General features: G+C 43.0%; 1 protein-coding gene across 2 annotated transcripts; it reads right to left on the bottom strand.

Moving 5' to 3' along the window:
• Positions 1-26676: 26676 nt before the first annotated feature.
• Positions 26677-43573, bottom strand: SLC32A1 (solute carrier family 32 member 1). Of its 2 annotated transcripts, none has more exons than XM_083147724.1 (3): positions 43429-43573; positions 38765-39446; positions 26677-28738 (listed from the first exon to the last, which is right to left on the bottom strand). In XM_083147724.1, exons 2-3 carry the CDS (start codon positions 39131-39133, stop codon positions 27551-27553), a joined length of 1557 nt encoding a protein of 518 aa, XP_083003850.1. In that variant the 5' UTR covers positions 39134-39446; positions 43429-43573; the 3' UTR covers positions 26677-27550. The 2 variants fall into 2 exon arrangements, with proteins under 2 accessions (XP_083003850.1, XP_083003851.1); XM_083147725.1 differs by having other exon boundaries at positions 43328-43473.
• Between the last annotated feature and the right edge of the window lie 28516 nt (positions 43574-72089).

Here is a 72089-nt window from a genome sequence, read left to right as displayed (position 1 = left end):
GGAGCCAGGGCACACAGTTTTGGAATCACTGGTTAGTGATGTTTATCTCTCCACTTGATCTCTCCCCATGCTTTGATAACTGCCCCCCTTAGGCTAATCATACTCACTGAAATTGTTTGTAGATGACAAAGAAATACCTCCCAACACCTTGACAAAGACAGACACTGTTGAAACGCGTTGGTGTGTTACCTGTAATTATACATACCTCCTCTATTATTACATGTTTTATACTTTTTGTTGAATAAATACTACCATTTTTTATCATCTGCCTGGATTTTATTGCCATTTGAAAGAAACCGTGATACGAGGATCCACAGCGAGGCTAATGTAAGCATACATGTGAGCACCTAAAGATACCTTGATGTGTTTTATCCTTTTGTTATTAATGTAAGCTTATTGTAAGCATCATCTACCTGTTACCACACGAAGGGTGAACCCATAAGAAGTAGAACCACCACCCTATATAAGAAGATTATATACTCTCCGCAGGAAGATAGTCGACATATGGACTTTATGTCTATTATCTATTTACTTTTCATGTTTGAATTGTCTACGAGAATCCTGACGGGATATACCCCACAAACAAGAAAAAGGGGGGGATGACTAGCACTAACACTCATTCAATTTATCACAATTAGGTTGACCAACATATTCCTAATAGCTGGACCATTTGGTCCTATCCATGCCTCTCGTTGGTGGTGCTCCCATGAGTCATAGGTAGTTACACTAGTACACAAAAAGAAGAAGGATGACTCTTTTTTTGGGGCACAACTTACAATGATCTATTATGATCTTTCTATTCTACATGAAAAAAACCTTTACTCTTATCACAACAGAGTCACTACTACATGAAAGGAGTATTACAAGATTACATTCTTTTTATACGATTTTTAAATGCATATAGGTGAGGGGGTGGGAACACCAAATAAGGAATGAAAATAATACAGAGAAATCCGTGCAAAAATGAATGCAAAAGTTGAAGCAAAAATTGAAAAAATTGATTAAGTGTTACAGCCTTGGTTTAAGATGATCTCAATATTGGGATAATATCCCATGAGACATTTAATATGACCAGGCTGTGGTTTTATATGAAGTGTCTTATTATATATTATTTGTCATAATAACTTTTTCTTGTTATTATATATTCTCTTTTTTATTTTAGCACCATTTGTCACTTCATATAAAACCACAGCCTGGTCATATTAAATGTCTCATGGGATATTATCCCAATATTGAGATCATCTTAAACCAAGGCTGTAACACTTAATCAATTTTTTCAATTTTTGCTTCAACTTTTGCATTCATTTTTGCACGGATTTCTCTGTATTATTTTCATTCCTTATTTGGTGTTCCCACCCCCTCACCTATATGCATTTAAAAATCGTATAAAAAGAATGTAATCTTGTAATACTCCTTTCATGTAGTAGTGACTCTGTTGTGATAAGAGTAAAGGTTTTTTTCATGTAGAATAGAAAGATCATAATAGATCATTGTAAGTTGTGCCCCAAAAAAAGAGTCATCCTTCTTCTTTTTGTGTACTAGGGATATACCCCACGACAGACCATTTACAACAGAGGATACGTAATTATTATTGTCAGTATTTGCTTTGAGTGCTTTTAGGATGGCTTTTAGGATTGCATCAGAAGTTTTTGTTTTCGATTGTCTATGCGGAGGGGCCGAACTATCCCTTCATTTTTGTTGTCATCTCTATTGCTGCTCAGGGCGCAGCGAGTACAGTGAAAAAAAAAACCCTTTTTCGTGATACCTCCCAACATGACCCTCTCTAGGAGGGACAGGATGCTCTATTCCTGGATTTCCCTCTTAATTAAGCATTACCATCACCACAACTCCAATCATGCTTCACAGGACTACAGCATTATATACAGGTTGGAGCACTAGCTTTTCAAATGGAATATATTAAAACAGAACATAAGTTCTAATTACAAATCAATTAACTGAAGTGTAGCTAATCAGTGCAACTGGGGAAGTCCTTTCAATGTGCTGCCAATAATATGCTGGCATTTTCTTCTCAAACAGCAGTGCTCTGATTTTGATCATAGCTATTTTGTGTGTGTTTATACTTACGAGCAACTGATGAATGCTAGTTATTGTCAGTTAAAGTGCCGTTTTCCTGACTTCTGATACCAAAAACATTACTGTAGAATATGAATATAGAATATTTTCTATGTCCTAGTTCGAAGGGGGGGGGCTTGTGTGAACAGTTTTCTAGAAAAAGGTGTATGTCCTAATAAAATATGGTTGTCCTCAAAAGGGAATGCTGTACCTTGTGGTGCAAATATAAATTATTTGTTAGTAAGCGCCAAAAGTGGGCATGACCACGTGTCATGAAGGGGCGTGGTCAAACCTCGTGTTGTCCAGGGCCCCCACAAACCTTAACCTTCCCTGCTTGACAACCTAGTTGTTGTAGACCTAATGACCGTATCCCACATAACACCCCTCTCCTCCACCCATCACACTCCTCCAAGGCACTTACCTAGTTCCCAAAAGGTAGGAGAAAACAGAGAGCAGCATGTATGCTGGCCAGGAGAAGTGAGAGTGAGGTCGCCAGGATAAGATATAGGAGGAGAAGCCTGCATGTTAAAGAGCCCAGCTCATTGGTGGCTCATCCAAGGAGAAGGGCCCCAATAATCCCGGACTGCTGCAGCAGTGTAGATCAGGGAACTGTGGCCCTGACTGCTCCCGGCCACACTCAGCGGATGTCAGGGGACCAGAGTGTCTGGGAGCATAATTTGCATACAGTGCCTGATTCACAGCCACAGGCTATGCATGAATACTGTGGCCCCGAACAGCCCAACAACTGCAAGTCTAGCTGCCGCCCTTCCAGCAGCATCCACCCCCCCCCCTCATCTCCCAAATGCCCCCATACTCCCCCCCCCCCCCCCTGGATCCACCTATTACACTGTATATTGATCAGTGATAATGCGCTTGTTAAGGGTTTTATAGTTCATACGCATCCTAGACATACTGTAGTAGCTCTCAGATTTTCTATAATCTACTTTTCAAGCATCCCTTACAAATGTTTCTCAATAGCAAAGAGATCAACCTTTTTATGAGTCCACTGTGACTTTTTCATTGCCTGCTATAGTTTCCTAAAGTTCTTGTTTTTTTACATTTTAATGCGCTTACCAAGAATATAAAAGCGTGGTAACAATATTTTTACTATTTAATGTATGCATCATTTTCCATGCTCAAGAGAACCCTGGTTAATAAAAAAAAATGATCCAGAATCCTTTTGGCCTTGTACATTCTTATTTATTTTAATGTTTTATTTTGCATTTTTCTTTTTACATTTATTGTCCTGCAGGCTGTCATGATGCCTTCAAAGTGCTGGGAAAAGATATCCATATGTATGTTAAGTTACTGGGTTCTGTTTATTCGCAGATAAGCATATATTATGCAAGTCATTTATTGTAACCTTGCAACAAATCAAATGGGATGACTAAATTACACAAAATGATTTCAACTAACAACCACAACAACATGTCAGCCCACAAATATTCTCTACCTGCCAATACATTTTATGTATGTTCTGGTTTTACAGATTTGTTTGTTTTAGATAATTGTCTCACACAAAACATTATGCTTTACTCAAACTTATATCTGACAACCAACTGAATGCACATGTGGTCAGCGATAGCTATGATATGGCATTATTAATTAGCTGTCTACAATCTTCAATTAAACAACAAATAATATTTTCAACATTAATTACCTTGAATTTGTAGAGCCCTTGGCTTTTACAGATTACATAATTAGATTAGCTTTCACATGTGCCAGTGTGTAATTAAACAATGAATTTAACAAGGCTGTTTGTCTAAAATCAATATATCCTTCTGTTATCTAACTCTGGCCTTTTGACAATTTGATTCCTGTAAATGAATTATTATTTCACTGAAAGTTATTGAAACAATGTTTGATAAACAAATGTAAAGTGAGTTATATACTTATTTGGTATATTTGTAATTATATTTGAATGATAACAATGTTTGTCATTATATTTTTCCTAGCGCCATTTTTTTTTACTTTCTTTTATTTATTTATTATGTTTTTGTTTGTACCAGTAAAAGCTATTTCACACGCTCCGGCTCCTGCCGGACTGCGAAACTCCACACGGCCAGGAAGCCGTGCCACACACCGTAGTTAATAATGGACACAAATGTGTCCATTCACACAGGATGGCTACGGCCCGGCCTCCTGTTTGCAGCCGGATCCCACCACTGGAAGGGACGGCTGCCGGGCTGTGGCCATCCCCACCATTCTAAACTCCTTAATGTGCGGCATGGCTTCTTGGCCGTGCGGGGTTTCGCCGCCCGGCAGGATCGGAGCGTGTGAAATAGCCCTTAAGCTCAGTGCTAAACATGAGATGGCCTTTATCCATGATAAGCATGGTCTAATGGGTATAAGACATTAGGGGCGAGTAGCAATAGGACACAATTTTAAATCACATATATCACACATGTCAAATGTCTGATTATTTTTCCTGAAATTCTCACATGTAATAGGATGTGAATTTTTAGACAATAATTTTTAGTAACGGGAATGTGTGATTTTTTTTTTTTGTAATGGGAGTGTGTGGGAGTAGGGGAGTGAGCACAACCAACCCTGGGCTCATTGAGCTAGTCCTGGTTCCCCAAACAGGAAAGGGAGGGATAGTGGGGATCACCCGTATTTAAGAAACCAGCACTGGGTTCTTGGACCGGTCCTGGTTCCAGAAATATATGAAACAAAAGGACTGGGGGTCCCCTGTATTTTGAAACCAGCACAGGACCCCCAATAACGGAATCCCCCTCAGTATTCACCTGTCAAGAGTTGAAGCCCGGCTCTGCCCCCATTACCCCGGGCATTGGGTTGGCACGCTGATATTTTGGTGTAAAAAAAAAAGAATTAAAAAATACATTGCTTTTCACAGTAGAACTGTTGGAGACTAGAGTAGTAGTAGTAGTAGTATGTTTATTTATAAGGCGCTACAAAGTGTCCACAGCGCCGTACATAGCAAACAAAAAACAAATTACAAGGTAACGTACAGGGTGTGTTGATAAAATACAGCATAAAAAGGGGTATAGCTGGTAGAACTAAATTCAGCATCAGTTCAGAAGTAGGTGTCGAAATTGTCGAGGAGAGTGAAGATGAAGTAGAGGAAGGGAAGAACAGGACAGGAGCACAGGTGAGGTAAAGAGGTAAGGTGAGTACGTGAGGAAGGAGGGCCCTACTCATAAGAGTTAACATACTAAAAAGAGGTGGGTGGATGAACGAAAAACAATAGGATGAGTAGGAACGGATGGGAACGGAGGCAGGATAGGAGGATCAAAAGAGGTTAGGAGGAGGGATAGGCTAGTCAAAAAAAGTGGGTTTTGAGGGATTCGCGGCACCCCCTCCATGAATTACCGGAAATAACCCACTGATTTGACCTAAACAGAGATCCCCTCATTAACCGACTAATATCAAGTGCATTTTCATTTTATATAGGCATGTCTGATTATTTTAACACATTTTTATTGTCTGTATATCAATTGTACATTGCATCATCTATATGGTGATATTTTTCATATGCTCTTTCTTTTTATAAAATGTAAGTATAACTACAGTGTGTCCAGTGTTATTTACTCAGTGGGGTTCATGAACTGATAGATTAACTCAGCAGCGCACAGTGTTAAAAACCTTTCTAGGATTTCCTCCTACCTTATTTGATGTTTGCGATCAGAAAGGCACCCCAATCCTCTGCAGGGTTTAGTCCCTTTGAGATCTTCTATGGTAGACAGCCCACAGGGATTCTGAATCTATTAAAAGAACGATGGGAATAACAACCTTATCAAGACTCAAACATCCTTCAGTTTGTGTCCCAATTATACGGCCGCCTAAGGCAGATTGCGCCACTCCTGAACGAACACATGGAAAGTGCTCAACAACATCAGAAACAAATTTATGATGTCGCCGCTGTCAACCTGTCCTTAAACTGGCAGACTAGGTTATAGTACTTGTGCCCACTACAGAAAGTAAGATGTATGCTTAATGGCGAGGCCCTTCTGAGATCAAAGAGGTGGTGGGACTGGTTCATTTCAAGGTTCAACGGGAGGGTAGAAGGTGGCAGTTACAAATCTACCATATAAACCTGTTAAAAACTTGGAAATGAAGTGCAAGTCAACACTCTTTAGTAGCCAAAAAGGTTCCAGAATGCCAGGTACTGATTAAATTCACACTTAGTCTTGGACAGGAACAGTAAGTGGTGAATTTGGTGGCACAGTACCAAGATGTGTTTTCTGCCAATCCAGGAAAGACAAAGATCATGTCAACAAGATCTTGTGACTCCACCCGGGGTGGTCATTAAACAAAGACCATATTGCATACCCGAGGCAAAGCAGGCAGAGATAAAGCAAGAGGTGGAAGTAGGGTTGCCACCTCATCCCTTTAATCCTGGAGACTAATTACACAGGTTCTGTGGCTGGCTCACTTCAAGACTCAATTTCAACTTTTTTTTTTAAACAGCCATCAGACTTCATTCCAACTGTATTTATTTTATCAGCCACAAAACCTGTATAATTAATATGTCTCCAGGATTAAAGGGATGAGGTGGCAACCTTAGGTGGAAGAGATGCTATGCCTAGGGGAGGAATCAACCAGCGAGTGGAATAATCCCATTGTTTTAGTACCTAAGCCTTCAGGTGCTTTAAGATTCTTCCAGGACTTCCGTAAATGAAATCAAGTTTTTTGCTTTGATTCATACCCTATGCCCTTGGTTAATGAGTCGGTAGAAAATTTCGTTAAGAGTCAGTATCTTACCACTCTATATTTGACAAAAGGATATGGGCAGATTCCTTTAACATAAGCTGCTAAGGCTAAAACAGCCTTCTCTACCCCAGAGGGCTTATTCCCATACAAAGTGTTGCCATTTGATTCACATGGTGTCCCAGCAACCATCCAGAGAGCTATGAACACGTTGGTATGGCCCCACAGGGAATATGCAGCTGCACATTTAGACAACATTGTCATCTTTAGCTTTACTGGGAGAAGGTAGAGACTGTATTAAAGTCTCTAGGGGGACACGGGTTTACAGACAACCTAGAGAAATGTGCCATTGGTATGGTGGAAACAAAATATTTGGGGTACATTGTATGTAGAAGACAGGTTAAACCTCAGCCTGGAAAAGTAGAAGCAATCCTCACTTGGTCTAAACCCAAATGTAAGTCACAACTTAAGACATTTCTTTATCTGGTGGAATACCACCACAGGTTCATATGAGATTTTGCCACTAGACTAGCTCCACTAACCGAATATCTTAAAAAACAGTCCCCAGACTGCATTAGAACAAAAAGGTAAATGCCACTGGTTTTGGCCTTACAGCCATTTAAGTTTGAGGTGCAGCATTGTCTGGGAAAATAGCACCTCAATACACATGCCCTTTCCACGAGGTTTGAAGGTCCTGATCCTCCAAGCAACCCTATGGTGAAGCTATGGGAGGAGTAAGAAGGTGAGTTGGGCGACCTCTGGAAAGTGGTGAAGGGTTGTGTACCCAGCCAAATGGCACAACTAGAGATGGGTGAGGTAGAGAGCGCACCTGGAAATTTAGTCATGCTAAGGGGGAATAAGTATGGCAGATACAGCATATTTCCACATGACGATAATGTGGAAAATCCAGACCAGGTTTTAGAGCAGCAGCAGCAGGAAAATTAGATCCAGTCCAGGTTTCCTAACTGATGTGATCAGGGTTAAGTTGATAGGTAGCATGTGTGGCTTTCTCCGGGGCAGGAGGTCATTGTTTCTAATGGTAGATTAGATGCCCAGGTGATAGGCCAGGGGTGTGGGCTATAGTAGGGACCACTGGATCTGATTGCAGCACAAATTTGTTCTTAAAATGGGCAAAACCATTTGCACTGCAGGTGGGGCATATGTAACATGTATAGAGAGAGTTAAATTTGGGGGAGTTATTTGGTTTCTGTGCAGGGTAAATACTGGCTGCATTATTTTTACACTGCAATTTAGATTTCAGTTTCAACACACCCCACCCAAGTTTAACGCTCTCTGCACATGTTACATCTGCCCCACCTGCAGTGCACATGGCTTTGTCCATTTTGAGAACAAATTTGTACTGTAATCAGATCTGAACAAGGGCCATTGTGAGGAGTTTGAACTATTCTGTAACACCTGTATGCTGCAATGCTGTAAACATGCTTCCATATGCTGTTTACGTGGTATGCTGTTAATCTGCTACAAAATAAAGACCAAGACTTCATCTTATTCAGTGTATGTAATTCCTTGTCTATATACTCTGTGTACATGCATATACCCCGTGTGGTGTGTGTGGGGGGGGGTTGTATCACTCACCTGCTCCCCGCTCCTGCACCCTGCTGGGATGTACTGCTGCTGTCCTTGGCAGCTTTCTACAGCACATGTTCTCATTGGTGGCTCAGTACCGCCCTCCAGTGACAAGCGCCCTAGGCAAATGCCTAAAGCTGCCTAGTGGTGGCACCGGCCCTGCATACATGCATACATGCGTACATAGTTAGATAGCATTCCACAAATGTAAAGAGATCAAATCATAGATGTTCATAAGTTTAGTTACGTGTAATAATGTGAAATAATACAGGGAAACAGTACTGAACAGTATTTAATATTTTGTACAAAAGCCTCTGTTGGTAATGACAGCTTCAAGATGCCTCCTTTATGAAGAAACTAGTGGCATGTATTGCTCAGGTGTAATTCTGGCCCATTCCATAGGCAAACATGGGGGGGGATTTCTGGTTACCCGGAAATACCCCTCCTCTTGGCAAGTGCCTTAAATTATGAAAACAATAGCACTGGTAACTAATATGATCAATAGAGCTACCACCACCTCATGCAGTTTAAGGGACAGAGCAGAGCTGTTGAACTAGCCTAGTGTACCAGGTTCTTCTACCACATTTACTGTATGTGTGCATCTGAGCCCTCAAACATCGCAATGGAAAAGAAAATAGAGGAAGAGACAGGAGACTTACCATGAAGTGGGAGATTTTGAGCTTAGAAAGTGCAGTACTGGTTATATTATGTTTGTGTATTTATGTATTATATGTTTTACCTTTTCTCCTGACCACTTATCCACAACAGCCATACCGTAGACCAGCTGGACTGGTAAATACTAATACAGTATTCCATACTGTCTCCAGTGTATAAAGAGACCAATTTTCAGGGCTGTTGCCGCTCCCCCAGACTCTTGTACTTAATCCAATGCGCTGCAGAGTGGGAGATTTTAGATTACATTTGGAAACTCCCCTCTAAAAATCCTACATTTCACACTGCATCCTTACATCTAAACAGTCATTACATCTTGAAAGTTCATGGGCCTCTTCTATGAGCTCTGAGCTTAAGTTCTTTCCACAGATTTTCTATTGGCTTCAGGTCAGGAGATTGGCTGGGCCATTCTACTTCTCTGAAACTGTCTTGCTAAATTGTCCACCCTTGTTTCATCTTCAGCATCCTAGTAGATGACAGCAGATTTTTATCAAGAATGTTTCAATACATTTTTTTCATCCATCCTTCCTTCAATTAATCAATCATATAAAGTATGCCAATAGCATATGCTAAAAACAGCCCCACACTATGTTACCACCTCCAAACTTCAATGTTGGTATGGTGTTTTTGGGGTGATGTGTAGTGTATTTCTCTTCCAAACATGATGTGTATTATGGCATCCAAAGAATTACATTTTGGCTCAACGGACCAGACTATACTCTCTTAGTATTTCACAGGCTTGTCCAAATGTTGTGAAGCAAACTTTAAACAAGCTTCAACATGCTTTTTCTTCAGCATTGGAGTCTTGCGTGGTGAGTGCTTGGCAAGATGTCCAGTTCATCTGGTAATTCGCCAGTGCAGTTCTTCAGTCTTCAGTTCTCCGGTCCAGACCATCTGGTATTTCTCTGGTGCAGTTCTTCAGTCTGCAGTTCTCCAGTCCAGTCCATCTGGTAACCCTTTGGTCCAGTTCTTTAGTCTTTAGTGCTTCGGGTCAGTTTCTCAGTAATTTTCAATCCTGGAAGTTTCTTCAGTTATCAATCATCCACAGTCATCCAGCAGGGGGTTGTGACCTGTGTGTCAGACAAAGCAAAGTGCATACCTCATTGCAGAGGTATCTGATAAATATACCCAAATTAACAGATTCCATTCCTCTGCTTTTGATCATGACAACCTCCTTTACAGGTCTTCAGCATTCCTGTAGATTATGCACAAGCACTACATTAAACCCGCAAAACTAGTAATCCCTAGCACAAAGCTTGTTAGTAACCAAGATCCTCATCCGGACCCACAAAAACTCACCCTCGTGACATACTCTACATGCTGAAGTTCTTCACAAGTGGTCTTGGAAAACAGGTTCTTTTCACTCCTCTATTAGAAATCTTGCCAGGAGCACCTGGTCGTGGCTGGTTTATGGTGATGTACTTTCCACTTCCACATAATGGCCCCAACAGTGCTCACTATAGCATGCAGAAGTTAAGAATTCCTTCTGTAACCCATGCCATCAGTATGTTTTGCGACAGTAAGGAAGTGGAGGTCTTGAGAGAGCTCTTTGCTTTTACACAAATGAGATGTTTCATGTATGACACCTTGGTAATCAGCCTTTTATAGGCCATCAGTTGTTAGTGAACAGGCTTCTAATAATTTGCACTGACAAGGGGCAAGATTGTTTTCTAATTACTGATAGATTTTAACTGGTGTCTTGGCTGTCCATGCCTTTTTGCACTTTCCTTTCTTCATGTGTTCAAAACTTTTTCCATGTGTTATTTCACATTATTACACATAACCTTAATTATGGATATCAATGGTTACATTTCTTTTTATATGGAAATTGCATGTGTTCATGTTGACAGTTGGTAAAAAATACACATAAAGTTTTTTAATACTTTAACCCTTTCAAGTTCAATGTCTCGTCAGGTTCAACAGACCTAGCAGTAGTAGCAGATCCAATGGGGAGCCACTTTAAAATAAGAACATTAACATCTTTCAACATTCAATGTAGACCATTTTTTTTTTTTATTTAAAAAATTTGTATAATTAATTTAAACATTTAAACCAGACTGTTTGAATTGCAAATAAAATTTTGGGCTGCAAAAGGTTAAACAATTTGTAAAGAAATCTCAATCCTTAAGCCTTAAGAAAACAAAATATGATCACAAATGTCACCATGTGTAAATTTTTACCTTGTAAATCAAAAACTAAATAAAATATATTTTTGAGTCACTACTAAATGTGTTCAAATAATAAATGTAAATATTAAGATATTTTATACTGGAGGCATTAACACCCTTCTTCTCATTGCCTGAATATGGACTGAAATAAGATTATGTAAAGTACAGCATATTACAGGATAGTATATAAGACTTTTGCATGTTTTATGTAAATGTAAATGACTGTTAGAATTAGATTAGGCAGGTGCACATATCAGAATATCCTGGTTAATTGTAATATCATAAATGTCCACAAGATGGAGCAAGTCAAACACTTATCTCACTACTTTACAGAGCAAAGATATCTGAGAATCTCTTCTGAGAAACAATACAATTAGCATAAATAGAATTTTATTAATGACAGCCTAACAAAATCAATGTGCAGACACAATTATAGTTCTAATTGTAAGGTGCATGCTAGGAGATGGGTTTTGAAAATACAGTGAGCATTCCAGGGCAATGACAAGGTGGTGTATACATGCAGGGCCGGACTGGCCATCTGGCACTTCTGGCAAATGTCAGAAGGGCCGATGGCTTTGTGGGACGATTTTGTGCAGCTAGATTTAGTTGCATCCAGAAAAACCACTCCAAACAAAACCCCAAGCCGCCAGCAGCATAACAAAAGCCCTTGCAGGCCGACCCAATGAGAGCGGAGCACCTCCCACTGGCAACCGGAAATGGACAGGATGCTGAGCAGGCACCTGCAGCTGGGACACCCCCCCCCCCCCCCCCCAGGCAGTAGCCGCACGTCCTGCTCCAGCAGCCGCAGCTCTTTTACGTGTTATCCCCCTGCCAGCCCCCTCGTCTTACCACCCGCAGCAGCAACTTAAAGAAAGAAGAAGAGAGCATCTGCCACCCAATCCTTCAGCTGGGGTGGGGGGGGGATCTCAGCCCAGTGCCCCTACAGGAGGAGGGAGAGCGAGTCCCCGCAGCACCGGGCTGAGTTTGACCATGGCCGGCCTGTCTGTATAGTGGTGTGTGGGTTCAGAGCCGGCCCTAGACATAGGCAAACTAGGCAAATACCTAGGGCGTTTGGAATGCCTAGGGGCACCAGCAGCTTCTGCTGATTTAAATGATATGCAGCATGCCTATATTCTGTGTGTGAGTGAGGCTGTATCTGCAAATGAATTAGTGTATTCATGGAAATCACTGTAACATAGCATGCCACATATCATTTTAATCATCAGAAGCTCCTTGTGTGTCTTGGTCACATAACAATGCAAATAAGATGACTTTTCAGCAAAAAAGGCACCCAACGTTAGCAGAACTGGCCAGGAGCTGCATGGCCTATTGAGGCAAGATGTATGAGGAAACATCTGTATCCAAGCAGAGGTCACAGTGTTAGCGGCTGTGTGAGTGCTGTCGGTGGGTTGGTTGTGCAATAGTGTTCAGCATATGTGTAAGGGGCATTATGTGTGTCATGTATAAATGCATTAATAATGTGCGACATGTGTAACAGGCATTATGTGTGTCATGTGTATAAGGGCATTAATAATATGCAACATATGTGTAATGGGCATTATGTGTGTCATGTGTATAAGGGCATTAATAATGGCCAACATATGTGTAAGGGGCATTATTTTTATAAGGACATTAATAATGTGTGTCATGTGTAAGGGGCATTACTGTGTGGTATTATCAGGGGTGCCTAGGAGAAAGGGGTAGGGGGTACAAATTACCCAGGCCAAAGTCTGATGGAAGGGCCCCGGAACCCCTCCCCTTAAGTGACAGCAGCAGCTGCTGCTCTTCTCGTCTGCCCAGCACACACTGCTTTGTCCTGGGTTGCAATGTGGCCATGGAGGTGCTTAAAATACAATATTTTCTCAGGATTTTTCTCTAAGGATATAATGTGAATAATGTGAGGAGTAATATATATAAGGTAAAGTGGTACTACTGTGTGATGTAATGTGAATAAGGGACACCATCACATGATATAATGTGAATAAAGTTGCACTACTGTGTGGCATAATTTGAATTGGGGGTACTATTGTGTGGCCATGCCCCTTCCCAGCAAGAACACACCCCTGTGTGCACTGTTTCTATTTAAAATATTGCGGGTAGGAGCACCAAAATGATGACTGCTATGATGAGGGTTGATGGTGCTGGGAAAGGGGAGCAGGGTCAGAAGTGGAACTAGTGGCGGTGCTAGGGGGCACCAACCAAAATCTTGCCACAGAGCACAGACACCCTGTATGTGAGCAGTCCCAGCACCCGACACGCCGCACACCTGCGGGAACCGCACACCTGTCACAGCTGATCTCCTCCCTGCCCCGGAGATGCTGTTGGACGCCGGCCCGCAGTTCCCCACCCTGGGTGTGAGCACCTCTGCCCGGCACCACCATCACGCAGTGGTGGCAGTGGTGATGCAGGTGCTGAGCACAGAAAAGCTTTGTGCAGCCAGCGCACATGGGCGCCTTCAAGATCAACCCAGGAGGAGGCTCAAATTGTGTAGCCTTATGTAATGGGAATTACGGTATGTGTCGTAATGTTTAATTGGCATTACGGCATGTGCCTTTATGTGTATTATGGTATTATGGTTTTCTTAAATTTGTAATGGGCATTATGGCGTGTAGTATAATGTGTAATACGACACACCTTTGTGATGCAAAACGTTCTTTCCATTAGGCCACACCCCCTTGTGTCGCGCCGCAGGTGGGCCTGTGTGCTCAAAATGCCAGTGCCGATTTTTGGTCGCAGTCCGGCCCTGTATACATGTTATATCAGTGGCAGGGGATGTAGTTAATATGTACGGCAGTCAGGATGACGACATTACCACCAGATGGAATCCCAGTGCACAGAGTCTATTCTCCCGTATTGGGTGTCCATTTCTGATAGTTCTGCCCCTGAGCATTTCCTTGTGATTTCTTGTAGGCCCTCCATTAACAACACCCAGAGCGGGCATCCAAAAAGTAGGCAACAACACTGCAATTAAGTGGTGTAATTTAACGAATTGAACAGCCAATGTGAAGATCAAAAAAAATCTTCAAATGACTGGTAAATAGTGTATAGGCACAAACTGTAAGTTTTTGAAATTGTGCAATCATGGAAGAAAATGCAAAATCTTAAAATAATGGATTGCAGATTGCTGATGTATGGCCAGCTTAAGACACACTTTTCCACTGTCCTGCAGAGTAATCTGCTGCTACAGAACTTCAGAAATGTGATTTTCCCAATTGTCACCATTGCTAATAACCGCTGCAGAGATGCTTCCTGAATAAAGTGGAGAAGAGAGATGCAAAGTCCTGCCCTTCACATTAATTAATACAACATGCATTTTGCATAGGCGCCGATTCAGTGGGTGCTCAAGGGCTTGAGCACCCACGGAAATTCATGAGCACCCACTGGCTGCCCCCCGAGTCCCGCTGTCCGCTGCCCCCCCATGATGCCTGAACATCATCTTCTCAACATTTTGTGAAAGCAACCTCCTACGCCGATCGCTGACAAGGTTCCCGACTGCACTAAAAACTCTTTCGGAGTACACACTGGAGGGGCGACAACTCAAGTAAAATAGAGCCAGTTTGTGCAAGGGCCTCCAAATTGCCTCGTTTTCCTGCTAGTATAGATACAGCATGCCTGACATGCCTAATGCCTTCACCAATATAATCCTCCACTATTATTTCAATGGTGACAGCATCATATGCAGTGACAGTAGACGTTACTAATTGTAGGCAGCTCATTCAGTCCGGACCAGATGTCCAAACTTGCTCCTGACTGCCCCACATCACCGCAAGTCGCTCTGCTATGATAATGCAGTTTTTTCCTCACAGTTGCAGAAGAAAATGAAGGCGGAGTTGTTGCTGTGTCATGTTCCGCTTTTGCTGACAATTTTCTCACCAGCAGGTCTTTGCACCTCTGCAGGCTTGTGTCAGAATGGCAAAGAGAGATATGACCTAGATTTTAAACCTAGGACTGACACGGTGGTAAAAATGTAATGTCCTGATTTTAAAAAAATTAACCACCCTTGAATCCTGGCAAAGAGAATGAAGGGCTCCATCCACAAGTCCCACATACATAGTAGAATCGCTCCGTTTTATCTCCTTCACCTTCTCCAAAAGTGATTGGAATGACCTCACTCAAGCTGGCAGTGTCTGAACTGAACAGTGTCTGTGCATTCTCCCTCCTTTGCCTATGTCCGGCATGGCCATACAGTAGCCCTCCAGCTGTTGTGAAACATCCCATCATGCCTTGCCATAGTTTTAGCACTCCCTATTAGCAAAATTGTGGCAAGGCAAGATGGTACTTGTAGTTTCACAACAGTGTTTGCTGGTGGTCCAGTCTTCGACACGCAGTCGATGAAAGTCAAAAGTGACCTGAAATTTTTGGGGACACTGACAGCATCTCATATATGTCCCTGTCGTTTTAAAAATAATTCTGCACCACCAAATTAATTGTGTGAGCAAAACATGGAACCTGCAGGAATTTGTCCAGATGTAATGCTTGTAAAATATTGGTGGCGTTGTTTGATATCACAAATCCCCAGTTATTACGTCACATCCGAAGGCACATGGCAAAAATGTAGAGTGTGGGGAAGAGGCATTGCTACATATTTGTACCAATTCCCATTATACCACACATAGGGGGTTATTCTAGTTCATTCTTTCTGACAAAATCCTTCTTAGATGGACAAAACCATGTGCACTGCGGGTGGGGCAGATGTAACTTGTGCAGAGAGAATTAGATTTGGGTGGGGTTTTTCTTCAAAGTGAGATCTATATTGCAGTGTAAAATCATGCAGTCAGTATTTTCCCTGCACAGAAACAAAATAACTCACCCAAATCTAATTCTCTCTGCACATGTTACATCTGCCCCCCTGCAGCGCACATGGTTTTGTCCATCTAAGAAGGATTTTGTCAGAAAGAATGAACTAGAATAAACCCCATTATGCCAAGTAGAGCCCCTTAGACACTGCACCAGGATTATACATAGGGCCGGCGCCACCACTAGGCAGGATTATACATAGGGCCGGCCACTGAAGGGCGGTAGTGAGCTGCAGGCCAGCTACCGCAGAGGAGAGCCGGAGGAAGGAGAAGCTGCAGCAGCATCGATCTGCAAAGCAGGTGAGTGATATCCCTCCTCCCACCCGCCGGAACCCCCATGTAAACTTGCTGCCTCTGAATGGTCGTCAGCAGCCAGGCCAGCGGCAGTGTTCGGCGGCGGGCGGGGGCCGCCCCAGCCCCCACCACATAGTCAGCACTTAGCTGCCTGCAACCCCCCCTTCCCCCCGGCTGGATGGTGCCCGCAGTCCCCCCCCCCCCCCGGCTGGACAGCGCTCGCAGTCCCCCCCCTCCCCCCTGGCTGGACAGCGCTCGCAGTCCCCCCCTCCCCCCCGGCTGACAAGCGCTCGTAGTCCCCCCTCCCCCCCCGGCTGGACAGCACCCGCAGTGCCCCCTCCCCTGTAGCAGCCGCACTCCCCCCCCCCCCCCCCCCCGGAGCTAGTCTAGCAGCAATCCGCTGCCCCCCCAGGCAATCAGTGCCCTTTGGGGAGAGGGAGGGGGGGCGGGCGGGGGGGTTGCCTTGGGTGCTAACAGGGCTTGCACCGGCCCTGATGATACACACCGTAATTCCAATTACACATTGGGCCTTATTCTAGTTCACTCTTTCTGACAAAATCCTTCTTAGATGGACAAAACCATGTGCATTGCAGGGGGGTGGGGGGGGGGCAGATGTAAAATGTGCAGAGAGAATTAGATTTGCGTGAGTTATTTTGTTCCTGTGCAGGGTAAATACGGACTGCTTTATTTTTACACTGCAATATAGACCCCACCCAAATCTAATTCTCTCTGCACAAGTAACATCTCTCCCACCTTTTTTAATAAGGAAGATGCTACCCACTACTTAGTTATAGACAAACTACACTACAAGACAAGGTAAGCATAAATGTGAGTGCACTGAAAGTCAAATAATGATCAATAAAATATAACAATTAAAATATATTTTAATAATTTCAAATAAAATGGTGAAATATTAAAATGTAATGAATAAAGATAAAGAACAGAAAATATAAGAATAAAATACAAGTGGCCGTTGCTGATCTATGTCCACCGTTTACAGGGGTAAGTTATCCCTGTATGCCTGAAATGTGTGAAAGTTGCAGTATAACTTTTATTTAGCTCAAATAATCACTGCTTTATGTCTAGCCTTGCAGTGACACTTAAGGCCCATACACACTAGACGATTTTCAGCTGATAATCGGTTAAAATCGTCTAGTGTGTATGGCCCAGAGATATTGCGGGTAAACCAACTTTTTCGTTTCTGAAATGTAATTTTATGGCTGTTCATGTTGTTTGAGGGCAGATTTCTCTGGAACCAAATGGCCCAGTTTCACAGGACCAAAATCATTTCAAAATCATTCGAAGCCTACATGTAAATGGGTCATTTGGCTCCGAAGATATAGCTGGTTGTTTAAAGGGGGGAAGGGGAGGGGGGGTAGTTTTCTCTCATCACACCAGAATGCAGGAACTAGGCTAGTGTAATAGGGGCCAGCCCTGGTAAATCCCTGCATTTTCTAGTGTGAAAGGGGTATTATTTCAAATGGCCAGGACCTGCATTGCTCTGAAAACAGCCGGACAGCCCCCTGCTCTCTCTCCGGCTGTCAATGGCTGTCATTTCTGCACGGCGGCGGCTGTCCCCCAGTTACCGCAAGCAAGTATTCCCCCATGGCAATGAGCATGCAATCCCACATGGCAATGAGCATGTAACCCCTGGCAATGAGCATGGAACAACTGGCAATGAGCATATAGGTAAGCAGCACTTATGTAGCATAATTTTTAATAGGCATTGTGGTGTTTGGCTTAATACGTGATGGACATTATGCTGTGTGGCTTAACATGCAATGGGCATTATGGTGTAAAGGTACTTGTTTCCTAGAACGGCAGGCATCGCATGTACATCGCATGCCATCGCATGCGATTTTACATAGAAATGCATGGTAAAATGTAAATCACGTCGGTCACATCGGATTCAGCCAAAAAATCGCATGCGATGCGACTGACGCGATTACCGATTTTACATAGGGAACAATGTTAAATGACCCAATTGACCCGATTTCACATAGGGAACAATGTTAAATGGCCCACAGACACCAAATAGCCACCCTGAAGTGTGAAATGGCCCCCCCAATTGTTAACGCCACCCCACGATCAACGTCAACCCGAAGCGTGGCGAGTGCAGCGAGCCCACGAGGGGGGGCGGTACGCGTCCTCCGACCATTTCATACCCCCACTATCCACATCGGCGTGGAGTTGAGAATAGAGCCCCAGCCCGAAGCGTGGCGAGCGGACGCGGATACCTGTGAAGCCCGCGAGGGGATGCGTATAGCTGTGAAGGTATCCGCGGCCGCTCGCCGCGCTTCGGGCTCGGTGGCTCGCTGCACTCACCACACTTTCTGTTCTCAACTGGATAGTGGGGGTATGAAAAGGTCGGAGGACGCGTACCGCCACCCCTCGAGGGCTCGCTGCACTCGCCACACTTTGGGTTGACGTTGATCGTGGGGTGGCGTTAACAATTGGGGGGGGCCATTTCACACTTCAGGGTGGGTATTTGGGGTCTGTGGGCCATTTAACATTGTTCCCTATGTGAAATCAGGTCAATTGGGCCATTTAACATTGTTCCCTATGTAAAATCGCGGTAATCGCATCGGTCGCATCGCATGTGATTTTTTGGCCGCATGCGATGCGACCGACGTGATTTTTTTCCTTGCGATACCTAAGATCAATATCGCGAGCGCCATTCTAGGAAACAAGTACCAGTGTAAATTTTGAATGCGCGCCTTTGGCGCGCAATGCCCCTGTTTATGAAGTATATTGTGCATTATTGCTCAATCTGTTTGGTATAGTGTGTATTTTGGCTCAATCCATGCGGCAAAATGGAAATTTTGCCTTAATCTGCGTGGCATAATGTGAATTTTGACTCAATCCGTGTGCCATAGTGTGAATTTTTGACTCAGTCGGTGTGAATTTTTGCTCATTCCATGTGGCATAATGTGTAAGAGGCAAGTACAGTATAAAGGGGTTACTATTTTGTTGCATGATTTGTATAAGGAATATATGAGGTCCGGTATGATATGCCGGTGGTCGGAATCCCGGCGGTCGAAATACCGACGCCGGAATCCCGACCGTCGCAATGCCGACAAGGGGGGGCTGTGGATCGCTCCCCCTTGCAGGCACACTGCACTGGCCACACAGCGAGCTCGGTGCCTCGCTACGCTCGGCACACTATTTTATTCTCCCGCTATGACCACATAAAAGGTGCTGAAATGTTGACTACCAAGTTTTGTCTTTCAGTATTTTTTTTTATGACTGGAGTGCTGCCTCACCCCGCAAGTATCTTATGATCTTAGGACATCAGCATCCTGTGGGTGCACCTTTGGATGGCACCCGCCAATATATCTCCCTGCCTTTTTCCTATGCCAACCCCCTGCCTTTTCCAGGCATATGTAATTAGTTGAAAGTAGTTACACAAATAGAGACACACTCATGAGCAGACCACCCAACCAGAACACTGGCCACGCCCCCCACATTATTAGGTGCTGGCCACAACCCCTATTATTGCACATAATAGGCCCTTGATAATTTTCAGCTCCAGTCCCATTTAGACCTTAATCTGGCTCTGTACTATAGTGATTTCAAAATTGAAATCACTATAGTATCACTATACTTTGTGTCACTACAAGGCTGGATATAAAACCAGTGATTATTTGAGCTAAATAAAAGTTATACAGCAACTTTCACACATTTCAGGCATACAGGAACAACTTCCCCCTATAAACAGTGGACATAGATCAGCAGCAGCCACTTTTATTTTATTCTTATATTTTCTGTTCTTTATCTTTATTCACTGCATTTTAATATTTCACCATTTTATTTGAAATTATTAAAAGTTATATTTTATGGATCATTATTTGACTTTCAGTGCACTCACATTTATACTTACCTTGTCTTGTCGTGTAGATTACATGCTTGTTGCCAGGGTTTACTTGCTCGATGCCAGGGGTTACATATTAGTTGCCAGGGGTTACATCTCGATGCCTGGGGGTTACATGCTCCTTAACTGGGGTTTCATGCTCATTGTAAAGGGGGGGGGGGTGTTGGTGTTTGTGAGATGCTGCTACTGGTGCCACTGCTGTTGTTGCTGCATAAGGTGATACACAGTGGGCTGTCACAGTCATCATGTAGTCCAGTTGTCCACATGCCCATGGTTAAGAGGACAGTGGTTACAGCATCATTTTTGAGGACAATAAGAACACTTCTCTTAGTGTCCCTGTAAAGTCTGGGAATCGAGATGGGATTTGGGTTCTGGGGACACTGTACATCTATCAACTGTCTAAATCCCACTGCACTGATGGAGGATATTGGGTGCACATCTAACACCAGCATAGTAGTTATGACTTTGAAACAGGGTGACTATGACTACTGTCATACTTTATCTCCTCGCAAAGCACTGTTGTACAGTCAGTTGCTAAGTTAAAGTAGTAGAAGTAACCTCCGACTTCCTCTCTGGGATGAAGCTCAACTCACAGCAGCAACAACAGCAGTGACAGCAGTAGGTGTAGCACTCAAGGATCCTCCGGAGGATGGCCTGCAGGACTACTTCCTATCCTAGGGTATGCATTATGATAAGGGAGGGGGGGGTGTGGTGATGGCTGTGAGAGTACCTCCCTGCAGAGGCGGAACTACCATTGGTGCAGCAGGTGCAGTGCACTGGGGCCACTGAGGACTAAGGAGCCCAATGCTGCCCGTTACCCACTGTTTTTCTCCGTCACCCACTTCCTCCGCAGGCATCTCCCTATCACCCTCTCCCTGTCACCCGCTGCTGTGTTCTATATTGTGAACTTGGGTTGGGGTGGAGGAAGGGGGCCCAAATTATATTTTGGTACCTGGGCCCAGCACCCACAAGTTCCGCCTCTGCCTCCCTTTACACAGCCACCACCGCACATCACTTCCTAATGAACAGCTAGCAATACCAGCAATACCTTTTACCATAGACTTTTGCTTTTTAGAACTGTATTCCATTCAGAGATGCGCCCATCAATCAATTATGTGTATTTTGCATTATTAATTGTACTAGACCAGTGGTGGGGAACCTCAGGCCCTGGTGCCGTATGCGGCCCCCGTAGCCGGTCTGAGTGGCCCTCCTACTCACCCAGCGGCTTTGCCAGGAGTCAAGTACAGGGGACTTCTTGCGAGAGGTCGGTAGTTCTTGCGAGATTCCTCTTAATTAACAGCAACCGGAGACTGTGAGTCCTATTCAGTGTGGGACGGCTGCAGCAGGACAATTTATAAGAGACATTTTTACATATGGCCCCCGAAGGATTTTTCCACCATAAAATTGGCCCTTGGCACAAAAAAAGGTTCCCCACCCCTGTACTAGACCATTGTCTACATAACTGTGTCATCCATGTATGTTTTTGACTTTATTTGCATGTACACAGAGTAACACAGTGTAGTTAGAAGATTAAAACTAGGCAGGAGATTATGGTGTGGCTGAGAGATATTTTTATATTGTAGTGAGTGCCAATAGATGATGGTAGACACACCCAATGTTTCAGTGTTAGACACGCCCAATAGGTGGTGCTAAACACACTCCTTTGACAGTGCACCACTTAAAAAAATGTGCGGCACACGCCTATGTTAGTGGACCTACATAATTTTTCATGCTGCAAACCATTAACATGCACAATAGCTTCTAAACTGTATAATGAAGAATGTTGCTGAAGTACATACAGATGGAGCCGGCCTCTTTCTTGCAGGGGCTGGTGATTCTATGGCCAGCCCCCGCCAGCGGCCGGCTCTCGCCAGGGGCGCACACGCACGAGACACTCGCATGCGCTCCATGGCTACGTAGCTTTCCCTGGAGCCTTCCCCGGTGCCCCTCGCCGCCCCGCCATCCCCCCTATCCCTGCCCGTCTCCCTGAAGTGGAGATGGGCAGGGACCCACAGTGGCGTCGTCCGGAAACTGGTCCCAGTCAGATGGAGCGTCTGTGATGCATGCTGGCGATCCCCGGGCAAATAGAGGCGCCCCATCTGTATGACACATTTTAAAATGTAATGAAAGTACAGTTACCAGATGGGCATGGGGTATCTGCATCATGCAAACTTAGACCTTGCACAATGTCGGGAAATATAATGCTCCACAGAAGCTCTTCATACTCCAGAAATTCAGTGGGCAAAGTGGAGTCTTTTCCTCATTGACCAAATTCACTTTCACCCTGCACTTCATGTCACTAAGGGGCCCATTTATCATTCAATGGGGGCAGATGTATCATAGCAGCGCTTATCGCGCCGCTATGATACTTCCTGCTTCGCCTCAATAGCGAGGCGAAGCAGGAAGGGACATCGACAAGATGTATTAACATCTTGTCTGCCGAAGCGGGGGAGCGTTAACTCCCCCCTTCCGCGATGTCCCTTTCTGGAGATAGCGCATCAGTTAATACTGATGCGCTATCTCCTGTACCCCGGCCGGCCGCACTGGGCATGCGCGGGATCTCGCTGTTCACGCGAGATCCCCAGCGCAGCCCAGACCTAACAGCAGGGACAGCGCTGTCCCTGCTGTTTAGATAGGGCTTCGCCAGCCTGATGCTGGCGAAGCCAAACCCGGCTTCGTGCGGAACGGTCAGCGATGCTGACCGTTCATACATTCGGACTGCTATCATTTTGATAGCAGCGCCGATATGGACAGGGGAGCATAGCGCCCCTGTCCATTACCGCATCCCGGCTCCTTCATACATGGGGGAGAAGCGGTATCAGTGCACATAACGTGCGCTGATACCCTTCTCCCCCATAACGACGGATCATACATCTGCCCCAATATTTGCAACTAATTCCCTGAAAACACTTTATTTCGGGTGTTAGCCACAAATATTAATTATCACCTCAATGTATGTAGATAGGACCGCAGCAGAAATCTCCGATCCCTTCTGCGATCCCTCCTGTACTGCCGTCGGCCGCCTCCCCCATAGGTCTCTATGGGGGATGCGAAGCATCGGGCAGCAGCGCGTCGCATTCCTGGGCTACTGCCATTCTGACATGGCGGGAGCCCATTTTAGCTTATAGGCTTATAGGCTACACACCGCACTGTTGCCGGGACAGTGCGGTCAGTGGGGTCGCGGGAGATCAGCGCTAACCGCGCATGCTCAGGATGTGTGGCTCAGCACATCACAGGGACAGGCTCCTTCCTAAAATGCTCTTTCCACTCAGATTACCACAACAATTTTTGAAATGAGGGTCTTTCTTTGGGCAAAATAGTGGGCAGCCATACGCCCATACAGCACATCGTACTGATGTATCTCTGATCTTACAAGAGTCACATTTTTGTCATATATAAAGCACACATTATATTTTTGCTTGTGGTGCGCAAGGTGGACCCATCATCAGAGTCCTCCACTGCCTGCCTGCTGCAACTCTATTCTACCTCTTATTCTACCCACACTCTTCACACAAACACACACAGACACACAAATACTGAAAATACAAAAAGTAGGCAAATTGGAAAAAGGCAATAAATACAACAGATAACACCCAACAATCACTTTTTTTTGCAAAAATATCTCCAACTAAAGTGCAAGCTCATTCCAACAAAATCCACCGAAATTCCTGTATTTTGATAGGGTTTTTTTTTTGTTTTTAGAAGTTGTGATGACATCTTTGTATGTGATGCTTTCTACCAATAGGAAAATTATAGAAAATTAATTCCTTTTCATCACTTTCCAGTACATCTATTAGTGTGCAAAGTCAATCAAAGATGAAACAATAATACTGAAATCGATTGAAGTTGAACATAACCAGTATCACCAATAGATCAAAATAGTATTAAAAAAAGCCCTTTAGTAAATTTGTGATCTTGAGCGTAAAATGTTCCAGCATTGTCCATCAATTTTGTTTTAAAATCAAACCTGATTCTTATGTAAGTTTAGCCCTAGTAGTATGAAATGTTTGCCTATAGAAATGTTTATCTGGTGTAGATTTATGTTTTAGATGATAAATCAAATTAAAAATATAGTTATAAATATATATAGTTTTTCAGGCTGCAGGGTGCTGGTCTGATGTGTCTAAAGGCATCCTGCTTGCCAGAGACACAGGCATTGGTGTTTAATATAATTATTAAGGTAAATGTGTAATAATAAAAATGTTGAAGGGATTTCCTAGTTTCTAGTATGGTGTTGCCAATTCTTATTGTTTATTAAGCATGCCTAAATAATATATCCATTAGTGTCTTTACCATAAACAATTTAGATCTTCACAAAACTTTCCTGCCCAGGGCCGGCGCCACCACTAGGCAAACCTAGGCATTTGCCTAGGGCGCCGGCCACTGGAGGGCGGCATTTTGTGCCGCCCGGGTACCTGTGCTACGGCGCTGTCTATTTAAATCTGGCGGCGGAGGCAGCGGGGGTCCCTGCAGTCCATTAAAAATCACGAGCGCTATCCGCCGGGCTATGCGGAAGCGCTTCTAGTGTGAAAACTCTGGCAGCACGGCGCACGCTGATCTCAGCCAATCAGCGTGCTGCCAGTGTTTTCACACTAGAAGCGCTTCCGCATAGCCCGGCAGATAGCGCTCGTGATTTTTAATGGACTGCAGGGACCCCCGCTGCGGCGCTGCCTCCGCCGCCAGATTTAAATACACAGCGCCGAACGACAGGTACCCCCCCCCCCGGCACCGGGGCGCCCCCACCCCGACTCGCCTGGGGCGCTCCGGTGCCTTGCACCGGCCCTGTTCCTGCCACGATTAATAATATGTGATAGTTTTAGATGGACCAGTGAAATACAATCAGCGCATAGCAATATCTGCTATTTAAGACATGTCAAAGAGCAGGCACCAGAGAGGCGGACAGAAACTCGCTACAGGCATGCAACTGCGTTTCTCTAATATTGACATTTACTTTACCAGGAAAACTTAAAAATGTATGGATAATTGCAACTTTTGTGGGGAAAGTTCAAATTTACATTGTAAAAAAATAACCTCGCCATCTAGAACCTCCTTACCTGAACTGCGGTGGTTCCTCCTTTGTGACCTCTATGCTCTGCGCTGTTATTGTCCCTGCAGAAATTGAGAAGTCTGCAGCCATTTGACTATGTTGGCCTCACTTCCTGCTTCTGTCATCCCATAACTAGGAGACAGTTATGTGAACCATTTCTTCAGGGACACAGATTATTATAATGACAAATACAGGTGGAAGTTAATACAATGTCCTGCTGTAGCTTCAAATCAGGCCCAGCTTAGTAAGTGTCTGGTTACTTTAGGGAACTGAACAGTGCAGATGCCAAGGCTTCCATAGGAGGGATCCAAGCAATGCCCATAAGGAAAGCAAGAGGTTTGTGGAATTTGTAAGGGCCCCTAATTATCATCTCATACTGAAAAATGTATACAACACATGATACTTTAACAGGCTAAGTGGGCCCCTCTCAGCTCTGGACCCCATAGCAGCTGCACCCCCTGCACCTATGGTAGTTACGCCCTTGGTTTTCAACATGTTACAGTGGCATAATTTGTCATCATACTGAGACATACTGTATATAAAGTATCTTTATGATCTGGTCCTCCTATTAGTGTTTGTATTTAAAAACTGTAGCAATGTTGTACTTTGCCCTGGGGGGGGGGGTTATTCTTTGACCTTTGCTGCATTATAACATTTTAAGAAAAAAAAATATATAATAATTGAACTTATCTGCTTTGAGTTGGAGATTCCAAACAGAATGTTTTCCATTTACAACCTAATAACTGGGGTTAAAGTGAGGGGGAGCGGTTCCACCACCGCTAATGGTGAGGTGAAAAATTTTAACCTCCACATTGGCCCTGCACAGTAATTCTCACAGAAAAGCATTCTAGTATACAGGGGGTGCCAAAAACCCCACCACTGGCCCTGTCTCTGCCTAATGGGGAGAGAGGAGGGGTAAATAGGTGGCATAGAGAAATCAGTTCCCCCACCTCTGCATGACCACTTTAAGCCCTGCCTAAAAACCGTATAGTCCACTTTCTTCAACAGAAGTTAGCAGTCAGACAGTTCTTAACCCTTTGAGTGCCAACATCTTTGTTAGAGATGCGCAAAATATCTGCTAAAAGTGCCCGCGAAGCTCAAATGTGTTATATAAATTCAAATAAAAGGTTGAGTAAAAAAGATTATATTTCCTATATAAGGTTCACATTACAGGTCATTACGATGAGTAAGAATGTTTGCTTGGCAAATTTCACACCTATTTTGACAAATTATCTTGGCATTCAGAGGGTTAAACTGTTGCTGTGCACTGAAGAATAGTTAATTCTCGGTTCATTGGAATTCTGTGAGAAACTCTGATTATCAACATGAACATATTTAAACTTGACTGCAGATGACTTTGCCTTCCTTCACATGCTGTTTGCAATAACCCGTAATACAATTTGACCGAATATGCAATAGAGCCTCAGTGAGGTCCGTTCATTTAAATAGATCATCCATACAACATTGAGTCAGGTGACTGTACAAGACACAAAGTAGTCATGAGAATCTCTCTTTATTGTTGTATATATTAAGGTACCACAATAGAATTTTAGGATATACACTTGTTTGTGAGCACAGTTACGTCACACATACATACACACACACACACACACACACCCACGGGTAACAAACCTTGCACTTTGGAAAAAACTGGACATGATGAATTTCCGCCCCTGTACAAACCCCTTGTGTGTGTGTTTGCTCCTCTAGATGAACTCTGTATCTGGAAAAACATTTCAGTAGGAGTTCACAACTGCATTTTTCAGGTGGACTGTGACATTGGATAGAATTGTGCTTGAAATACCAGGACACAAGTAACACAGTGGACTCAGGTGAGGATTTTGCTATAACGACCACAATGTGGTAAGTTATTAAAAAAATCAACTTCTGGAAACAGCATGAAAATGCCCCTTGTATAGTATAACATTGTGGTTTGCCTAATAAATTTAATTAAAAAATGGCCAATGAGTAAAAGTTACATGCAATTCTTTCTTACTTCAGAATCATTGCTATGGATTTCTCTTGATTTATATCTATCTATATATATATATATATTATATCCACCATTTATCCAAATTAGATCAGCTCTAAATAAATATAATAAAAATAAATTATTTCCCTTTCATTGTTATATAATTATTTGTTATGTAAGCTTTTCATTGGGTCAAAAGAAAATGTAATCATAGCTTATAGTAGGAGCATGTTGAAGCATATCAGCTGCCAGACGGTCCATCAAAACATTATAAAGCAATGTATAGATGGCACCACTGCTGGCAGCAGAAGATTAATGTAAATTGACGAAATTAGGATATCAGCAGTATCTGATGCATCATTTCTAGTGATGCTGAGGTCCAATTTCACTTTCTTTGCATTAATCCTCTATATTGTATGTAAAGGCTTCTATTAGACCCTCGAGAGAATGCACAAATCCAGACACACTACAGATGGAGCCAATGACAAAAATGGACACATCAAAAAAAACATGATGCCACAGGAGTTTCCTCCACTGAAGCTTGAGATGGAAGAGGCTTGGAAGGAGGAAGCAAAGACCAGCTCCTGTGAGACTACCAGTGAGACCCATCAACAGAGCAAAGTGGGGCACGTAGATGGCCATTAGTAAGGTTAATATGACTAGGAGACATCTTAGAGTGAGGCCCCAAGACTTCAGTCTCCCATTTTCCCCATAGCAGTTTGGGAAGACTGACCTAGTTCCTTCCTGGAAAAGAGATCTTTCCAAGACCTCTACTGCAGCAAAGAAGGGGAGTGGGTAAGATAGCAAAGCTTTGGACACCAAGAAGATGTTGACCACTGCCCTGATCGTGGAGGGTAGGTTGTCTGTTATGACTTCCTTGGTTTCATCTGCCCAGGTTAGATAAGCCACCAGAGCGAAAAGGCCCTTCAGAATGCAGGCGGCGATGTGGGTCCAGTTCATCATGCAGTGGAATTCTCTGGGGTTATGCATGTTCCCTTCCAGAGAGGGCAGGAAGATCTGGGAGGTATAGCTGAAAACAATTATGCCTATAGAGATAGGGAATTTCTTTACATCTATGTAAAACTTGACTTTGTCCCAAGCCCAGTCTCTGGCTCTGGACAGACAGTAGGCAATCACTAGGATATTAATGACAAAATGAGCTAAAGTGCAGAGCAAGCTGAACTTGGATACAGACTTAAGGTTTTTGAGGAATGCACATGGTAGAAGCACAGCAGTGGCTATGATCGACCAGGACTTCTGAGAAATTGGTAGGGTTGGGAAGCTGTTGTACATCAAATTTCCACTGACCACCACATAAAGGATGCAAGTCATGACCAGTTCGATAATTTGAGCCACATTGACAATCCTTCCCCCAAGTTTAGGAAACCTTGGTGCGCAGCAGGCATTGGCAATGTCCACATATGAGTCCCTCACTCTCACAGTCTCTCCATCTTCATTCTCTTCATACAAGCATTGAATGAGTATCTTTCCTGTATAGCAACACACAACTGCAGCAAAGATGATAAGGAACAGTCCCAGGTATCCACCATGGAGAATTGCGTATGGTAATCCCAACACGAACATCCCCTGTAAGAAACAAACAACACAAGTGAGGGCTCAAGAACCTTGTTAGATCTACTATCCAGTGTTATTTCTGTCCAAGTGGTTTATCTTATGACTTTCTTTCTAATGCTAGATTGCAGTGCAAAGAAGGATTTTAATCCACAGAATATACTATATTTAGGCCTGTCTTTTGTATATTTAGCAGTACTTTAGTACATGACTAATCTGACATATTATGACAATATGGGGTTTATTCACTAAGATGGGGTTCTATTTCAGATGGGATGTTGTCCATACCAACCAAGCAGATTATACTTCTTATTTATTTATTTATTTAGAAGGTCTAAAAGATAATAGCTAGAATCTGATTGGTTGCCCAAAGTAATATCCCATCTTCAATCAAACCCCATCTTAGTAAATAAACCCCTGTGATTGCTGAATATTAAGAGATATAATAGTTCCTTTCTCTCCAGCATATAGCATAGTGTCAAATAGCATGCAGTTTGAAAGTTCATGTACTACTTGTATTAACCAAATAAGCAGGGTGGATATTAATCTTAATTAATGGGGAACTATCATCAAAACAGATACAAATTTTCAAAATAAGAGCACAATTTCCACTGATTTATTGCTGGAATTGTGCTTTCACTGTGCTGAAAAACGGGTGTGGTATGGGGTTCCAGTTGGAATCCCGACAGTCATTAGCCAGATGTCGGGATCCCGACTGCCCAGACTCAGACAGCATGGTGAGCGCAATAAAGCTCCTTGCGGGCACGGTGGCTCGCTACGCGAGCAACCTATTCTATTCTCCCTCTATGGGGGTCGGGGACCCCCACGAGGGAAAATAGCGGGTGGCCGTCAGGCACCCGGCTGTCGGCGCTTTGACAGTCGGGATCCCGACGTCGGGTAAATGACTGTCAGGATCCCGACTGTCGTGAGCGTCCGGCACCCCTGAAAAACACTGCATAGCTTTGATATTGCCATTCAACTGTTTGTGTGGTCTGCAGTCGACAGTATGTAGATGGTCTGAGTGAACGGAACAAATATCACTAAGACCAAGATTCTTAGGTTCTGACTTCTCTAACCTATTCTAATCCTCTCCCATTCCATTCATAATGTTAATTTCCTTTTGTGTTTTATTTTTCAGGGAATAATATACTTAATTTCTACATGACCTAACATACGCAAGCGAGTCGGCACCAGAGATTTGTGTATGCGATCACCTACAATCCACTTACGTCTATGGACAAGACACTGCTACTAATGGATTGCAGCCTCATATGATATAGCACTCCCATGGGGTATGGGTCATTGGGTCGACCAACTTTAGGTCGACATGCATTGGGTCGACCACTGAAGGTCGACATGGATTAGATCAACACCTGAAATAGGTTGACATGGATGGAAGATCGACACAAGCAATTGGTCGACAATGGCTAGGTCGACATTCAAAAGCTTGACATGGGTTTTCACTTTTTTTGTCCCAAATGTTGACATGGTCGACATGTACATCGTATTGGTGCACGGCGTCCCCTCCCATGGTGAGCGCCTTCATGCATGGTGCCTCGCTATGCTCGGCACACTATTCTCCCTCCAGTTCCTAGTGGATGGTAGGGCAGGGAATACCATCTGTCAGCACATGTCAGCTAAAAAAAAAGTGAAAAAAACATGTCGACCTTTTGACTGTCAACCTAGCCATTGTCAATGTAATACTTGTGTCAACCTTCCATCCTTGGCTATTGCCTGCAGAGGGGTGAAACCAAAGTGCTGGCTCCTCCTCAGTGACAGTAGGGATGCGGTCATTTGGTCTACACCATTATGGTCGACAGTCATTAGGTCGACACCATTAGGTCGACACGGGAAAAGGTTGACATGGTTTTAGATCGAAAGGTCATTAGTTTGACAGGTCATTAGTTCGACAGGTCATTACTTCGACATTGTCTAGGTTGACAGTCAAAAGGTCGACATGGAGTTTTTCACTGTTTTTTGAGCCATCATGTGCCGACAGGTGGTATTTCATGCCCTACCATCCACTAGGGCATGGTGGGAGAATAAAATAGTGTGCCGAGCGTAGCGAGGCACCGTGCCCGACGCATAGCGAGCACAGCGAGCGATGCGAAGGTTGTGAGGTGCACTTTAAACTGTGTCCATGTCAACTGTGTTGACATTCAGGTAAAAAAAACTGTGAAAAACCCCATGTCGACCTTTTGATTGTCGACCTAGACAATGTCGAACTAATGACCTGTCGAACTAACGACCTGTCGAATTAATGACCTTTTCACCTAGAACCATGTCGTCCTTTTCCAATGTCGACCTAGACCCATGTCTACCTTTTCCCATGTTTACCTAATGGTGTCGACCTAATGACTGTCGACCATAATGCTGTAGACCAAATGATCCCAACCCGACAGTAGCTGGTTCCTGCACTGTAACATTATGCGCAGCACCTGTCACAGTGTAGGACCTTTTGTATGTCAACCTATTGCTTGTGTCTACCTTTTGATCAAGTCGACCTAATGCATGTCAACCTTATTCATGTGTCAACTTTTTGCCTGTCTACCAATAGTGGTCAACCTTTGACTGTCGACCTATTGACCTCACCCCCTGGATGGATAGTTATTATTATGTTACTGTGGTCAAAGTAAAGGAAAATAAAGGTATTTTGAAAGTAGTTGTCATCATTACCTGGCATTTAGAAAAGTGTGTAAACAGTATATGAAATGAAAGACACAGAATCAAATGTTAAGATCTAATTTATTGATAAAATGTATCCTTACAAAGCCGGTGTGTACTAATTGCGGATGGGTGTTTATACCACCCAGTGGGCAAATACCTTGTATGGTACTACGTGGTGCTTGGTATGCACCTATTTTGGGTCCCCAATAGTGGGAAATTTCCTGGACAAGTGTCACCAGGGGAGATTCCCGAACGGGTTTCAGAGTGTCTTTATTAGACCTCTTTATGCTCCTGTGGGTCCTGAGCCCAGGACCTACGGTCTCTCCTGGTGATTTGTGGAGTTAAATTTGGTATTAGGAAGTCAGGGTGTACTGGGTGGGTGGTGAGGTGCCTCATCCCGCATCCGCATCAACTTGCATCCCGCAAGATACCAATGGAATCCCATTTGAATACATTCATTCATCACATTAGAACCATTCCATTAGCAGAAGTATAAGCCAGTCTACTCGTAGTAGAACCTCCCACATCACTCCAGCAACCAATCTGACTCTCCATGGCACCAACCAATTAGGAGAGCAGACACTACATAAATGACAATCAGACTTAATGGATAAGTAACTTTGAAAAAGGCCGCCAGAGCCGAAACGCGTCGTTACTACACCCACACCATCACATGAATTACTTCTCCCCGAATAGGACAGAGAAGCTACCATTGCGGACGAAACCACTGATTGACAGTTGCATCCCGTGATCTCACGAGAGCCAGGGACGGATTTCTCACTAGGCCCGTGAGGCAAGGGCCTAGGGGCGGCACCTAACATAGGGCGGCAGGCTGCCTGTGACCTGGCTGAGCGGGCAGCATCGAGTTACAAAAAAGCCAATAAGGAGAGGGTTGCTACTGCCCTATCAGAATTCGTGTTCCTCCTGGGCGGCAGCACTGAATGTGCCTGTGCTGTGCTGCATCCTGCCTGTCTAACAAGGGACAGATATGGGGAGGTGATGGGGTGTCGCCCTCCCGCTAGAAGAAGCCCTGATTGCTGCTCGTTGGAAGACAGGTCCACCGGCGGGGAGAGCAGAGCGGCGGGGAGAGGAGAGCTGTGTGCAGCCTGGTAATCCCGGTCTGTGCTCGCCGGATCAGACTGCAGGTGAGTGCTGGCTGGGCAGTGGCAGTGGCGGCTCTCTCCTCCCCTGCTCTCCTACTGTAGCAGGCAAGTAGGGAGACCAGACAATTTGTCACAACCCTGTAGGGCAATTAGGTCTGCCGAGGTGGGGGGGGCTTAATATGTCATGCGCGGGGGGGGGGGACTTGATATGTCATGCCGGGGGGCTTAATATGTTGTGCCTAGGGGTGGCCTGACCCCTAAATCCGGCCCTGGCGAGAGCGCGAGACCCGGAAGTGCTGCAGAGCCGGGACACGCTGGAAGAGACGTGGACAGCACTCAGGGAACAGGTACAGAGTAAAAGGCTGCTGCACCAGGAACTGAGCACTGAGGGCATCATCTCAATCCCCACAAACAGTGAATGACCTGCACCCACCCTGCTCAGCGGGACGCCGCTCAGCAGGGTTTAACTGTGACACCCAAAAGACATTCGCATTTAAGTACACGGAGAGGGCATAGGTTCTAAGAACCTATGAGATTGTAAGGGGGTTCCAAGGAATCGCCCTAAGCCTGAGAGGCACCCACCCAGTACACCCTGACTTCCTAATACCACATTTTCCTTCACAAATCACCAGGAGAGACCGTAGGTCCTGGGCTCAGGACCTATGGGAGCATAAAGAGGTCTAATAAAGACAATCTGAAACCCGTTTGGGAATCTCCCCTGGTGAGACTTGTCCAGGAAATTTCCCACTATTGGGGACCCCAAATAGGTGCATACCAAGCACCACATAGTACCATGTGCAAGGGGTGAACTAATAGCCAAGGTGGCTAGTAGTAAACAGGCACCTAATAGGGTGGTTTGTCAAGCAGCTCCTACTAGGGGGTGTCAAACCCCTACAATAAGAATATATGGAATAGCAAGAGGTGGAGCGCTAAAATATTGGATCAATATGGTTGGATGAAAAAACAATATATAATTTTATTTGCTATTGCACGATATATAGTGGATAGGTATAAAAAACGTGTACACAATTATTACAAGTAAATAAAATAAACCAGAATACAAAAAAGTATATATTTTTTAAATATATATAAAGTATAGAAGGGTCTGATACTTATGGGAGTGGATTCTCGTTGTATTGTCCTTATTGGAGGCACTTGTAGTTGGTGGAGTATATACGGCCTGAAGCTGGTTTGTAATGGGGTCCACATACCCTGCCGGATAAGTGACGCTGGAGGAAAGATGTTAACCCACTAGGATTGTGGGTATCCCCAACGAGGTGCGTCCCTGTGATCCTCAGTATGCAGGTGGTGATGTCCCAAAGTGGATAGTACCAAATGGTGGTGAATCCAGCTAACAGTCCAATGATGGTAAACAAACCAAGTTGTCTCTCCAAAAGCGAGGAATCCAATTACAGCCAGTAACCCAATAGAATCAGCAGATGCTCCCCCCGACATGCTTCGCCATCCAACTGACAGCCTTTTCAAAGGTATCACGTAGTACCATACAAGGTATCCGCCCATGGGTGGTATAAACACCCATCCGCAATTAGTACACACCGGCTTTGTAAGGATACATTTTATCAATAATTAGATCTTAACATTTAATTCTGTTTCTTTCCAAATCCTTTTCACTAGCACCATTTACTTTTTCTTTTGGCAAACAACACCAGTAGGATAGCGCTCACTCCACCCACCATATATATTTAAGTTCTATCAAAAGGGACCGGGATACCCTTAAAGGTGCATACACACTGTACAATTTTTTTGACCAATTTGGTTGAAAAACATTTCCATTGAACCCAGTGTCCTGGACGAAAGATGTTGACAAAAGATATTGTCAACAAACAAACGACGAATGATGATGCCCATACCCGCCAGTTGTTCATCAAGATTGTTCGTCAACTGTGCATGCAGCTCAATTTGAATATTTTTCAAAAAGAGCCTATAAACTGTAGCTAGATCTTTCTTCTTTCGTCTGTTGTCAATATCTTTTGTCAACATCTTTAGTCCAGGACACTGGGTTCAATGGAAAGGTCTTTCAACCAAATTGGTCAAAAAAATTGTACAGTGTGTATGCACCCTTAGAGTGAGCAGCACCTATGAACAATTGAATACACAAAAGGTGTGCGCAATGTACCTTCACCAATCAGTATATGAAATGAACTTATTTTAAAGAAAGTATTCTGTCCTTAGATATATTTTACAATAAGCCCCACCCCCTGATTAACACAGCTATAGAGCACCAGCCTCAGATCTTGGAAGGTTCCCATACCTGGAGGATGTTCATTTGATTGGTCACATGATTCAGCCTATGTGAATAGATATGTATAGGTCACATGATTCAGAGGAAGGTGTGATGCGTACTCATGCAATAAATTGAATAGGGTTGTATCACTCTGCCCTCCAAGAGGATGACGGAAATAGACAGAGATCTGAGCAAATTATTTCTCCTTATAACATAGTGAAATCATAGTACCAGGCAATAGGGCATCATATACATTATTTGTGATGAATGGCGGTTACCCAGATGATCAAGTATATATATAGAATTACATTTTTGAATGAACAAGGACCCTGCACACTTTTCGTTACACCTGTATTATCCACTTATTTTAACAAATTAATTATAATCCCTTTATCTAATCTATTTGAATTCCGACAAAATCACAGCTGTCTTGTACTGTACAGTGATTCACAACTTGAATCACTGCTGTGATTGACACGTGCACAGGCTCACACACATATAATATATACTATATGGAAAATAAATGCATTAAGAGTCATAATTATACTATATGTCATTTTTAAGAAGCACTGTACTTCCCGGTACATATGGAGGTGATCCTGAGTGACTAGTAAGGAGGTAAAACCACATCTGGTGTCCCTTCCTTGAAATATTGAGCATCAGCCATTTTTCCAGCGCTCAGACTCCACTGCACACACATGCACAGGTCACCAGGCCATTTATGCAGCGGATTTTGGCAGCGCTTCTGCTGCCACTGCTGGACTCCAGAGAGTAAGTATTAGAAAAATGGGTGCAGCTTGCTCCACCACCAAGCCCACCAAGCCCCCCCCCCCCCCCCCCCCCCCCCCCCCCTGCTCTGCCTCTCAGGTCCTGCATTAGCTTACACAAGCAGGCTGTTCCCCTGGATCCCTCATCTACATGCAGATATCAGCAGGGGGCATGTGGCTGACAGTGAGGACACTTCCATTTCCAGGGGCTTCTGAGTTGTAGGAGACTATATGATAAAATAGGCAGAACACAGTCAGACTCATAGTCATAGGGGCCAGTTTTTAATAAGCAGGACTCTGAATCTGTGAAGAACCCCATGTAACTGCAGCATGGGCAGGTAGATTCATCCACAGGCACAAGGAGGGGTATTTCTAGAAAGCAGCAGCAGCAGGGTACCTTACATGAAGGAGGGCATCACTCGGGGCCAGTACAAGGTTTTTGGCACCTTGGGTCTCCCGGGAAGGTGAGTAATCCTCCTGCATTGCCCCTGCAACCCCCTCCCTGCTGCACCAATTACTGGTTTTGCATAATGGTAGTGTGCACTGAGCACAGAAATTATGGTATGTGTCTGTGGAGGGGGGGGGGGACTTAGTAAGCAAACACCCACTGCCTCCCTCTTCTGTCCCTTTTTCACTTTCTTTAGTCCCCCATTATCCACTACTTTCCTGTCGCATTAGTGGTTACTTCACTTGCTTTGTGCTGCTGCATGTGCAGTAGGGGGGGGGGGGGGGGGGGGTTGGGAGGCAATTGAGTCATCTGCCACTGGGCTCCTGCTCCCAAGGGGGCACCTCTCCACCCCTGCAAGTTTAAATCAGTTAATACAACGCCATCGATACTGCTTCTGCGTCTGACTCCCCCACCAAGCAGGACCATAGATGTCACACTTTATTTTAAACATAATATACATGACATACATACACACGTGGTGTGTGTGTGTGTGTGGGGGCACCAATGTTTATCTTGCCTCAGGGCAATTGGGATGAACTTAGGCCACATTCTGTGGTAACTTGCTGGGATCCCGTAATAATGTTTATTCTCTGACGAGTCCTGAAGCAGAATAGTTTGAGAACCACTGCTCTGTTCAATTCATTTTTTTAAAAAAAAATGTTTTTACCATAAACTTGCCAAATTGGGTTGCAAAATTTTGCATCTACAGGGTAATCACAGCCAACAGTTACCTCCTCATACTATGATTCTATACAATTTAAGGTAGTATCCTCTTTAACTGTATATATAAACAATGTCTATTAACTACAATGTAATGGGATTTCGTGACAGTTACCACTTTTATTGCAAATATTCTTCCGGCGCTAAAGATCAGTGATGTTATCTGCAAAATACTGCAACCCTACTCCACGTTTACATTATTTGACTTGATTAGCAGCGTCAAACACATACTCCATCCCCGATACTGCTATCATGCCGAAACGCCTCTCATCCATAATATTGCACAGATTTAACTTCAACCTGCAGTTCCTCGTTCATCCATTTGGGGGCAAAGACATCCGAATGAAAAGGTGCGCTGATTGACATGCTAAAGGTGTGCAGAGGCATTCAGGATTGGTCTGCCATCTTTAAAAGTGCCCATCTTTTGTTTCAATAAAGTGTCAGTGTTTTAAACACCTAAGGTGATAGGTTACTTGAGAATTCCTTTTCTTTGTATAAGAACAATGCACATCTCTGTGGTTGTGCTCGATAATAAATTAGAATGTTTATATTAATAAATATAGAGGAACCAGAGCTATAAAATAGTCATTCAGTATCACCTTGATAGTACTTTTTATATGTACAGTGCACACATACAGTATGCAGCAAGTGCAGAATCTGATATTAGGGGTCTCTACTAGGCTGTTCTTAATGCGCCCCAAATGTGGATATACTGTATACAGAATTTTGCGTTAGCGTTCATATTTATGGTCACCAATAGGGGTCGTTATGTTTCCCAGATGTACTGGTTTCTTCTTGCTTGTGCATGTAGGGTAGATCATCCTGTATGCATCGAGTGTTAGAATCATTAATGCTACGTATTGTATATTCTCTTAAAAAAGATAAGAAAACACATAATAGTCAGAAATCAGAGGCAGATAGTTTAAAGGGGGGATCGAGAGGGGGGGGGGCGTGGGGGGAGAGGGAAGGATGAAGAGAGGGATGGATGGAGGGAGAGAGAGACAGAGAGAGACAGAGAGAGAGAGAGAGAAAGAGAGAGAGACGAGAGAGAGAGAGAGAGAGAGAGAGAGAGAGAGAGAGAGAGAGAGAGAGAGAGAGAGAGAGAGAGAGAGAGAGAGAGAGAGAGAGAGAGGTGAATGAATTACACTATTAAGTTTGGACGACTGCAGGTTATTTTTAGTATTGTATACTTTAAAAAAATTCCTTGTGTATGATAAATAGATGTGTGTGTGTGTGTGTGTGTGTGTGTGTGTGTGTGTGTGTGTATGTGTGTGTGTGTGTGTGTGTTGCTGCAGATCTTGGTGCGTGGAATCTGGATTATCTCTTTTACAAGGACTGAATGCGCATCTACTAAATCCGTTTCCAAGGACATTATTTTTCGATAACCAAATACCCTCTGTATGAAAAAGCAAATGAACAATTGTATAAATAAAGACAATGATTAATTATCTCAAATATGATTCATGGGTTAATACAGGTATTTACATTTTCATATCTGTATATACTGATTTATCATCATTCAGTTTTTGTTTTTTGTAATTTTTTATAATCGAAATTCCTACTTCTTGTTGTTCCATCCATTTAGAAAATCTGTCATTTAACTAGTTCACAAAAAATATATATAATATTTTTTGTGTTAAAAACGTTTACAATGTATAATGTTTAAAACTACATGGCTACATGAGAAAAAATAGATTTGCTAGAGATGGGAGTCTGATATTAGTTGTGTAGTCCTTTAAAAGGCATGGATGGATTGCATATATATATAGCGGTATAGCGGTATATATTAATCGAATGCTATACAAAATTCCTTAAAGAATACATGGCCCGTGTTTATACCTAGGAGAGTCCGATGCTCATATTTAATAAGCATTTGATGACATAAAAGTTACCATGCAGTTAATTATTTCAGAGGGAGGGGCGTCTCAGGATAATAGTGAAGGCTGGTCTCATAAGGGACAGGATTTTTGACCTTGGGATATGACCTCAGCAGTCTCTATTCCATAATATCAGACATTTCATTTATCAGATACCGCATTTAAGAATATTTCTATGGAATAGATAGACGGTAAATGACCCCAGTGGTGTTACCTGGATGGCGTTGGTGACATTCCAGCCGGCCTCCCATGCTGTGATTTTAGGTTTTCCAACCGATGAGAGCTCAGAACACAGTCCTTCATCCTTAGATGTGGAGGGAGGGGGACCCGTGCCATCTCTTTGGTAATGGAAGTCTCCTTCTGCTGTGGCATCACCAGTGGGGACCTCGGTCTTCAGGATGTCCATCTGAAGTCCTTGTCTGTGGTCCATGTCGAGGTCATCGCAGTGAGCAAAGCCCACTGCTTCTTCATTAGTGGCCGCCTGGAAGCCCATCCTGGCAAACATTCCACTAACCTTGGCCTGGGACTTGTGGGACACCGAAGTGGCCACATTGGACAGTTTGCTCCTGATCATGGTAGCCATGTTGGCTTGTGAAGACTTTATTTCCCCACAAAAAAAAATCTGGTAGTCCTCTGTGTAGGTCTGCAGTTAGCGCCTAGATGAAGACTGTTACCTCCACTTGTTCAGACTGGCTCTTCTCCACCCCCGATCCCCCTTCAGCATGACACCTTCTCCAAAGGCAATTAGGACCTCCTAGGTATCGCCATGTTGGAAGCCTTCACCTCCTTCTTTTCTATATGTGGGTTCAGGGTTGGGGTATGGTATCAGTTGGTGGTGTTATTACCCCTTTTTGTGTGTGTCCTTTCCTCAGTGGAATAGCAGCCCAATGTGAATCCTGTAAAGGAGGGGTAATAGAGAAAGGGAGGGGGAGTACAGAATGTTAGCTTTGTGCTGAGCACCGTCAAAGACTATCTACAGCTAAAACATTCATCTAGCAAGTGGAGATTGGGAAGATTTTTTTTTCCATTTGGGGAGGGTTCAGGGGATGAGGGTGTCTGCATGACTGCTGCATATCTGGAGGAGGTTCTAAGGCTTCACCCCCACCCTTCTTGTCACCAATTGCAGTACCCAAACCCATCCCCTCCAACACATTCAGCCTCCCATCCTCTCACCCCATGCAGTAGTGAAACCTAACCTTCATTCCACCACATTACATCGTATATATTGCCCACGTTTCCTTAGAATTTAATTTTCTTAATTTACGTCACCAACATATGTCACCCAAATTGTATACGCCAAGACGGTGCTTTCAGCCATATCCTACATCGTATTTTACTTTAATACACAGTGGAGCATGCTCGTGTCCTCAGGGATTTCTAGATCCCTCATTATATATTATGTCAATCAAACAATTTCTTTAAAGTACTCCTACCCAAACTATCACCTACTGTACTTACCCACACACACACACACACACGCACATCGCAACTATTTTTCCAACACCCATCCCCAATCTTGTCAGAAACGTGACTATTTAAAACAGATTTCTCGCCACAAGCCAAGAATAAAGTCCTAATACAGTGGTGATGTGGCGAGCAGGGAGAACGGAACTATTTATTCCTACTCAGAGAAATCACTTGTAATTTGCTGCAAAGGCTTAATTAGTGTAGCGGGGATCCTGGCTGTAAATAGTCACACACAACCTGTAGTATACTGTAGGTACATGGCCGGAATTTGTGGATTTTCCTTCGATAGAACCCTAGATAGAAACTGCAATGGTAAACTACTACAAATTGCATTAGATAAATGTATGTATGCATGTTTGTGTGTGTGTGTGTGTGTGTGTGTGTATATATATATATATATATATATATATACACACACACATATATATATATACACACACACATATATATATATATATACATATATATATATGTATATATATATATATATATATATATATATATATATATATATATATATATATATATAATTGTAATAGCAGAGTCTGCTTTCACACCCAGAAGTGGCGACACAGCGGGGTGCTTCTTACAGGGGGCTACAGGGTGTACTCCATTAGTAGCAAAAATATATCTTAGCATCAGCAAGAACGCTGTAGAGGGCACTCACCATGGACTTGCATAGATCAAAGTTTAATAGGCAAAAAAAGTATATATATATAGATAGATAGATAGATAGATAGATAGATAGATAGATAGATAGATAGATAGATATATGTCTAGTCTGATTATTCAATGTACCTATTTACTGATTCTACCAGTGGGTAATAAATATATACCAATGAAAATTAATGTGTTGGAAAACTGCTTTACTATGCATATAGAAAATAAACGCATCAATTTTCCTTACTGTTTATTTGTTTTTAATTCTTCACTATTCACTCCTTTACCTTAATATATTTATCTATCGTTCATCTACTTAAAAATAATATATAGACTATAAGTAATATATAAGTAAGTATATAAGTCATTTAACATCTATGATTACGTATAAAATAAACGCCTTTATATGTAACACAAAATGGTCCAGATATATAATCTGTATAAAATCAGCTATTTTGTAGATTAATTTCAATAGCATTGTTTATATGAGTAAGCATTCAATTTATTTTTAGATGACATTCTTTATAAGTGTTTGTTCGTTAAAGGACATTAGCCGTCAGGAAACGGGGGGCGGAGGGGAGGGGGACCGCAGGGCACCTAGGGGCAGAACGTAGGAATGTTTGGGGGTAGATTTTGTGGCGTATGTAACTGGATATGACAAGCTGTATCCCTCCTCCAGAAATCAGATGCTTACATCTCACTGCACAAATAGGTCAACATTTGGCTGATAATAACACAATATCTTCCTGGTAAGGGAATTCCATATTGTCCTACGGGGAATAAATACTAAAATATTATATTACTACTGTATTGGGACTTCTGTTTGGCAATCTTATCTCTTAGATTTTATTAAAGGTACACTGGCTTGTGACAATATAAATAAAAAATTTGCAACGGTAACAGAAGCAAATAGTACCTTAAGGAAGGATATTTATAAAAGTTGGCCTGTGTAAATAGCAATGACATTTTCTAGAAGTGACCTACATTGTGAATCTATTATAAGAGGGAATACACAGAGGAGAGCACAGTGTTAAACTGAGAGGGCAACAATATTATTTTATACAGTGCCTGAGGGACTTTCTTAACATTACACGAATGAATAGATTGGAGGAGAGATAGATAGATAGATAGATAGATAAATATAATTATAATTTCCTGGTATAACGGTAAACTATAAAAGGAAAATTGTGTAGAGTAATGGGTACTGTGGTATGTTCTTCAGCTGTTTATATAAGTATCTGTCTGTCTGTCTATCTCTCTATCTATCTACCTATCTTTGCTTGGCATGGCACAAGAGAAAAAACTTGAGGAGTGCAGTGCTGCTTATATTACCCAGTAGATACTAGGTAATTCTAAGTATACATTGGATGCTAGTAAATAACCACATGGACAAACTGCCACTAACATAAAATTGATATTAATATTTTAAAGTCCTAGAAAAAAGGCCCGAAACGCCGGTGGCTGAAAACATTTTCACGATTTGAACAAGCCCTGGAGTGACGCTTTTCATTTTATATATACATCATATATATATATATATATATATATATATATATATATATATATACACACACACACACACACACACACACACACAAAACCAGTGGGTGTTTATTTCTAGCAAACAATTCATGGATATTATTCAGTATACTGACAATCTGACCCTCTTTCTATATGACACCCTATATCCTGTGTATTATTGGTTGTAGAAGTGAATTTCCGCACGTCCACTGGAGAGATTGTTTGCCAACATTTTTAGTTCATACAGTGTGACGATCTGCAGTAGGAGAGAGGTGGGTACTGTACCATTTCGGTGGGCACATACATACACAAAAGGAAGAAGGCCTGTAGTTGTGTAATAACTGTGGCACAAGCTGCAGCAGCCAGTGGGAGTGTCATTGCTGACTAGCTGTAAGTGAGCAAGGACACAGCGCCAGCCGCATCGGATGGGGGAGTAAGCAGGCATAGATGGATGAAGGGGCAGAGAAAGTATTCAGGTATTTGTAACTCGGTGTGAGAGAACACAGCAGAGGCAACACATAGGAGAGTTGGATAGAAAATACAGTATATAAGGAAGTGCATAGAGGGAAAGTCTATTAAGTAGAAAGGCCTAGAGAAGATTATCAAAATAATGGAAGAGACAGAAGGGAAATAAAAATAAAAAAAGATAGAGAAAATTCTCTATAAAAGACACTACAAAGATTGTTAATTACGGAAAAAAAGGTAGTGCTATATACAACACACTACACAGGGATTTCAGCTACACACAACAATAAAAAGGGGTGTGTTATACACACAACGCTGCAAAGGTTCTGTGTATGGCAGGTATTCCCAACCGGTCAGGATTTAGTGATATCCATGCTTCAGATGGTTAAATCAAAATAAGTCACCTGTGTTCAAGCATGGAGATCTCAAAAACCTGGGCAGTTAGTGTGCCTTGAGGACTGAGGTTGGAAACGCCTGGCATACTGTATACTGTAGTACAGAGAGATGATTGAAAAGTACGTCTTAGATACTGTAGGTAGAAGAGAAGATCCCATCGGTGAATGCTGAGAGTAAGATTAAATAATGAGGCAAGGATCACAGAGAATCACAAGTCAATGTGACAGCCATGAGGAAGATGCGGAAATAAAGGATTCAATGAACGTACCTAAAGGAAGAGAAAAGAAAGCATGAGGAGTGGGGGGAGCATTCAGCAAGAAGTGTGCGCAGTACTCAGCGTAAGTGAGAGCAATCCAGTTGTCCCTTTACCTAGTAGGTCTCACGTCCATCTATGCATGCAGTGACAAGCTCCTGTGCAGACTGGGCACTGTCAGCCTGCAGGGAGCTCTGCTGCTGCTGCTACTGCTGCTGCCGGGGAGCGTCCATCTCACCATGCTCACACAGAGCAGGGGCTCCAGACACCACTTATATACTGTACACACACAGGGCAGGTGCAGCGCTGGCTGACACAGCACCGCCTCTTGCCAAGAGCTGGAGATCAACCTCCTCCCTCACATCTCCCAGCCCCTAAACTATTAGGGGAAAGTGTGTTCCCCCCCCCCACCCCCAAACAATGTTATCAATCACTCTTATCTCTTATCATGCAGTATATTGGTTTCAGCTTTCTTCAGCAGTAAAGTACAATATAATTTATTGTTGTTATTTATCAGCAATAAATCTTCTGGACGTGGCTCGCAACACTGCAATGCTATCAGCCCAATAAATATTAATACGCATTCTATTGCAGATTATTATCTAACTGCAGTAGTCAAGTATTCATAATAATGGAGAATACCGAATAATAATAACAAGTACAAAGACAATACTAACATGTAAATGACATTTTTTGCAGAATAACAATATATTTCAGATAATGTAAATGTGTATGTTATTGACTTCTATAAGAACCTATTATGTCTAGACAAACATGTTTCTGTAAAGGTAGGGTGGGGATTTCTATTCATTTAAAGCATCTCTGTGAGACATAAAAAATGTCATTGTCCAGCCTGTAATATGAGATCAGTCAGCTGTTAGGGAAATACATCGCTAACTACCGGCTTTGTTCCCTACTCTTTTGGGACACGTACTAATGCCTGCCAATCTATAAGGCATAACGCAAATAGCCCAAACGTATCTACAATAGGTGCACCCATCACATATCCAGTTTGGTTATCTCATTCTCAGGTCTTATCCAACTCATGTCCCAAGTACAACAGCAATATGACTATTTTCACACTAGAGCATTCTCCCTTCCCTTTCAGCTTTCCTGTGCCTTTAACGCCCTCATTTTTTTTCTATCTGAAATCTCATGGGGGAGATATGACAGAGTAATAAAGAGTTGAACAATACACTATTAAATGCCAATTAGCTGAATTGCTGAAATGAAACCAGGAGGTGAGTGACAGGGTTAATGACTGGGAAGGGAGCAGAGGCAGTTTATCGCGTGCAATAAAAAGCCAGGACCTGTCCATGGTGCTGATCTGCACTAATTCCATACTGCCAGTTTTACAGCCCGCGGTTGTCTGTCCATGGTGCTGATCTTGCATTGATTTCATACTCATAAACAGGGGGGAGTGTTATTCTGGTCCATTCGCATGGACCAGAACATTCATACGGGGACCGATGGTGGGTGAATGCGTATGCGCAGGGTCATTTCTGCACATGTGCATATGCCAGGAGTATGCGGCCATGGCGAACAGACTGCAGCCGGGGGGCGATGGGACTGCGGCTGATATTTACTCTCATGGGAAGTCCCATCGTTTTATGGGCATTCCCATGTAAACTCTGGGTGATCCCATGGTAATCAGGCTGTGACAACTGTGCGGGTAGTGGGCAGCTGACATCACCAGATGTCAGCTGCCTGCCCACTTCCTCCCGAGTGTGCATGCAAATCTAAGCGACCTGAGACTCACTTAAATATGCGTGCACGTTCCACATAATTCGATGGCCGTTGACCATGGAATGATGTGGGTGTACAGCCACAGGCTGCAAATGGATGTTTATGTTAAACATCATTCGCAGGCCCTGCGTGCGAACACACGCTGCGAGGGGGGCGAACAGCCCAGTTTGGTGGACTCGCAACCAGATTAACTCCCAGGGTGTAGATTGCAGAGTGCAATCACTAAAGGAGATTTCAAGCTCATGAACAGTGTTTGCCTGGTACACAAATTGCATACTGCCAGCACAAAGCCAGGGGTTGCCTGTCCATGGTGCTGATCTGCACCAATTCTATACTGCCAGCTCAGAGCCAGGGGTTGCCTGTCCATGGTGCTGATATGTACTAATGACCACACAGCTTTCTACATGTAGCCAGGGACCATCCATATGTTAAGAGAACACTCAGCCATGATCTGTCCATGTTGAACACCACTGCTTGCTACATGAAGCCAGGAGTGCATGGTGCTGATCTGTACTAATGGCCACACTGTTTGACCACACAGCTTTCTACATGTAGCCAGGGACCATCCATATGTTCAGAGAACACTCAGCCATGATCTGTCCATGTTGAACACCACTGCTTGCTACATGAAGCCAGGAGTGCATGGTGCTGATCTGTACTAATGGCCACACTGTTTGACCACACAGCTTTCTACATGTAGCCAGGGACCATCCATATGTTCAGAGAACACTCAGCCATAATCTGTCCATGTTGAACACCACTGCTTGCTACATGAAGCCAGGAGTGCATGGTGCTGATCTGTACTAATGGCCACACTGTTTGCCACATGGACCAACTGTCAGGGACCAACTGTGGTATGTACAGTAGATCCTCAGTCATGATATATCCTTGCTGCTGATCTGTACTGTATGTCACATGTACCTATGTTTAATGCTGCAAGTATGTAAATAGAACAATCAGCCATAAAATCTGTGGTTATAATCTGCTGCAAATTCCTCAAACCTGTTAAAAAGAACCATTGCTCTACACAACCTGCCGCAAGTAGCTGTTATGTGTTCATGGTCCAGACTCCAATTAATCTGTTTACATGTTGTCAGGAGCTTTCCAAGCTGCTGGCCTGTTGGCAGTCCACACAATATCTCTCCCAAGATACAGCTTATACTTTTATACATCAGATTTTCTCAATATTATTCTCCAGCCTCACCACCACTGCATAACCTGTGAGGCCTCCAACATAAGCTCCAGGTCAGTAGTTACTGTCCGATTAATTTGATACAGAACAAAGTCACAAAATAAAGTGTTGCTGGTAAGGTCTGATGAGGGATTCTAGAATCACTATACATATTGAGATATCAAGGAAATCACCATTCGCACGTATCAAAGTCCTCTTCATATAGAACACACTATTAATAGCCTAATAACTCAGTTCTAGAAATCTTTATCGATCAGGATTTTCTACGGTCTCTAGAACTCAAATAGCATTTTATAATTTAACAGATATTATATATCATATTTCTGTAAAGCCACAGCCTCAATGATGGACGTTCCAATAATAACCCTGGAGTAATAAATGAGTGGGCTCAGAGTTGCCCTCTAACTGATGCATTCACATAGTCACATTATCGAGGTTCGCACAAAGGTGGCTTTTGGAAACAAAAAGAAAATCTTAGTGTACACAGTCATATTTATACAGATGCTGACCTTCCAATAGTAAATATCAAACCCTCGAAGTCTCTAAGGGGGGAAATATCACGTGTGTAAATTAAGAGACTGGGGAGAAAAGGATTAGAAATATTAAAAGTCAATGTTGAATAACTAATAAAAGATTACATATGACAAAAGAGATATAGTGTAAACAGGGAATGTTTTGCTCAGAACACAATAAATAGAAAGGAAATGGATAGGTTAGTCCACCTTTTCCCCACATAATTCTACAGGAGAACCTTTGTATTTCCCATTTTTTGTATTCCTCTTTCATGTGCTGAATGCTTGATGTGATGATGAACACAGACAGTAAATTAATGAAGCCATTATATAGTTAATGTGTTGGTCGCACATGGTTGACAAGCAGTCCTGATTCACTAGATTTTCTATATAATGTTGTGGATTTCCTGTGTCTGGCCAGGCGTGAAATAAGAAATGAGATAGAACAGACGTGTTCTCACCCACAACAACGCAATAGTCTTAAAGTAAATATATCAGGTTTGTTGTATTTGCCAGGTATATGTATATATTTACTGATGCCAGCTTTGTGTTTAAAAATCCTTGTAAGAGAGAATAGGCCTGACTTGGACATGGTTCTAAATGGGGAGTTTTCTTTGGATCTTTTACTGTGCGTGCTTAGCAGCCTGTATATACTATGTAGAGCATTTACAAGCATCTAAATGTGCATCTTTCTTGTTGGCCACTTCCTATATCTGGCTAAATGGGCATTACTGAGTAGCAATAAGATGCTCACCCATATAACAAGCATCCCATTATTATGTAGTAGGTTTGTAGATAGCATTGCGGGCTATTTTGAGGTAAGCATATCTAGAGTTATCCAATTTTGGTCACATCACCTGTACCGAGGATGAGGCTGGTGAAAATTTTATATGTTGGCATGGACATCCAATCAATGGAAGTAGTCTGAATCTACTAAGTGTTAGAGGTTTCTGTGTGAACTGTCCTCCAGCTGTGAAATTATTAGTTATTGTCACGGTTACTAATTAAATATCAGTCTATGTTACATAGGACAGTATTCAATGCTGAGGGAGAGCTGTGACAGAGAGCAGTGCTGCCTGCTCGTTGTCACAGCTCATAGGGTAAGTATTCAACTGACCCCCTGCATAAACTGTTTCCCCCTCGCTCCGTTTTTGGAGTGAGGGGGAAATGGCATATGCCGCCCCTAAAACAGCGAGACTCACGGCTATATGTAGCGGGCTCCCTGGATTAGCCGCAAACCTCGCTGTTTGGGAAATCCTCACCGTCCTCTGACAGGAGTTCTCCGAAACGTTGAATTGGGTGAGCGGCCGGCGCGGGGGTTAAACGGCGAAGATCGCTTGTTTTTGGCGATCCCTGAAGTTTAACCCCCTCGCCGGCCGCATTGAATACACCCCATAGTTGTCAAATAATTTGGTGTGGCTGCCATGATCTCTGATCTTGTATATACTCTATTTCAGTTATTCCCAAAGATCTAGAATCGCTGAAATTGGATTCCTATAGTATGAACAGCATCCATATCATCAAAGTTTATTATAGATACATTTTGAAAAATATATTAAATGAAGTAAATGTCATCCTTAGGTTCAGTTCTCTCGTGATGAACAATTTTGCCTCTGATTGATCACATGATTTATTATTGGCAGCCAATGGCACTAGCTTTACATATTAGTTTGACCATAAATAGCTTAATTCAGTCCTGGTCCACCAACCCCAAGGCATCGCTGCAAGAGCACTGCACCACAGGGTGCCCAGGCGCACAGCTTGCTAACCACTGCTCTATTTTATGGAATGATTTAAATGATACTGTTTTGTCTGCAACCAAATAGCTGGATACTTTTTTTTTTTTTTTTTTAATTTGCTCTATGCATCTCTTTATCTCATTTCAATCCTTGGATTGCTAGATAAAACCTGGTTTGTACAGTGATCGCAAAGACTAGCACATATCACAGTACCCAGGGCCAGTTATTCCTATGGACTTAGTGGGCTGTTGTCCACTGGGCTCAGAATTCTAAGGGCCCTTGTCCAGTCTCCTCATAGCTCTTCATTTCCAATCACCCCAATCTGCAGGTGTGGTGTCACACTATAATACAATTTGGAGATGTATGTGGGTGGGCAGTAAGTGTGTGTGAGTGGGGGGTGCGTATTAAGTAAAGGAAAGTCAGATGGGCTGTGTGTGTGTGTGTGGGGGGGGGGGGGGGGCAGTAGCAAGAGCAAATACCCTACAGTGTACTCCAGCCACAAAGGCTACCCTTTCAGTAGAGCATAAGTAGCAGGGTGAGCTGGTTGAGCCTCATAATTAGCTAATAAAAGATTAGGCACTTAGAATGAGTGTGCCTGGCTGAGCAGCAGTTCAAATATGGGGTAGTCAGTCCCAACACAAATGTATAGCAAAAAAACAGGAAGGGGGTGAACTGCGCTAAATAAATCACCGGGGTGTGGCAAATATTACACTTAATAAGATAATTTGTTAAGAACACATTTTATACCATACAATTAATAAAAAAATTATTAAAAATTAGACTGCGGTCGTGCACTTGATTGAAACTGATAAAAATAATTTGAAATGATAGTCACCAATTCCGTCCACCAGTACTGGGGAAGTTAACGATGTATCTTTGGAAAGGTTTTTTTACCCCTTTTTATCGATTCGTCTCCTGATGGTTGATGGAATATTGTTTACCGCCTTAAGGAAAAATATACTTTGGGAGAGGTGGTGCTTCTCCAATGTGACCTTGTGCCTCACTTCACATGATTACAAACAATAAGTTGAACAACCGCATTGCATTCACAACAGCTTATCTAAGCATCAAAAACAACAATAGCATTATCATCAATATCTCATGTCACCGTTACTCATGGCATAATCAAATCAATATTTAAATCATCTAATAAACCAATTATCCCCGGAATCAGGAGCAGAGGAAGCCTATAGTTGGAAGGAGCCCAAGAATCCCAGAAAGTGTTAAGTGTCAAGTATTATTGAAGGATCCCCTAATAATAATCTAGTCTCATGTCTTCTGGATTCTTTAAGGAGTGCTTTATACTTAGTTTAAAATCTACTAACAAAGTAAAGGTGCATATACACTGGGCATTTTGCCCAGTGTGTGTGCTGGATGATCATGTAAAAATCGCTGGCCAAAAAATTGCACAGTTGACATTGCAGAGAATTGGGGACTCACTTGCTGGCACCAGGTTCAGTAGGTATATGCTGGTGCAGGGTGCACGGTACAGGACCCCTACGGATCCAAGTACCAGTTAAACTGCACAACCTGCAAGGGGCAAATTGGAAACTGACAGTGTCCTTAGAAAATTTTGTAGAAGAGGCCTGACATGGGTAGCACCAGTGGTATAACATGCCTTGTAGCCATTTCATCATCACTGGATGGAAGAGTCACTTTACTGCAGAGATGGAATAACAGAATTAATGGGGCCAATGCAGTCTAATGAGTACTGTAGGCTGTCTGCAGGGGGTGGGGCCACATATAAGCAAATGAAACAGGCATCAGATATATGTCGGCCCACCGGAAATCTTCCGTGAGCCCTATGGTTGCAACTTGCATTTATTAAGATACACCTGTTGTATATACCCATAACTTCAGTTACATATAAATAGCAATAACAGAGACAATCTCAATGTTAAACAGAATAAATAGAGCAATGACATTCCAAAATTCATCTCTGTAAAGGTGCCCACACACAGATAGATATTGTGTCCAATAAAATGTCTACCCAATTTCGCTAGAAATTCAGAACACCCCTGATCATGCCCACGCACAACCCAATTGAGTAAACGATCAGAGGGTTAGATGAGTCGTTTAACGACCCATCTAACCCTGAAAATCATATAGCACATCATTTCCACATTGTACATCATGCATACACATGGAACGATGTGGCTGAACCGTGCAAGAGTCTTTCATCTTGCCACCTGCTGAAGGGATTAGCAAGCTCGACGAATGACCTGCATGCACCCGCATTGGATCATGATCATGCCCACACACGGTAAGTTTTTAAACAATTGGTCGTTTTGATTGGTCGGAAACGGCCATAAAGTTTAAAAAAATCTTACTATGTGTGGGCACCTTAAGTTATCATACAGATGGCACAGTGAAAAGGACCGGAGGCACATTATTGTAACGTTTTACAGTATTCAATATTTAATTATCCATTTGTACTAAATTGCTATATAAATGTCTAAAGAAAGGTGATTTATAGCTGCAGTCTCACTTTAGGTGGAGTACCACAGGGATCTATGCTTGAATATGTTACTACAGCATTGGAATTGATGCCTGAGGCATTGGCGACACAAGTAGCAATTCCCTGATGCTGCTACATAAGTCTGATTATAGATACTGTATATTTCTGTTGATGATGTCAAAAATTCAGTTGACCTCTATTCCACTGAGAATATGTGTGGTAAAAATAACAGTAAGACATATATTACATACATACTGTATGTGGATCCTAAAGGATAACTAAAACAACTACAATATTTGCATATATGAACCATGAAGGTAAAATGCACTAGACAATGTTTAACTGAATGTCTAGTGTGATAGAATGTTTCCTACTTCTGTCACAAACAGCTGATATGTCCTGACACCTTGTACAAAGTAAGACACCGTGATAAGGCATCCGTGAATAATGAGCATATATGCAAGAATACACTCATGTTATACGGAAATGAGATATTGATTTAGAATTGTTATTTAAAACACTGTAATTAACAGAGCTGCAAAAATCTTTCTTTCTCTTCTAATGATATGTTGTAGTGCACGGAAGACCCTGTGGGGGTTATTCAGACCTGATTGCTGCTCTGCGAAATTGCAAATAGCCACCATCCCACCAGAGTAAAAATCCGCCCTGTGCAAGTCTGCAAATGGCTTGCAAAAATCACACCATCGTCGACTAGCTGCAAATCCCACTCATCATCTAATGATTCCAAACCTACTCTGCCTGTGTGATAAAAACAAACTGATCGAGCCCAGAGCTGATGTCACACGCCCTCCCTGATCATGCTTGATCACATCTGGGTCCCTGACACACCCAGATAGCAGCCGGTTACCACCCACAAACACTAGCTTTCTGCAAACAGCGGTCGGCTTGGGATTAAAAATAATCAAAAAAGTCGTTGTTTGGAATCATGCATGTGTACTGCGATCCGTAGGCAAGTGCAGTCGTTCGAAATCAGGTTTGAATAACCCCCTGAATCTTCTAAGACAAGGAGTGTATCTATTACACTAAAATACCTCATGCTGCTCAAACTAGAAATCACATGGTACTGTACTTACTAGTCTGGTTGGATATGATCAGCAGGTAATTTAAAAGCTCAAAAGCTCATAGGCGCTGAGCCCTGGATGAAGCACGAATGGTGTAATGGTTAGCATGACTGCCTCACAGCACTGAGATGCTGGGCTTGATTCCCACCATGGCCCTAATGGCACTAACTGTGCAGAGTATGTATAGTCTCCCTGTGCTTGTGTGGTTTTCCTCTGCATTCTTCCGATTCCTCCCAGAATTCAAAAATATACAGGCAGGTTAATTGGCTCCCAAAAAAAATCAACCCTAGAATGTCTGTGTGTGCGTAGTGTGGTAGGGATCATAGATTGTAAGCTCCACTGGGGCAGGGACTGATGTGAATGTTGAAATATTCTTTTTAAAGCACTGTGGAATATGCGTGCGCTATATAAATAACTGGTAATAAATAAATATTAGAAGTTAGTGACATCAAGCAGAAATATGTTCTTATGTAGGCCTGAAAATATGACAGAAAGAAGCAAGATACAAATTCCTAAATCTGCTCAAAGCCTGCACACAAGGCTGTATCATTCATAAGGCTGACTAGGGACTGTTCAGGGACTAGGGGTCCAATCTTGTTTTTTTCTTTTACTGAAGCCCTGTGTCCTAGGGATAAAGGCACTTTGCACTCTGAGCCATAGCTAGACACACTCATATGGGTGAATTCAACTGGTGCAAGGTTCTCTCACATGCATTATGCCCAATTTTGGATCACTCCTGATACCCACAGCCAGTGCAAGATTTAAACATTTTAGTGCACTGTGCCAGAAATGGAAGTGATGCCCCCCATCAGCCGTACTGAAAATAGGGAGTGGCTTTATGGAGAAATGGGCTTGGCCACATAATAGTACCACTTTAAATTACACCATACAATAGTGTCCATTATTCACAATACACTACAGAGTGTCACTTGTACACATAGCGCCATGTAGAGTACATCTACACAATGTGCCAGGTAGACCCCCTTAGGCATTTTGTGCCAGGTAGAGCCTGTACATATTACGCTAGGTAGAGCCACGACAGACAACAAACAAACGACAGTCAAAGCCCCCATTACATGTTAAGCCAGTCAGAGTCTCCGTAAGACATTATGCCAGGCAGAGCCCCCGTTACACCAGTTAGATCCCCTTATACACATTACACCAGGCAGAGCCCAATTAAACACATTATGAAAGGCAGAGCCCCTGTTTAACATTACGACAGTAGAAAAAGGGTTTTGGGGGTCAGTCGCACAAGATCACAGTATTTTTCTCACAAATCCATTTGGCCCCCTGCTAGATATATAGAAAAGTCACACCAGTATATATGCAGGGGTGTGCTACCACGGCCAAAATTGCAGAAATATTAGTTAAGGACAGAAAAGAGAATTAAATAGAGACCTAAATGATACCTCTTATTAAGGTTATGTATTAAAAGGCTGTGAAGTATGACAAACTAAACAAAAACAAAGACAAAATTAATATAGTGCATGTTTAAAAATGCACGTGAATCTGGGTATATCGTTCCCTTATAAATGGCTCTGTTGGCTTTGTAAGTAATATCGGGAACCCAGTTTATGCTCACAATAAATTATCGGCTATCTTGTTGTATGTCAAATACAAATAAATCTTTATTAAAAACACTTGAGTCTGTGTGCATTCTATGCAGGTCAAATATCTAAAAAAATATCAGTAAAAGGTAAAGTTAATAAGTACTTTTATTCCCAGCCACAGCTTGGTTAATATAAAGCCGTATCTGCGTGAATTTTGATATTATTTTGATGGGTCATTTCTAGTTACACCACTGGCCCTCCCTCTACACTTTATGTTAAGCATAAACCTTGTTAGATGTTATGCAGACAGAGCCCTTCAATACACGTTATGCTAAGCAGAGCCCTGTTACACACTGCATCAGGTAGAGCCCCAGTTACACAGTAACTGAGGCAGATCCAGGGGTGGATTGGCCCACCGGGAAACCGGGCCATATCCCGTTGGGCCGGTGCATATTACCCCCTGGCTGGGCCACCGACTGTTCTTCCAGGGCTAGTGCTGGTGTCCCTGAGGGGAATATATGCGGTGACCATTTTTGATTAGGGCTGTGCTGCCCTTTGTGACCAGGATGCGGCTGCTGGTCGCTGTTCGGTGACGTCGGAAGCAGCTGCACAGCACAGATGGAACCTGTTGGAGCACTTCCCCCATGGTCAGCGTCTCCATCCCCCCCCCCCCCCCCCCCCCCCCCCCGGCACCAGCGTTAGCTATGTCACACATTTGTAGATGTCTCACCCACTCCCCTAGACTCAAATAGGTGCTGCTAACAGCTGGCTGCTATCCAACTGACAATAGGCTCCAGAAGCACACTCCAGAGGCCACACTCGCTCCCCAGCACTACTTCAGTAACAAGTTTCTTGGTGACATTTGCGTTCCATTTACCTTGTTCCATGAACGAACTTTGTTTTAGACCTCTAAAAATTGAATAAACTCACTCTGGGTGTAGGATTAATCCTTCTATAATGTGATAAAGATATTTAGAAGCTATAAAGATGGAAATCTGCCTACAGAGTGAGCCTTAGTTCCGATCACTTGATCGGACTTACTTTGCATAAATAAAAGTTCCTGTATTAATTTCAATTATGTGTATTAACTATATGTATTGTTTTTAGTGACTTATGTCTGCCTCCTCATTATAATGTGGTTTGATTTATATTGAATGAAATTATACCAGTGATTGGATTTTACTTGTGTCATTGATTTCCTCATTAAGTAAGGTATATATACCTGAGCCAGGTACACAGTCAAAACACCTTTGATAAAGCTGCAGGGTGCAGTGAAACGCGTTAGGTGCTTGTTTCCAGCCCAAGGATATTGTGTGTGAATCAGCCGTTTGTTGTGGACATTTGCTCCTGTTACCACCATCCCCTCCCCTCTTCAAAATTGGTGGACACCGCGCACATGACCCCCAGGTGACTTAAAAATACCATCTGTCGCCTGCGTCAGTGGGTTTCCTACTGTGTGCGGAAGCCTTTTTTTCAAATCCATCGTATTGGTTTTTACTAGAGACAGGATTATATGCATTTGCATATTTGCATATGCATTTGCATATTTTTCCATTCTCACTGGTTATTGCATATTTTACCTAAAATCTAGTGATGGTGCATAATTTAGGCCCCACCTTCTTTCCACCCGTGAGTCACAGCCCTGCTTTGCTCTGCTGCTGCTAGCCAGGTAGTGGGTATAGCCACGTAGTGGTATAGTGTGCAGGCTGGGTCAATATGTGCGCAGTGTGGGGAACCTTGGATGTACACTATGTCTGACACTGCTCTAGGCTGCCAATTCATGTTGACAAAAGTCAGTCGGGGCGGATGCCATTACGAACTCCTGAACTTTTGCCTGCCCCTGGCCTGGGACTTTACACCAAGAGACAGACTTCTGCAGCAGAGGAGGCGGGTGGAAGGGTTGTGACATCACGCGGCGCAGAGGAAATGCCGTGTCACAGTGAGTATGCGGTGCAAGGAGGAAGCCTTCCACTGCGCGGCCCCCACACGCTATGCTGACATTTAATCCATTGGCGCTGGGGATGAGGGTCCGTGTAGTTGATGCAAGAAGAGCATTGGAGACTGCAGTATGCTGTAGCAGCCAGGAAGGAAAAAAATCCTGTGTACAGCACTAGACATCTGCAGATGCTGTGGGCCTTATTTTGAGGTTTATTTGCAACTAATTGTGTGCTGATTTTTAAATAAATAAGTAAAAAATTACTTTTTTTTATTATTTAATGTAGCATATTTTAACACTTTTCATGCATATTTTAAGTATTTGTCATGCATATTTGCATGCATATTTCAAGCTTTTTATGTTGCATATAATCCTGTCTCTAGTTATTACATTGGTGGACACTGCTCCAAGGACCCCTCCGGTGACCTATCTGTCAGCTGTTCACCCCAATAGGAGGACAAAACATCTACTGAGCGGAAGCCATATTCATCCTTCAGCGGGAGCTAACAGCGCCATGCAAATTGAGAGGACACCATCTCCACATAACCATAAGAATTGGACACACCATCTGGTAATGTGCACTTACCTTGATCATCTGAGTGGTAACCCCCAAATATCCCTTCCACACTAAGGGGGAAATTTACTAAAGAAAATTTGTAAAAAAAAAATAGGTGTATTTGTTCCAGAAATACACTTATTTTTGACATTTACTATCCCGAAAATACGGCAATTCGTATTCGTATTGATAGCACATCAATACGAATATGAACTGCCCTATTTTCGTGATAGTAAATGTAAAAAATGAGTGTATTTCTGGAACAAATACACCTATTTTTTTACAAATTTTCTTTAGTAAATTTCCCCCTAAATATCCACCTACAGAGGCGTGGAATTTGTTTATAAACATTTTAACAATATTATTTTTTCTTTTCTCATTTTTATACATTGTATTTTATTATTATTACTGTATTTTCAGGTATATTTCTATGCTAGTAAAAATTTGATACATAATTTCCAATCATCTGGTATTGTTTTTCATTACTAGCGCAGCTCGACTTGCCTTGTGCTTGTTTTTCTTGGTGACATGTCTACTTCATTTGATGAGGGACTGTTATTAATAGAGACAGGATTATATGCAACATAAAAAGCTTGAAATATGCATGCAAATATGCATGACAAATACTTAAAATATGCATGAAAAGTGTTAAAATATGCTACATTAAATAATAAAAAAAAGTAATTTTTTACTTATTTATTTAAAAATCAGCACACAATTAGTTGCAAATAAACCTCAAAATAAGGCCCACAGCATCTGCAGATGTCTAGTGCTGTACACAGGATTTTTTTCCTTCCTGGCTGCTACAGCATACTGCAGTCTCCAATGCTCTTCTTGCATCAACTACACGGACCCTCATCCCCAGCGCCAATGGATTAAATGTCAGCATAGCGTGTGGGGGCCGCGCAGTGGAAGGCTTCCTCCTTGCACCGCATACTCACTGTGACACGGCATTTCCTCTGCGCCGCGTGATGTCACAACCCTTCCACCCGCCTCCTCTGCTGCAGAAGTCTGTCTCTTGGTGTAAAGTCCCAGGCCAGGGGCAGGCAAAAGTTCAGGAGTTCGTAATGGCATCCGCCCCGACTGACTTTTGTCAACATGAATTGGCAGCCTAGAGCAGTGTCAGACATAGTGTACATCCAAGGTTCCCCACACTGCGCACATATTGACCCAGCCTGCACACTATACCACTACGTGGCTATACCCACTACCTGGCTAGCAGCAGCAGAGCAAAGCAGGGCTGTGACTCACGGGTGGAAAGAAGGTGGGGCCTAAATTATGCACCATCACTAGATTTTAGGTAAAATATGCAATAACCAGTGAGAATGGAAAAATATGCAAATGCATATGCAAATATGCAAATGCATATAATCCTGTCTCTAGTTATTAATATACAGGAATTCTCCTTTCTGGATTCTAACTCCACCAAGTACACAGCGCAGGAGTGCTTACTATATGGGACATTTAATTGCTTCTATTTACATGCCGTGGCTATTTTGTTGCAGCCCAGTGTATATAATAAAATACTTTAAGTCTCCCAGTCTTTCTGCAATCTAATTACAGTTACCCTTCTGCTGTCTGCTGATTGGTGGCAGCTGAGAGGTCCGGTAGTGATGGCCATTCCAGCTCTGAAAAGCCCCAGACCCTGTATATGCTCAGGTAATCTCAACCCCGCCCACCTGCAATAGTGGGCTGAACTTTTAATCAGTGGGTCCTGCCGGGGATTGTCCCTACTAAATAGCAGCAGTCAAGCCTGGACTCAGCCAAGGCTATCAGCTATATCTGTCTTACTAGAGAAGCTGACATAATTGCAGTTGGATTTTATGCAGGTTTAAGTTGGATAATTTTCTAGCAAAAGCTCACCATTGCAAAAATTAATTGGAGCTGCAACTATGGCACAATTTACATGAAGCCAAATGGCCACAATTACTGATATGTGGTTACTAGAACTGACACAACTGGTATTTTTGTATATTTGAGTACAAGGAAAACATTACCCAAATTACACTTCAAGATAACATTTGGGGAAATTTACGGTACTTGTATACTATCACGGCTCCCACGATGGGCATCGTACAGGGAAAAATCGCATCGCATGAGATCGCATGTGATCGCATGCGATGTGATGCGATGTGATGCGATGTGATGCGATGTGATGCGATGTGATGTGATGCGATGTGATGCGATGCCATTTTTCACAAAAATCATGGACATGTGTTCAAATCATGTAAAATGCACCCCAAATGGCATTTTTCCCACTGTATCACCCCCACTATCAACGCCAACCTGAAGCGTGGCGAGCGCAGCGAGCCCGTGAGGGGCGGCGGTACGCGTCCAACGACCTTTTCATACCCCCACTATCCAGCGAGCCACCGAGCCCGAAGCATAGCGAGCGCAGCAAGCCCCGCGAGGGGACGCGGATACCTTCACAGGTATCCGTGTCCCCTCGCGGGCTTCACAGGTATCCGTGTCCCCTCACGGGGCTCGCAGCGCTCACCACGCTTCGGGCTCGGTGGCTCGCCACACTTTCTATTCTCAACTCCACGCCGACGTGGATAGTGGGCATGCGATGGCATGCAATGGGAGCCGTGATAGTATACAAGTACCAAATTTACTAATATGGGATTTTATTTTCACATGGGATGTTGCTATGGGCAACCAATCATACACCACCAGGTTAATCTAGACATCTGATCCTGCTCTTTAATGGGCAAAAGGAGTGTTCTGTCTCATCCATATGTGTATGCTGAGCAGGAGACTGCTGGTATAACAGAGATGTCATAAGCCAGAGTTGATACCAATATCCAGAATCACCTGAAATGACAGCAGACAATTAGGTAATATTACATTCAACATTGTAACATTGGTATAAATGAAGGCATTCTTAGAGGTTTTAGCCATTTCTCCATACCCAATAGACAGCCAGCTGGCATCTGTCCACTCTTAAATCTCTCCATGGGGATAGCTGGTGTAAAATAAAGTCATCATAAAAGGACCCAGGTTAGTCATTACCACACTAGAAATCACTGACTCCCTGCACATTGAAGGAGTGGAACTGATGCTTATTAACATACACTTACAACCCAAAGTGTGATATTCTTAGCACAATATGAGTAAACTTTATGGCCCCCAGGACATTAGGAATTCCTGAGATTATATCGAAGTCAACGTTTAGGTCCTACCACTTTGATTAATGACTGAGGATGCTGATAACAATGTGCAATAATTGCTGGAATGCAGTTACAATTGTAAACCACAACGGAATCTGCTGCGCTATATAAGAAACTGTTAATAAATAATAATACTTGGCTTAAATTACTTTAAAAGAAGTTTCCTGCATAATCCCAAACACCCTGCAGCTTGCAGCGTGTGATGGCCAAGTGCAATGAACCAATGATTTGTGAAGACCAGGCACTATTTAGTTGCTTAAAAAAGTAAACAAACCCAGCTCACTACAATATACCAGCAACATAGACAAGTACATCCTAGATTGTAATAGTAACGCAGACATCCGGTACATATATTTTCCAAGTACCAGCCACATCAAGGCATCTGTTCATCCTACACTACATGATAATAGCACCTACTCTGGAAAATACATTTATGTATTTATGAATTAAGAGAGAACTCACCTGGAGGCACCCAAAGATCTTCCAATATGGCACTAGAATGATCAATATACTGTTTAATTACTGATCCCATCCATGCCTCTCAGAACAGTAATAAACAAAATGGTACTTGCTCAATTTAATATATTGGTCCAACACTGTATAGGTATTCCTATTCAAAGATTCTAAATCATCTCTAACCTCCTCATGGAGATTTGGGAGGATTAGGAGATTTAGCGGAAATATTGTAGCCACTTGCTGATTTTAGAAGGGAGTCCAGGACCATTCCAGATCTAAAGGCCCATATAGCATACTTCATAATTGAGTCAGAGAGTCAGCAGTTAAAATACATGACCACAGTCCCATAATAATAATCTTTATTTGTTTTTTTTTTGCATTATTTAAAATTATCTTTAGGAAAATAAATAAAACTGTGTGGAAAAAAAATATTACATATTTTTAAACTTGAAAAAGTTAATTGGTCAGTTTCTCCCAGATGACTCAATTTGTCAATTTATTGGGATAAATTTATCCCTAATCTGGGACAAGTTGATCAATTATTTTAGTTACATTTTCAAAGCCCTTTTTTATAGATGCATTCTTATCATTGTGATTGACAGGAGACATCCTATAGATGTTTTCGTTTTACTCTGGTTCTCTTTTTCCTTGCTTAAGCACCATACACACTAGATGAGAAAGTAAAAAATATTGCTTCTGAGCGATATCTTTTATTATATTGTCTACAATGTACACAAACATTGTTAACGATGCACACTCCTAAAAATGCCCTCCCTCATCTGTTCAGAATGGTCCCGCTCCCCCACTGTCACACCCCCCCCCCCCCCCCGCCACTTCCCTGCCAGCATCGGCAAATGTGTATGCACTTGCTGATGCTGGCAATGTGCCACGTATATCGACGGGTACACACAACCCCTTTAAGCAGTTATCTAGCCACGTCCGACCCCATTGCCGTGGTCTGGTAAGGCATACAGTATATTGCTTCTGACATGCAGGTGTGATCTGGCAAGCCTAGCCTTAATATAATAAGCCCCTGTTAGTTTTGGCAGTTTTTCTTTGGACTAAATACTGTAGCTTTTACAGAGAACACTGCATTACAGTGTTGCTTTGCAATGTGCTGTCGCTCAGAGACAGATTCCAATGAAAGCAGCAAGTGATGCAAGGAGACCACTACCGTGGAAGGCAATATCAGTAGGCATAACTAAAAGGGAATCAGAGGTAGCAGCTGCTATGGTGCTCGGCAGCTGAGAAGGCTTGCCCAGTTGCCAAGCCCCATATTGGTCCCTATGATGACATACTGAATACTATTTCCCTCTGTGACCCCTTAAGCGTTGCAGTAATACAAATTCTGCAGTCACCAGGGAGCGTATTGAGCTTGTCATTTGTCAGTTTGGCAAGGCGTTTCAAACCCTAGACTACAGTGCATAGTAGTTGGCATTCTAGAGCTTTTAAATCCTGTTAAGAAGGGAAATCTGCTGCTCCATTCCTCTTTGACCAGGGAGTGTACTCAGTATAGCTTTGCACAGAAAGAAATGGTGGCACAGTAAAGTAAGAGCGTGGAGCAGAGTGGGATGGAAATATTGGAGATCATAAAAGCAATCTCTGTGTATGCTGTGGTCATAGCCTTATGGATGCCACTATCCATGTTCATACCTTTAAACTGTCCCAATTACAGCAGGACAGTCCCAGCTGTCCCACGCACGGGCTGCAATGTCCCATGGGGATGGCAGGACTGTTGGAGGGGAGGAGCCTGTGATCACTGCTGCTCTACAAAACAGTGGTGAGCACTGTGCATGCCAACTAATAGTTTAAGGCAGAGAGCTGGGGGCTGCCCAGCTGCTCAGGGAGTGCTGGGCATGCTCTCAAAATAGGCCATAGGCCATACCCACCCATCTCAAGGCCCCACCACTTTTTTGGACACATGTCCTGATTCCCTGATGGCCAAAGTTGGGAGGTATGCTTGTCGATGTCAGTTTCCAGTCACACGGAGAGGCACCCCCAGACATTTTTAATATTTGGCATCGGTGTTAGTTGATAATAGATTGTGACATGGGAGTGATTACATATATGTGGGGGAATCAAGACATTATGTTGATGGATACTAGACATACCTTAAAAATGGTGTAAGTCAGTTCCATCCTCCTGCCTCTTTAAAACTTTGGGTGCTCTTCAAAATTATTAATTGTGATCCGTGGTCTTATCTGTGTGATCTGATGTTTCATTGATAGTAATGACCTGGTAAGGTTATCAGTTTTGCTCAAAACTATATAAAATAATGAAGGTGGTATTCTAAAAAGGGTGACAAATATAATAGGCTCCTCTTACCACTCCCCTGTGTCTTTTGAGCGTCTCCGTCATAAAGGTCCCTGAAAAACACAGATACCTAAGGGAGGGAAAGTAATGGATGCTATGGGATCTCTAGTAAGAAAAGGAATGATCGATGAGTATACAGTAATTCACAATTTTCTTCTACAAACCCCATGGCAGCCATGATACTGGGACATACTCAAGCATAGAAACAAATGGAATGGAGACAATAATATATATATATATATGCAAGTAAACTTTTATTTTCTGAGAGGATTACATTCCTGACAGAGCTTCATCAAGAACATAATTCACAAAGTGGGCAGATGATACATTTAGAGCATCGTGATTAGAAAATGCATGAACTAAAGACCATGTCGCTGCCTGGCAAATCTCAGTCACCGATGCTTTGGCCCTTCTGGCCCAGGAAGTGAAAACTGCCCAAGTTAAATGTACCTTCACTATCGAAGGTACCACTTTGCCTTCTTGGTTGTAAGCAAACACAATCATGTCTCTAATCCATCAATAATTCATCTGTTAAGCCGGAACTAGACCCTTTCTTGCACCTTCTAGTATTACAATAAGATGCTTTGTGTCCTGGTCACTAGTCCTCTCCAGGTATATGTAAATAGCCTGAACTAGATCCAACATATGCCAGGACCTCTGTTCTTTATTCTCTGGTTTTGAATAGAAACTTGGCAAAGCGATCTCCTGGTTGAGATGAAAGGCTGAAATGACCTTAGGCGAGAAATCTGGATTTTTTTCACAGAACTACTCTGTCTGGAAAGATAAGCAGATATGGTTCCTCTTTCCAAAGGGCCTGCATTTCACTCACTCTTCTGGCCGAAGTAATCACTACTGAAAAGACCACCTGCCATGTAAGAGGCTTAAGAGGAATGTCTGAGAAGGGTTCAAAGGGATGCTTTGACAGGACCGTGTTCCGGTGACATGGGGCAACCAAGGATTTCACACACATGGTGCATTTTGCTGTCATGCAGGACAGCTTTTTCAAAGACCTTTGAAAAAGCTGTCCTGCATGACAGTGAAACGCGTCATTAGCAGAACATCTACCTGCCCACATCTGCCACTTTTGCACTTTATTTGGATCCTACCAGCTGCCGCAATTTAGAGGACTTTTCCTCAATTTCCCCAAGGTACACAGAGGGACACTTGTTTTGCTTCACCACCACCAAGGAGGATATTACTGCAATGCAACCTAAATTGGATAAAATCCCCAGGTGAACTTCATTGGTAAATATACCATATTCTAACTTCTTGAACTTTGTTGGAATTTGTATTAACCAATGTGACACGACTGGTTTTTCCTCCATACTGCATATATTCAAATGGCGGTATGCATAGGAGCAGATCCTACATTTCTTTAATAATGCATTCTCAGGGCAGCATTAACGTTTTATTATATGTTTATATGTCATTACATGTGCACTATTAAATATAATTTTTTGGTACTTGTGTAGTTTCACGGCGGCAGGCTACACTATGTTTTCATCATAGGCTAAGCTACGTTGTCAGCGTAGCCCAACGGCTGCCTAGCGTAGTCAGCTTAGTGTCCCTGTGGCAGCACTGCGTAGTCAGCATAGTGTCCCCATCAGGCAGCGTAGTCACCGTACTGTGCACGCGATCTGTAGCTCTGTCCCCAGCATCCCTGGCAAGCCAAGTGAGCACCTCTCACACAGCATCGGTAACCGCCAGATCCTCTGTGCTGGCAGACGCCGGCAGAGAGGCGATCCATCTGCCTGAGACGCACGACGCTTGTGCGTCTCATTAATTCTTGTGGCAGGGTATGGCAACCCTGCTATGTCCGTTACAGGGAGTCGGTGTTAGGAGGTTCGGTAGCACATGCGTCTCGTGCACAAAGGGGGGTGTGGGGGCGCAAGTGTTTCTCATGCACAATAAAGGATGCATTTGCCATTGTTCCATGTTACATAGTGACAAATGCCTCCTTGTGAAACCACCATTATCCACACCAGCCCAAAGCATGGCAAGCATAGCTAGCCCCACGAGGGGATGCATTACACGTCCTCCCAACCTGTTCATATCCCCATTATCCATGTCGGCGTGGAGTTGACTTTATAAAGTGTGGCGAGCGCATCGAGCCCGAAGCGTGGGCTGAAAACCTATGAAAAATGTTCAATAATACCATATAACAAGTCCAAGAAACTCTAAAAACAGTCATTCTTCTCTTTCTGCATTCCCTTCAGATGCAGCTGATGTTGATGCAGCTGCGTCAACATTTGTGTCCGCTGGTTTGTCAGTTGTTGGGACCAGAGTTAGCGCGTGTAAAATGCGCTGGAAAGCGTTCTCTGTACCAAGGGTTTGGTGCTAAATAAACTCCTGCAGGTAGGAGTCAAGGTATTGACTCGCAGTGCCCCTCTGTCTCTTGTTCCTCCACTTGCATGAGCCCCAGAGCCTTTCAATATTTTGGGTATGAATCCCAGTGTCTGGGTCCACGAAATTGTAGCGGTGGTTGACGCACGCATGATGGTACCCCGTCTGCTGAGGTTGTTGTGTGTTGTACGTGCGTCAACAGTCTGAGTATATGGTGGTACCCAGTTCAATATGCGTCTGGATGGCGGACATCAGGGTGCTGGCATCACGGCTGGCCACTGGTGTTATGAAACATTCACCTGTCTCACGGGATATGCCACCAAAGAGCCACTGCTGAGGTAGGACGTGTCCAACATGATTCTTGCGCTGGAAAATAGACTTTTGTCCATCTCAACAATTTTGCCGGGTCCGCCAATCCGGCGTTGGGTCTGCGACATCAAATCGAGGGTAAACGCCTCCCGCATAAGGTTGTTATATATCACAGCGGTTTTGTTTGAAATCATGAGGTGGCGCTCACAAAACTGAATGCTTGTCAGCTCCTCCGCCCATGAAAATATGAACCGCAGAAGGGTCAGAAAGTTCAGGTGACATCTGCGAATCCATTGTGCGGCCCGGAGACTGACCTTCCCACAGCTTCTTATGTGGCAGCGCCACATACGCTCCTTTACATTGAGACTCATAGGATGCCCGTTGACACAGGTCTGTGTCTCTGGAAGCAAGTGGTGGCTTAGTAAAAATCCCACCGACTCCTCCTCCGTCTGCGGCAGGTTGAAGATGGTTAATGGTTCAGAAGCCATAACTGACACAATGTAATAAGTAGTGACACAATGCTGACTCACTAAGCTAACTGCGTAACACTGACTATGCCAACTACATTAGCTCCGGCTAGCCGCGAACGTAATGACTATGATGGCTTCAGGAACACGATGCTGATACTGACAGGGACTCTGACTACTATAACTACGGTGGCCGAGGGAACACTACGCTGATTCTGACAGGGGCCGTCGGAAGTGGAACACTACGATGATTCTGACAGAGACGCTGACTAGACTGGCTACGCTAACTATGCTTGCCGCGGGAGCCCTACGTTGATTCTGACAGGGACACTACGCTGACTACGTAACTGCAGCCGTGAAAATACACAAGTACCAATTTTTTTAATGATTTTCAAAACTCCTTTTGGTTTAGCGCTACTTTCTTTCCTCCTGTTTTTGCATAGCAGGGATCTACTCAATCCCTACAGTAGCTGCTTGGCAAGCCACCCCCTGTCAGCGCCCATTTGGCTACCTTGGTAGCATCTGTCTTGGAATAGAGGTAACCCTGATTGAAATAAAAGTAAACACCTACACTGTCCTAACTAGAATGGAGACAGGAGAAAAAGACACAGAGGAGAGGTGGGAGGAGCCTATTATACCCAAGGTGGGCGGTCTCCAAAAAATATCCTGTCTAAACTAGGAATATCCCAATGTCATGGCTGCCATGGGGATCGTAGAAGAAATACAGATGCATTGCAAAGGAAAACTAGAAATCAACATGTTATGAAGCAAAGATATATTAAATCTGCCCATAAATTCTTAGAATCAAAACAATAACAGGAACATAATAGACATAAGTTACTATAAACTGAATTTGATAGCTGGACTCTGAATGTATGGACACTGAGCCAGATTAACAATGGGGATGGAGCTACAACTTCAGGCCTCCACATAAAAATAGGCGCATCATCATGACAGCAATATGTTCACTGAGCGGCAGCTGTCCACATAGTGTTCTGTAAATCATAAGTACAAAATTGTGCTTATATAGTTTGCCAGAATTTGCTAAATCTTTCATATTGTCAACTAGTATGTATCCAGCTTAACACTGGCCACACCCACACAACACTAAGGGAGGTTTCACACGCTCCGGCTGACACTGGGCGGCGACACCCCGCACTGCCAAAAGCGTGCCATGCACAGTAGTTAACAATGGACAGGAGTGTGTCCATTCACACGGCCAGCCACGGCCCGACCGCCCGGTTGCAGCTGTCTGTCACCACTGAAAGGGACGGCTGCCAGGCTGTTGCCTTCCTGACCGTTGTAAACTCTTGTGTACAGCAAGGCTTCTTGGCCGTGTGGGGTTTCGCTCCCCGGCGCCTGCCGGTGTGTGTGTGAAAGGGGCCTTACCCCATCTACATGGCCCTGGCCAAACCCACACAGCACTTGTCACAGCTCTTCTGCTTCTCTTAATAGGCCTTTTATCATTTTCAGACCCAGGTACATGTGGCCTTTAACCCAGCACTGCATGGACAGTGTTGATCTAAAACTTTTAATTGTATTTTACAATGTGATAGGATTCTGCTCATTCATTTTGGAACAGCCATTAAATGTCCTTATTATCTTCTATTTTGTACAGCAAACTATCCTGGGGATCTAATACAGTACAGGTCGCTGGAGGTGCAGGATGCCGGAAGAATTTGGAATTTTTTTAAGTGGCAATCATTTTTTTCATGGTTCAAGTCATGGTTTTGCCTTGTAAATGATTGCCGCTTTAAAAAAAAAAAAAAAAACAGCCGAGTTGGGTCAGCATCCTGCACCTCTGGCAAAGTCGGGCTGTTTTACATCCTGTGTTTATTCCTCTAGTGGTACCATGTTTGGTGCCAAACATATATTGCGCACACAAACTTTATGTTATATCTCTAAATAGTAACTACCTACAATTCAACATAGATCAATTTAAGAGTGGTGTTTTTCCCCTTGGGGGAAGGGGTGACATGTAATTACCTTGGTGTCTCATATGGTTTCCTTTTGTCCAGGAGAAGGACTCCGTTATCTGCTTGAGCAGCCGTGCATTAAATGCGATCAATGATCCTATAGACTTGTGGGGAAACTAAGAACAGCACAGATCATCTTATGTTTTCTATTGCTGAAATAAACCCCTTCATGGCTGGAGTGCTTGGATGTGCGTCTGAGAGACATTTCTATATTCTAGTCATATATTCTATACATAAGTTATGGGATTTAATTCAATTATCTTTATTATTGGTCAAGATGAATACTGGAAGACATATACAGTCTTATGTTTTAGGCCCTGTCAATTGCAATTACAACCCCTGTACTAAGTGCCAAATTAGTTTGTTTGCTGGAATCTGTTAGGATGGACATGACTGGAAAATTCCAGCATTGAAAGCATAATATGAGAACTATTTATACACATAGACTTAAAATAATTGGATATGGGAGAATGTTCTCTATACTGATGGAACAGACATTTTCATCAACTGTGCAAATCAAATCTTTCAGCAGTATCAAATGGTCATGTTCTATGAATGGGTGTCAGTCAAAGTGATGCTGATTGGCATGCTTCTGCTCATGTGAGGAGAACAAACTTCAGCATACAGTAATCAGCTGTATACTTATACATAACATTAGGCAATGTACTCACATTCAGGGGTTAATAAATATTTATATACAGTACTAATTGTGATGTTGACTAGTATCTGCATGCAGTGTATATACAGTATAATCCATGGGTCTTCAAACTGTGGCCCTCCAGATGTTGTGAAACTACAAATCCCAGCATGCCTTGCCACAGTTTTAACACTCCCTTATAGCAAAACTGTGGCAAGGCATGCTGGGATTTGTAGTTTCACAACATCTGGAGGGCCACAGTTTGAAGACCCATGGTATAATCTATAGAATTCAAAATATTATGGGGGTATTCAATGTCTGCCGTTAATTCTAACAGTTTAAATATTGTCAGTTAAGGTATTCAATCCCATCCGGAACTCGCCTGTTATGTCCCGTCCCTATTGAGGCGGGTCTGTATAGTCGGAAACAGCCATGGATTGTCGATTCACCAATCATCAGACTTACTTACACTCAACAGCGGGAACATTGAATTCCAGCTGTCAAGTTATAGTTGAAGCGAAAACGGCTGGGATTCCATCTATCAGGACGTTCCGACAGTCGGAATCCCGGATTGAATACCCCCTATGTCTTTCATTCATGGAGTTAAATAATTTTTGTGTTTTATGGATAAAATTCAGCATCTTTTCTAGTTGCAAGCCATTCTCAAGTTGTCAGGAAGCCAGCATTTGTGGGTGTCACCCAGTCAATTACTGGGAGTTACAGGAAAAATGCATTTGTACCCAAGTGTTTTCAGGGAGGGTGTGTGACGTCAGCTCCAACCCTAATCAGCCTGTTTCTATCTCACTGGCTAAATAGGTCTTGGGTTTCACGGCGGCAGTAAACTGCGATGGTACTTTTGTAGTTTTATGTTTCCCCTGCCCGCCCATCGCATGCGATCGGATTGCATGTGCGATCGGGTCGCACGCGATGCGATTAAGCACATTTAGCACACCACCACTATCCACGCCACCTCGAAGTGTGGCGAGCGGATGTGGTACGTGTCCTCCCGACTTGTCCATACCCCTTCTACCCACATCAGTGCAGAGTTGACCTTATAAAGTGTTGCAAGTGCAGTGAGCCACCGAGCCTGAAGTGTGGCGAGCCCCGCGAGGGGACGTGGAATACATGTCAAGTAATCAGCGTCCCCTCGTGGGGCTCGCTGCGCTCACAACGCTTCGGGCTCGGTGGCTCGCTGCGCTCGCCATACTTTATAAATCCAGCTCCGCGCCGACGTGGATAGTGGGGGTATGAACAAGTCGGGAGGACGTGTACCACTGCCCCTCGCCACACTTCGGGAGTGGCGTGGATAGTGGGGGTGTGCTAAATGTGCTTAATCACATTGCAACGCGTGCGACCCAATCACATACGATGAACTTGAGACTAGAAAAGTACCATCGCACGTGATGCGATTTCCTGCCACCGTGAAACTTCACAAGTACCAATCAATCAATGATTTGCAAATGGATTTGCGGCTAATCGCAGGGCTTGAAAAAGTTTCCTGTTTCTTAGGAGATTAAACGTGTTAATATGTCACATCCGCATGCTTCTCAGCCCAACTTCCGCCCCAACTTCTACCCCAAGTGCAGTGCAGCCACCGTGGGACTCCTGTTGGACTTCCTGCCTTTCACCACATAAGTTTTTCTTCCTAACAGCGTCTGTTGTGCCTCAGTCAGGATATCTACAAGGAGCTACCCACTAGCCGCTGTGTGGACACTCAAAGCTGCCATCTATCCACAGCAGCGTGCTTCTACCACCCATGTGAGAGGCCTGGGCTACAAAAGTTAGTATGATCAGTTTTGGTGAGCTGCCACTTATAATTACGCAAGGGCGTAACTACCATAGGTGCAAGGGGGCCAGAGCTGAAGGGGGCCCATCTTTACTGTCTAAATAATATGTTTTACATACATTTATCACCATCAGTTGCTAAATAGGGGGCCCTTACAAACTTTTGCTATGGAGCCTACGAATATCTAGTTACGCCCCTGTATTTACATCTGCTTATCCCTCTGCATATTATTTGAGGTTCTCCTTATGCCTAACATTACTAACTGCTCATTCCATAGGAGAATACTGCATGTCAGCTTACATGCTAATTGGGCACGCAGCCCTCACATTGCTAACCTGATCATACTGGCAGAAATTACTAATCTCCTGCAGAATACAAAGTGGATGACTAACTAAACATCACTGAAAATGGCTCACTGCACCCACTCATTGCTGGGACGCCAGCTTAATTTATATAGTAATTGATATCAGGAATCGAAGCTGAGTAAGCTATTTTTTAAAGAAAGTATTATATTTATATACACATTTCTTTATGTTTCAAGTATAGCAAATTCATTTTTCTGCCGCATTATTCTTTGTGAATATATTTTTATACTTGTGTATTTTATAATTATTATGATTTTCTAATAATGATTCCAACTGGGACCATGTCAATTTGAAGTAATCCTTTCTCATATCAGCTGGTTATTTGGAAACAAGTTTGAAAAGTGTAAAAGCAAAGCTCTCCCAATACAAAAAATCATTACTATCTTGGTAAAGACAACTGTCCAACTGGGTGTGCTGCTTTAGTGTTCCATTGTTCCAAAATTAGGGTGTGTGTGTGTGTGTGTGTGTGTGTATGTGGGGGGGGGGGGGGGGGGGTTCATTACTAACTCTCCTATGTATTTATTTCATATTCCTAACATGAAATGCAAGATTGGTACAAACAATGCAGCTCATCGTGTCACTGATGGGATTAGATCAGGGGTCCTCAAACTATTTTGTAATACAAATAATAACAGGACCCCATTGGTTTGAATCAATATTGTGCTTCAGGGGTTGCAACACACATATTTACTAACATTTAAATATCTTTAAAAAATTGTCTGTTAGTAAATGTGTGATATAGCTCCTGAAACACAACAACGATTTAAATCGATGTTCATTTATTAAAAATCAATCTTGGTTTCTCTGATTACCATACATGCCCAAGATGCGCAAAGGAAGAGACTGACCTATACTATTGTCTCTTGGACTGCCCTGTGGTTTAAGGTTTCTGGAGACAGGTTAGAAGAGATGCTGAAATCCACTTAATTAATTTCTGTACCCTTTACTCCAGAGTGGGCTGTTCTGGGAATCATCCAGAAAGGACAGAGGTTTGCCCCAGGTTGCAAAAAATTAATCATCGCAATAAGTGCCACAGCAATAAAAACTATTCTACAAGACTGGATTCAACCAAGCCAGGTTAATTTTCAATATATAAGGAGAAACTTACCTTCATTTTCCATATGGATTGAGTCGAGACCACGAACGTTTGATAAGCAAAATAAAGCTTCTTCCTTTTTTGATACATGGCAAAGCTTTATTACAACCTTGTCAGTATCAACACAATCCTGAATCCATAATACTATGCGATTGACGCAGTTGTACGAAACACGCGTTTTGCTTGGTGATCCCCCTATTGAGTTGTCCAGCGGGTGAGAGTCAGTTATCTTTGTTGTCATACTTTTAAACACAATTCACATATAAAAATGGGTACTTGTGTAGTTTCACGGCGCCAGCTACTTCCGGTTTGTACGCTCGGCAAACTATCTAAAATAAACTTAACTCTATGCCAACATGGATAGTTCATAGACCCACTATCCATGTTGGCATGGAGTTGATTTTAGATAGCGTGGCGAGCGTAGCGAGCCACCGAGCCCGCAGCGTGGGCGAGCGAAGCGAGCCCCGCAAGGCGCCGTGAAACTACACAAGTACCTAAAAATGCTTTAAAATTATACATAATTTCATATTTGTGTAAATATTGCTTCATATTTAAGATTGTATACAACATTGATAAGACATAATACTGTATTGAGCTTTATTTCATAGTATTTTATTGTTATTTCTTGTAACATTCAAAAAGCTCAATGTATATATGTACATTGTATACTTGTTTTCAATGCTTATGCTTCACTAAAATTACATTTTGGAAAATCATCCTTACCCATACCCCAAATCATGCTCTGAGCTTTAATTTCATGTCAAGTCACTATGTAGACCAATAGGGAGAAGGGAGAAAAGAACAGATAGACTAAAACAGCAAAATAGACAGATACTGTAGAAAATGTAGCAACAATTCAGAAAAAACAAACCAACATACAGCTGAAAGCAGGAGAGACAGACAGAGACATACAGAGACATGATGAAAAAAGACACATTCTTTCTGGCCTAAGGAATTATGTGTTAAAAGCTTTCTCCAGTCTCAGTTAATGATGTTTATTGCTCCACTGCCAGCTCATTAAAGGTAAATGGACTTTTCATTACCAGACATTACTACCTGTTTATTATAGTAATGCAGACTAGCATTAA

Source organism: Crinia signifera, chromosome 6 (genome assembly GCF_055691185.1).
Source record: "Crinia signifera chromosome 6, ASM5569118v1, whole genome shotgun sequence".
Taxonomy (NCBI): domain Eukaryota; kingdom Metazoa; phylum Chordata; class Amphibia; order Anura; family Myobatrachidae; genus Crinia; species Crinia signifera.
This window is presented reverse-complemented; position numbering and strand designations above follow the sequence as displayed.

Excerpts from the sequence above, each read along its gene's own strand:
- SLC32A1 (XM_083147724.1), bottom strand. The coding sequence starts at position 39,133 with ATGGCTACCATGATCAGGAGCAAACTGTCCAATGTGGCCACTTCGGTG. Across the intron at positions 28,739-38,764 it reads ATGTCACCAACGCCATCCAG|GGGATGTTCGTGTTGGGATT; the intron begins GTAACACCACTG and ends TGTTTCTTACAG.